The sequence below is a fragment of the Ochotona princeps genome, chromosome 16 (assembly GCF_030435755.1).
Source record: "Ochotona princeps isolate mOchPri1 chromosome 16, mOchPri1.hap1, whole genome shotgun sequence".
Taxonomy (NCBI): domain Eukaryota; kingdom Metazoa; phylum Chordata; class Mammalia; order Lagomorpha; family Ochotonidae; genus Ochotona; species Ochotona princeps.
In genome coordinates this window covers 14684288-14737040 of record NC_080847.1, presented here as the reverse complement: position 1 = coordinate 14737040, position 52753 = coordinate 14684288, and the positions used below count along the sequence as shown (strand labels likewise).

Genomic DNA, 52753 nt, shown 5'->3' with positions numbered 1-52753 from the left:
CCTGGCAGAACCCTGGCATAGATGCCAGGCACAGGGTGCCAAACACGGGGGTGGACATGGTGGGGGGGTTGCTGGGCCACACACAAACAAGGACCTTCACACACACAGGCAGGGCATGTGTCTACGCCCACACTCTCTATTTCATTCCCTAGGGATTCAGCAGGGCAGGGACCACCCTGTCCTAGAGATTGCCCTCACAGCCACCCCAGGTATCCTCATCAGCCTGTCTCTTGGGGCTTAGAAGTGGGCTTCCCCTGTTCCTCTCACCCATAATTATGGAGATGGACTTGTGCATCCACAAGGACTGAGTACTGGAGGGACTGCAAAAGCCCAGGTAGAGGCTCCCAGGGAGCCAGGCCATTACCCTGTTCCTACAGTCTGGGTCCCAGGTGGGCTTGGAGGGTGTGAGCTACACAGGTATGGGCCAGGCTCTGTGGCATGTACACCAGGGGACCAGCGGCCAGGCCAAAATGGGTTGGTTCCTGGCAAGATGGCATCTGCAAAGAAGGTAGTGCATGGCGTCAGGTATGCCTCCTGCTAGCAGCAACAGTGCGGCCCTGGGCACTCGGTGGGGGTGCAGGAGTGGCTGCAGGTAGCCCCAGAGGGACTCACCCACCAACCCTCTTTCCCTAAGCGGCCGGCGGTGAAGCGGCTCCTCCTGGAACAGCAACTTTGGGACTTTGTTCCGGCTTCTTCCGAAAGCGGATCTGGTCGAGGGGCGGGGTAGGAGGGGAAAGGGTGAGGGGGGTGTGGGCACCTGCCGGGGGTGGGGGGGTGCCTGGAAAAGAAGTGAAGGGAAGCCCTGCCCCCTGCCCCGCCTCCGCTCCGCCCTCAAACCCCCCCCCGCCCCTGGGGCTCTTTATAAGCCCAGCCGGAGGGCGAACTGAGAAAGCGAGTATCCCACCCACCCCCAGGCTGGTGTTCCTCTGCAACCCCTGCGCCGCTTGCCCCGGCCCGAGTCCCTCGCCTTGCTCGCTAGCCCGGTCCAGCCCGGTCACTATGGAGCTCTGGCTTTGGCCGTCGGGCGGCGCCTGGCTGCTCGTGGCTGCCCGCGCGGTGCTCCAGCTGCTGCGCTCAGACCTGAGTCTGGGCCGCCCGCTACTGGCTGTGTTGGCACTGCTGGCCGTGCTCGACTGGCTGTGCCAGCGCCTGCTACCCCCGCCAGCCGCACTCGCCGTGCTAGCCGCCACCGGCTGGATCGCGTTGTCCCGCTTGGCGCGCCCGCCACGCCTGCCCGTGGCCACTCGCGCGGTGCTCATCACCGGTGAGTGCGCGGGGACTCCAGACTCCAGGGTGGGACTCGATTCCCCGAGGGAATCCCATAACCACTGCCAAGGCGGCTTCCCCAGCATACCAGCATACCGTTCCCCCCCAACCCCGTGCAAGGGAGAAAGCCAAGTGGGAAGGGCTGGGCACCTCCCCAAGTCTGGCTTCACTACCTGCCGCTGCTGCCGAGAGAGTGCTGGAGGAAAGCAGGTGCTCAGAGTAAATGGGTGGCTGAGAAAGGACAGGGTGGGTGGGGGGAGGCTCCTGAAATTTAGGGGCTCATGCTGTGTGCACACCTCTGTAAGCAGCAGACTTAAGGCATAGAACTGGGGCTCTGAAGGACTTGAGAGGGTTTGGGATGAGGAAGATGTCAACTCTTTGAACTCTGACAGCCCCACGTGGGACACTATGCCCTGAGACCAGAGGTAGGACCTCGGATGAGGGGCCACCCCCTCTCACTTGGCTGGGATCCCTTAGAAAAGCTGGAGGTCTTCAATAGGGAAGTTGGGCATCAGGCTGTCCCTCAGGTCCAGCCAACACTCCCATGCCAGTCCCCTGGTTCCCTTACCCCCATAGCACAGAGCAAGCAGAGCTGAGAGTTGGCATCCAGCCCCCTCCTCCATCCCTCCCTGACTACAGTACCTAGGAAAGAAGTCCTGGAGGGCTGGGCTCAGGTGCCCCACCCCTGGCTGAGCTGCCTTTGTCTGAAGCAGGGAATAAATCTGTCACCAAAAGGGTGGAAGGGGAAGGAGGACTAAGGCTTAGCCGGAAGTGGGGAGCGGGAGAAAGGCCAGGAGGCGCTGGCTGCATTGCATGGGGGGATGGGAATGGTAGTCTAGCCGCTCTACCCCAACCTCCATGGCTCTGGACAGGTGCTCAGAGCTTTGCCACCATCATTGTGTGGGGGTTGGGGAGAGCGGGCAAACTGGCTTCTCAGAGCCCTGGGTCCAGTAGGGGGCCCTGCATGATCCCAAAGGACTGAGAACTTCCTTGAGCCCAGACTCTGCACGAGTGGAAAGAGGAGGGATGTTCAAGGCACAAAGGATTAGAGAAGGGATAGCAAGCAGACTAGTGAATGGGGAAGTTTAAGGCAGGAATAAGCATGGCCACATAGAGGGCAGGTGGTAAATGGCCAGGCTGCAGGGGTGAGGCCAGGTTTGCTTGAGAGTAGACAAGGATGTCGGATAAGGAGCCAGCATTCCCCGAGTTGGGGTTGACAGGAGGGTTCAGACTGTACCAGACATATACAAGTTTGGGATCAGTGTGAAGCCAGCATGTGGTGTGGGAGGAAGGAAAGCTATGCACTGGGACAAGCTCTGTTCCTAGGCTCTGCTCGAAATGGCAAGGAAGACCTCAGTAGGACCCAGGCCACCTGTAGGCACAGTGGCCCCACTCCGCAGTCTCCCCCTCCCCCCCTCCAGGTCTCACTTCAGCCATGTGTGCCCTTGCTGCTGCTCCCGGCCTTGAGCCCCAGGGCAAGGGGAGAAGAGGTGCCTTCTGTGACCTGGGCTTCTCTACTTCTGGCTGCAAAGTCTTGGGGGAGCAGGGCAAGGAGGGTGGCAAGAGTGAGCCTTGCCCAGTGCCTGGACATGCTGGGATTTCCTGTCCATCAACTGCAAGACAAATGGGTTGACTGGGTCCTGTCCCACTTGCCAAGTAGGCTGTGCTTTGTGCCCACCACCCACTCTGCCCTGAAGATACTTGTGGCGGTGAAGGGTCACCTCTGGACTGGGAAGGGGGGAAGCCACAGGGTTTAGGTGAGGGCTGAGTGGCTGCATACTTGTAAGTATACACAAGCAGACAAGAGGGTGTGTATGGTGTGTGTTTGTTTGGGGGGGAGTATCGGTGTTGGGACCACAGGGCTGAAGCTCTGGGAGACTGTGGAGGGCCTGTGTGCTGTAGGAGGAAGCCAGGGCATGCAAACACACACACACATAAACACACACACACACACACACACCATACACTCTCCTCCCCCAGGTCAACTTGTTCTGGAAGCACACCCCTCAGCATGGGCTGGTGGGCTCTAGTCACACAAAATCCCCTGCCTAGCTTTGTTGTTGGCCTCTTCAGAGAGGGGGTGCTGAGCATCTGGAGGTGAGGAACCAGCAGGCCCACAGGGGTGGGGGGAGGGCTGGGTGAGCTACTACCTCTGTGGCTGGCCACCCACAGAGCCAGGCTTGGAATGGGAACCATCTTCCCAGGACCAGGGCCCCTGCCCCCAGCTCTGCTTGGTGCTTCTCTCTGCAGACCCGAGACAGGAAATCAAAAGTCTGCAAAAGTGGTAACTGACCCCAGGCCTCCACGGGCTGGGTGTGAGAAGGGATTTAAAGGCAGGTCTGTTCTGTTCTCCATCCATCATGGTCCCTGTCCTGGGAGCAAATCGTCTGAGGCTCAGAAAAATACCCGCACATTCCAAAGGCAGAGAGGTCAGAGGTGAGGCGGAAAGGGCCTCCAGCTTGCCTCAAGCCTGGAGTGACAGATGTGGTGGGCTGGGGGGGTGTCAGGCTGGGAAGGGGCCCCAGCGATGGGCTCAGAGAGCCCCGGGGCTGCCTCCTGAGGGCTGCAGTGAACCTTGGCCAGGTGTTCCCAGCACAGTGATCTTACCATTTTTCGGAAAGACCCATCTGGCTGGTGAGATTGAGAATGGATTGGGGGTTGGGTGGGTACAGGACAGGACAAGCAGGGATGTTTTTAGTGTTCAGGTGAAGGAAGAAGTCTAGGAAACAGGCTGCCGGAAAGGAAGGGAGGCTGTGATTTTGGTTTTTTTTAAAGATTTATTTATTTTATTGCAAAGTCAGATATACAGAGAGGAAGATCTTCCATCCAATGATTCACTCCCCAAGTAGCTGCAATGGCCAGTGCTGCACCGATCCGAAGCAAGGAGCCAGGAGCTCCTCTGGGTCTTCCACGCTGGTGCAGGGTCCCAAGGCCTTGGGCCATCTTCTACTGCTTTCCCAGGCCCCAAGCAGGGAGCTGGATGGGAAGCAGGGCCGCTGGGATTAGAACTGGCGCCCATCTGGGATCCCGGCACGTTCAAGGTGAGGACTTTAGCTGCTAGGCTACGGCACCGGGCCCAAGGCTGTGATGTTAATTGCCTACCTGGGAGCTGTGGTCCAATACCAGGCAAGATAGAAGGACTCAGGGATGAGGTTGGCTCTCAAGTTGACCTCATTTACAGCCCTAGCCTTATCTACTCTATGACAAGTGAGTGACTTTAAGGACCAACTTAGCATGATCAGGTCTTGCTTTTTCTGTGGGTCCCATGAACCCTGCTTGATGGCAAAGTTAAAGGAAGTCAGAGAGTTGGTGCTCAAGGCTTAGCCAGAGGGGCAGACGAGCCAAACTGAGCATTAACGAAGGAGTAAGGGCTAATGGCTGTGGGTGGGTTGTGTGTCCAGGGGGCATGTCGACCCTGGTGTTATCTCAGGCTTGGCTGGACCACCATGAGAATTCACTGACTCTCCTCTGGCCAGGCTGTGATTCTGGTTTTGGCAAGGAGACAGCCAAGAAACTGGACGCCATGGGCTTCACGGTGCTGGCTACTGTGTTGGAGTTGAATGGGCCCGGTGCCCTAGAGCTGCGTGCCTGCTGTTCCTCTCGCCTGAAGCTGCTGCAAATGGATTTGACCAAGCCAGCAGACATCAGCAGGGTGCTGGAGTTCACTAAGGACCACACCACCAGCACAGGTCAGTGAGCATGGCTACCTAAGGAGTGTGGCAGGTGGGCAGAGAGGGGTTGTCACTGACTGAGGTCTCCCTGCCCGGCTCTGTGCCCTCAGGTCTGTGGGGTCTAGTCAACAATGCAGGCCTCAATGACATAGTGGCGGATGTGGAGCTGTCTCCTGTAGCTACATTCCGCAACTGCATGGAGGTGAACTTTTTTGGTGCCCTTGAGCTGACTAAGGGCCTCCTGCCGCTGCTACGTCGCTCCAGGGGCCGCATTGTGACCGTGGGCAGCCCTGCAGGTGAGTGCCCTACTTGGTTGCAAGGGGAAAAGCAAGGAGGGGATTCAGAGGGTCCCTGGCCGAGGCTGAGCCACCCCACCCCAATGCATCCGCAGGAGACATGCCCTATCCATGCTTGGCAGCTTACGGGACCTCCAAGGCAGCTATGGCATTGCTAATGGATGCTTTCAGCTGTGAACTCCTTCCCTGGGGGGTCAAGGTTAGCATCATCCAGCCCGGCTGCTTCAAAACAGGTAAGGTAGGGACAGGATGGGAAACCAGAGATAAACACAGTCTCATGGGGTTGGGGTCAGATTGGGGGTAATGTGTGGCTTTAGCTGGACAATGGCCAGGGTGGAATAAATACACTCAGCTCTGGTTCTAGCTGAGAGAGAGTGCTCACCTTGCCACTCTTTCCCCAGAGTCTGTGAAAAATGTGAGCAACTGGGAGCAACGCAAGCAACTGCTGTTGGCCACCATGCCCCGGGAGCTGCTGCAGGCCTATGGCGAGGACTACATTGAGCACTTGCACGGGCAGTTCCTGGACTCACTCCGCCTGGCGCTGCCTGACCTCAGCCCGGTGGTAGACGCCATCGTTGATGCGCTGCTGGCGACTCGGCCACAACGCCGCTATTACCCAGGCCGTGGCATGGGGCTCATGTATTTCATCCACTTCTACCTGCCAGAGAGCTTGCGGCGCCGCTTCCTGCAGTTGTTCTTCATCAACCCCTGCCTGCCTCGTGCACTGCGGCCTGGCCAGCCCGGTGCTACCCTTACCCAGGACCCCAACCCCAATCCCATCCCAGACCCTTCCCTGGCAGGAGCTCGATGAGCTGCTCCAGCATGGGAGGTCCCATGAGCCCTTGCCCTTCCCCTGGGCACGACAACTCCCTAGAGCCTGGTCTAAAGAACTCCAGTCCCCAACTGCCCCGCCTGGCCCAGGCCCAGCGAGGCTGTTTCTCAGTGAGCTGCTGGGTCCCGCTTCTGCTTCATGAGCCTGTGTAGCCAGTTTAGGGCACAATGCTCCCCGCTGCAGTTTCGAGATCCCAGCTGGATGGGGAGTATGCTGTACAACTTCACTGGAGCCTTTGGCAGAACACTGCCAACTGGCAACTCTGCAAACTAAGGGACAACTGGGTGGGCTGGGGACCCCCCTCAGGATTCTTTCTGGGCAACAGTGCCTCAGTGCTGCAATAGGAAAACTCCTACTATCTCTTGACTGGCTCAAGAATTAGGGTCCCAGTGCCCACCCCCTCCCAAGTCACAGGGATGCTGCCTACCCTACTTGTCTGATGGCTACTTTTTAAATAAAGATACATTTTTATTTCTCCTACAATGAGGGAGATGGTGTGTTTGGAAGAAGACTGCCTGGCCACCTGCCTGACAAGGTGTGGCTGTGGGACAGAGGTTGGGAACTGCCTGGAGAATTGGCGGGGCTCTGCACAGGGAGGAGGCAGAGGCAGGATGGTGGTGGTGGAGGAGGGGGACCCAGCGCTGTGAGCACTCAGAACTGGCTGGGCTCTTCTAAAAGATTCTGGTTCCCACCTCCTGTCCTCTGCTGACCCTGGCAAGTTATTTATCCCTGGGTCTGGGTTTCCCCATAATGAAGTGGGGGTAATAACCCTGATCATAGGCTAGGAATCCCAGGAGGAAAGCAAGGAGGCCTCCCTCTAGGCCAAGCCCAGCTACAGGACCTGTCTCTGTGTCTAGCAAAGGGGCTTCTCCTTCACTGAGGCCCCTGCTGGGAATCACACCTACCCACCACGGGAGCCGCAGAAGGCCTAGGCAGCACACTAGATGAAGGTGGGGACATGGGAGAAGTTGGGGAATTCCGGGGCCCCAAAGAGATAGCAAGCAGAGGAGTAAGATAGGGCAGTTTTATTGTCTCAGAAGGGGGACAGAGCTGAGGGGGAGGGCTGCCATCAGCTCCCTTACGCCCTGAGGACACACCCATACTACCCTTCCCCTGGGCCTGCAGCTCTGGGAGTGACACCACACCCAGGGAGTCTCAGGCTGGAGGAGGAACAGGAAAGTGACCATGTGATTCTCAACCATGCCAGCAGCTGTAAACATGGCGCTGAGGAATCCTCTACTCTGGAAGGGAGGGGGGGGTCTTGGTCCATCCTTGGTCAGGAAAGAGGTACCCAGCCCTTGGCAGGGCTAAGATCAGTCTCGAAGCAGGGGCAGGTCTGGGGAGCTGGGTCGCCCTGGGACAATGTGCTGTCCCCTAGGGTCAGCGGGTGGACCCTGGGCTTTGTCACAGCACACACAGACACACACGTAGCACGCTGGGGAGCCCTAGATCAGAACGCTAGAAGATGGGGATGTAGTTGTCAATCTTGGCGCGGTGGCGCTGGGCGATGCACTCGGCAATCCACACGATGTTACGACACTCTTGCTCCTTGAGCTTCACAAAGGCATAGAAGACGCCAAAGTGGAACTGGTTCAGGAAGGCCAATTTATTCAGCTTCACCTGTGGGCAGAGGCAGGTGAAGTATACAGCTGACATGGCCACACAGGCAAGCCTGATGTCATTTACTCTTCCCTTTAATGGGTAGCTCCTGCCAGAGCCCTGCACCCACCTCGTGCTCGAAGAATCGGTCCTCCAGGGTCTTGTCTCCAGGGTTGCTGCCTGCGCCCTCGAAAAGCAGCTTGTATTCCTGCCGGGGCAGCGGTAGGAAGGGTGAGTGGGAGGGTGTTGTCAGGTGCTGCCCACATGCCCCCCCATCATCCCACCAGCCAGGCCACTTACTGGGTAGTAGTCGGCCACATTCTTGACCTGCTCATAGTCATCAGCCCGGGCCAACTGGGCCAGGCCCTCAGGGTAGAGTCGCCCACAGTGTGGGAAAAGCTTGGCTCGGTCCTCCTTGGACAGCTCGGTACCGAAGGAGTTGATGGTTATGATGAAGGCGCGGCGATCGGCTTCAAACTGTGGGGCCAGTGTGTGGGCAAGGAGAGACACAGGAAGGGGAAGGCAGCTAGCAGTGTGTTCCCCCCACGCTAGGGCCAGTGGTGGCCAGCAAGTCGGAAGGAAGGCAGGCACTCACCTCCAGTATGGGGCACATGGCATCGGCAGTGGTCCCACCCAGCAGGGAGCAGAACTTGTAGAAGGACTCCAGGTAGGCCTGGGCAGATAGCAGGGGACTTTGCTCAGTGACAGCAGAACCCTCGAAGGAGAGGGAGGTCTGCCTAGCCACCTGCTCGCATTCATTCCCTCCCCAACTCCTTTCACGGTAGGCTCTGGCCAAGGCAGCCCTTATGGCAAAGTCCCTGAAGCATCCAGATTGCACCTGCTAGCCAAGCAGCAGCAGCCTGCCACCTCTCACCCTGCAGGGACAGAGCAGTTTGCTTCACAGTTTGCTTTGAGTTGCAGCGACCCAATCCCTTACCCCAGAGTGCCAGGCTCAAAGGGACTTTCGTGTTCCCCCTTTTGATCTGCCTATCTCCCCCTCTCCTGCTCGCCCTTGTGTACTGCCTCCTCCCCTCCTCCTTCTTCTCTAACCTGAGAAAACCAGGGGCCCATGGGCTAATGAAGGAAGGTTCCAGGGACAGCATGGACTGAATTCCTCTGGCCCCCGGATGTCTCTTACTTGACAGAACACATCCTCCCACCCCCAAGACATGACACAGCAGGAACCAAATTGTCAGGCCAGCTCCTCCTGAGGGATGGTTATTGCCTACTCCAAGTCAGCCTCCTAGTGCTACGGCTGGGGACGTGGGCAGCCAGTGGGAACAAGAACTTCCTGCCTAGTCAAATTGGATCTGCTGGGCATGAGGAGGACAGGTCAGCCCAGGCCCCAGTTCTCTCCCAACACTTGCTCACAACACCAGCCACATTTCCTTCCCCACACCTTGTCCAGGCCCAGGATGGTCTCGCAGGCCCTGTTGGGAGCCCACTGCACTCAAAGCCCCCAAGGTGGCCAAGAAGCTGGCTGGGAAGTAGAGACGTGACTCGATGTCAGCGACTGTGATGCAGGAGGTGGGCATCCCATGGGATCAAGTTCTTTTCTACAACCCTGGGGCTGATGGGCCCACGGGGCTACTAACATCCACAGCAACCAGATGAGCCCTCAGAGTCCAATAGGCCAGGCTGGGGATGACCAACAACACTGGGCAGACTCAGGAGAAGGCCTAAGGGTGACCACAGGAACCTCAGGAAGCCAAAGTCTAGGACAAGTCAGGGGATAGAAAGCCTGCATGAGGAAGGGGATCCCCAGGACTCAGAAAGTCCTGGGTGGGAGGGGACAGTGACAGCTGTTAACCTTGAGCCTGGTGAGACTCCTCATTCCCTCTAGGAGTCTCCCAGTCACCTCCCTCCCTGTGGCCACCCAAGCTCTGGCTAGGATGAAATCCCACGGCCTGCCCCAGGGGTCTAGTTGGTACCTATAGAGGAAGCCACCAGCTAGGTCTTGGGATCCATGCCCTGCTACCCACCCATTTGCTTAGCCTTGTGGTGCCAATCCTAGGGTCAGGGAGGCCAGAGGTGAGAGGCCCAGAGATCAAGGTCACCTCCCCGCCCTATGTCCTAGAGTCTGCCAGCCCGCAGCCACGTACTGGCTTCCTACGGTTCCCACCCACCAGGCAGCTGAGGGTCCACCTAATCTCCCATCTGTGGCTACTAGACTGGGACATCGCCCACTGGGCAGGCAGTTCTGGCACAAGGCCTGCAGTGTTGGCTTGGTGTTTATAAACTGGTGCCGGGGCAGCCCTCGCCAGTGACTCCAGCTAGAACCAGTCAGGCCTGGTAAGGGTGTGGGTGAGGCTTGGGGGGGGCAGCCGCACCCCTCACCCTGTCTCGGGGCATAGAACCCGGCAATGGGCCAGCTGAGAGGGCGGGAGTACTAGGAGTGTGTGTGAGTGTACTCACTCGGCTGGCTGGCTGGCTGGCCTCCCTACATGCGAGGTGGAAGCGAGCACTCGCTTTGGCAAACAGGCTGAACCACGTGTGATCCTGTGCATTGCCGGTGACTTACTGTGTGGCTTAAGGCAACCGCTCCACTTCTATGAGTCCGACTGGCCTACTTCCTGTGTTCCCAGGGCAATCCCAAGGATGCAAGGAGTGGATCACTTTCCTACTTTGGGTACTCTCATCTGTCCTCCCCATTGTAGCCACCCAAGCCTCTCAGAGCACCCTCTGCTTTGTCGCAAAGCTTTACTGCTGACCTTGCCCGCAAAATAAAGTTTACACTTTTGGCCTGACATTCTTCCCTCAGATTTCTCTCTAACTGTCCATCTGGAACCTGCACAGCCACAGCAGACCTCCTGGCCTAAGGTCACTTGCCTGCCAGTACTATCAATCTCTGGGCAGTCTCTCCCTTCTCCTACCACCCAGACTCCCACTGCGGTCTGGCCCTAGCCCCTGTAGAAACAAGGGCCCAGGCTTTGGCTATGGCCGAGCACCAGCCACCCAGCTCCATTTCCAATGGGAGAGGGGCTCCAAGACCCAAAAGACTGAGGCCCTCAGGGCTCAATCAGCAGGTCCCTGGGCCCAAGCTGTCCTCAAACCCCCTTCATAGCCTTCCCTAGCTGCTCTGTGGTCCTCATCAGTCCCTCAGCAGGTGGGACACCACAGCTGAGACCCTCACTACAGCCAGAGCCTAGTCTGTCCCACATGCCCCTAACTGGCTGCTGGCTCTTAACCTCCCTGGATCAGGGCAGTACAGACCTAAGAACCCCAAGCATATCCTCTCTATCCCCAGGGGTCAGTCAGTCTATGCCACAAGCCGGGGGAAGAGGAAGGTGGTTGGGAACCTGAAAGGGACATGAGGACCTGGCTAAGCCTGGCTGGTTCCCTGCCCCCCACCATCACTAAAACACTACTGCCTTCACTCAAGTGCTTGTCTTTGCTGGCCACAGCCCAGGGGAAGGAGGCCCAAGGGCTATGGACTGGGTGGTGGCCCGTGACCCTCCTGGATGCTGGGGGAGTGGCCATTCAGGAGCCAGCTCTGACAAGCAAGGTGGTGGAACACCAGCCACTCCTGCTGATCTTATCAGAGCTTGCCGCGGGCGCCATGGGATGGAGAACCTGTTCCATGCAGCCTTCTACCCATCACGGGTTCACAGAGGGGAGAAACCCCTAGGATAGGAGCCTGGTGTGCGAACAACATCGAGTCCTGGTGCATGCCTCACATTCAATCATCATCCTGAAAGGCGCCCCATAGCCTTCAACAGCCATACCCCAACGAGCCAAGCCCTCCTTGCCCCCCACCCCATCCAGCCGGTGCAGGCCACTACCTTGTACAGTGTATTGCGGATGATCTCAATGTTCATCTCATCCAGGTCCTGTTCTGAGATGCAGTCCTGGAAGAACGCCGCTGAGGAGGGAAGGCACAGGCGTGAGGCAGGTGGGGCAAGGGGCCTGGGAAAAAACCATGCTGGGCAAAGAGGAGCCCTGCTTAGGAGGCCTATGGGGCTGGGTATGGTGGGGGAGGGCACCCCCTGACTCACAGCCTAAGCTATTGCCTTGGAAGTGGCAGAGGCAATACTCTGGGCCACGCGCAATGACCTGAGTGTCTCCGGCCTCTTTGCTTCTAAAATTGATTTATAAAGGAGGCGGCCAGCCATAACATGATCTAATCAGTGCTGGGGCTGACCCAAGCTCAGACCATGCCAAAGACAGGCTTGCATAAGAGTCCATGACATTCTCCCTTCTCCAGGGGCAGCTGTGGATCTGGGGCCTGGTGCCCATTTTTCTACATCTCCCAGGAAGGCCTGGCAACCACACTTGGAAAATCAGCCACCTCCTCTGACAAAGAATGAGTTTGCCAGGTAGGTGGGCATGGACCAGGGACCTGGGAGGGGGCCCCTGTGGGGATGGAAGGAAAGGCCAGAGCAGGAAAGAGCACGCCCCAATGAGGGTCTACAAACTCATTAGAATGTCTTTTTCAGAAAAATGAGGGGGAAAAAAAAAACTACAGAAGCTACAAGACATCACAAGTGTCTCAGCTACTGGGAGGGGCTACAGAGGACAAGGTGAGCAGGAAGGACACAGGTGTCTCCCACAGGACTTAGTGCAGCTCACGTCCCTGTGGTGTAACCTGGGTAGTATCCTGGAGTCCTGGGGCCTAGAACTCTGGAAGATTAGAGCATTTACTCTCACTCCTCTCAGGCCCTGATGCCTTCTCTTCAGCCTCCTGGGCAGGCAGGAGCCAGGCCTACTTTGGGGGAGCCCTGCCTAAGGTCCTCATTCCTTCCCTTGCTGGGCCTCCCACGTGAAGCCTGTTGCCTACGGAATGTGTCTGACCTGGCAGCTGCTCGGTGGAGGCACCATGGAGCTGCTTGCTCCCTTCCTCGGGCTCATGGGCGGCCACTGCACACCCCTGTGTGGGATCCCATTTAGGGCCACAAGTCTGTGAGGGCCCCATGACCCTCAAGGACCCAAGTTTCTCTTTCTCTTCCCTGAGTTCAGCCTTGCTGGGCACTGAGAAACCAGCCAGGTGGTCTGGTTAGGCTCTGTGAGCAACCTACCTGGCCTGGCAGGGACGCGAGGGAAGGGCGCAGAAGCAGCACACAACAAGGTGAGGAGGAGAGGATAGGGGATCCAGAGGGCAAGAGCAGAGTCTGCAGCAGCGGGCAGGTGTTTGGTGCCAGGTCAGGGTCCCCTCCCAGGGGCACTCAGGTACTGCTGGCATGGACCCCACAACCTGCGTCCTGCTCCCGGCTCAGTGGCTCACCCAGGGGTGTGTCCACCAGAATGGCGTTGTAGAGCTCGGCAGGGGTCTGTGCGATATTCACGGCTTCCATCTGCTCAAAGCTGCCCAGCGGGTGACACTTGGGCACGAGCTCAGCAATGGAGCGCTGGTGCAGCGTGCCCGTGATGAGCAGGATCACGTTGTCGATCATGTAGCTGTACCTATGGGGCAGGAGGAGGGGAAGTGGATGACAGTGGGGCAGCTGTCAGCACGGGGCCCCAGGCCCAACTGTGTGCGCCCATTTATGGCAGCTGCTCTCCTCTCAGCCCAGGTTCTGTCCAAGTTCCTGCAGCCGACTACTACACCACCACCACACAGGGAGCATGAGACAGACACGGCCTCTCCCCTGTGGGCTGGGGAGAGGGTCATACCTCCCAAGAGGCTAGACAGCGCTAATCACCCCACAATGTGGAGTGTTCTCACAGGAGCAGGGGGCTATGAGCACACACAGAGCAGGCAGCAGCTCAGTTCAGGGGTGGGTGTGGTCAGCAGCTTGAGCTACAGGGACTGGCAAATCAGTGTGTTCTGCAAGAGGGAACAGTGTGTGCGAAGGCCTGCAGGCATGCAGTGAATGATGGGCACATTCAAGGAACGGAGCCCTGTCAGGACCAGCAGGAGGAGAGAAAGGGCATGGCTCCTAGCACAGCGGGAGCAGGGGGGCATCTGGAGGCTGGGCATGGGCCAGGCTGAGTGTGCCAATTTCATGCTGAGCACGAGGCATCCACGGACAGGATGTGAGCAGTCAGATGGGGACAGAGGGGCACAGGCAGGAAAAGCTGGTGAAGAAGGGAGGGAAGGCTGAGGAGCAGGGTGGAGAGAAGCTTCTCCAGTGAAGACCAGAGCGGGCGTCAGTGGGACGCCCCCTTGGAATGAGGCCCCAGGCCACGCTGACCTGCGCAACCATACTTCAAAGAGAGAACTGCCCTCTTCCTCTAGGGCCTGTGGCCAGGCCAGTCAGCAGCCCAGGTCAGCCTGGACAACACTCAGAGACCTGGACAGGCAGGAGCCTGGGCTGAGGTCAGCCTCAGGCGAAGGCTTCCACCCGGGGGCCTGCCAAAGCCAGCTCTGGAAGGTGCACGAGCAGCAGAGGGGGCTGTGGTGCTGGGCTAGGCTGGGCTGGGCAGACTGGGCAAGCGACAAGGTTCTGCCTGCAGCTGTGCCACTGAAGAGTAGGGGCAATGAGTTCTGTGTGGCCACCTATGGGGTAACAGAGTGAAAAGGGGAAGCTGGGATGGTAGTGGCTGTTCCCAGGCACAGGTCCCGTGCTATCTTGTGGGTGAGCCCAAGCTGGGCCTCAGACCTGTGACAAGATCTTGCAATGCTCAATATGAAGGCTGCTCAAGGAAGATGCTGGTAGGGATGAGGGTAAGGAAGGCGGCGTCCCAAGGCCTGCGGGCCGACCACTGGGGATGTTCCCACAGGGTCCTCCGGGGTGGCAGCAGGACAGAGGCCCCAGCTCTTGTCCTGACTTGACCCCCACTCCCCTTGCAGGCTGTACACTCCCCCAGCTCCAACCCGGCCTGGCGCTTTGCTCTGACCTCTGCTCTCCTGGGCTTAAGGCCAGACAGCTGCCCTCTCTCCACCCTGTCTGGCTGGGTCAGCCACTAGACGTAGACTGAGAAGAGACAGGCCCCTCTTCCCAAACTGAGGGCCTCGGACGGGCTTAAACTGCAGCTGGAAGCCAAGAGACAATACAGTCAGCCTCCTGCCCTGGACCCCCTGAAGCTGGTAGAGTGAAGGGACCTTGGAGAGACACGGCTGTATGCCGAAGCCTCAGGCCCAGTCTGCACTCTGTCTATGCCAGGAAGCACAGAACTCCAACCTTTACCGTCTCCAGCATATCACCGAGTCCGGTGTCCAGGTGACACCCAGTCCTCCCCAACGCCCCACCCATGCCCCACCCAGCCTCACCACAGCCATCACACTACCATGTAGAGACCCTGCCCCGCAGCCTATATGTGCTCTTCACATTTTCATATCCTCTGGACAGGGAGAGGGAGAACAGCACTTTCCTGGGCTCACACTATCCAAGTGATCCCACAGCCACTGTCTGAGCAAATGAGATCCTGAGGTGCCCAGTGCCAGATCCTGTCACATGATAAGGGAAAGCTCTGCATCCCCCAACCCCAACCCTAACCCTGCCTACATATGTACCAATTAAGTCCAGGACCCACGTCTGGTTCTATGATCCCTGTCTGGTCTGGCCTTTTCAGAGCGAGTCCCACAGGACATTCTCCTCTTCTTGAACTACCCCCTCCCTGTGCTCACGACAAATGCTATTTGGGTTGGGGATAGGATGAGGCCAGCGCCTGGGGAGGGGCCCTGGCACTCCTTAGGTCCTATCCTGGCTTTGGGGGAGAGCCTCGGGGGAAGATGCTGCCGGCTATCTTTGCTGCTGTCCCTCAGGTGATGTGGAACAGGCCAGCTCTGACTCATTTTTCAGCCCTGACAAATGTGCAAGTCAGTGGTAGCACCACTTAGCTCCCCCGCCCTGATTCCTAGCTGTGCACCAAGGAAAATGCTGAACCAAGTCAGGGTCCCTCGTATCACGCCACGCCAGTGTTGTCCAAGGTCCTCTTAGTAACCCAGTGCTGGGTCAGCCCTGAACAAGCTTGTGCCAGGCTCAGCAACTCCCTGCCCCTGGTGCTGAGGCCGCTGTGGCAGTGGCTGCTGCTGTTCTCCCTTGCCAGTCAGGGTCAGAATCCTTCCCTGGGGAAAGTGCCTGGCACTGATGCTGGCTCAGCTGCGTGCCTATCTCCCAAGGCTAGGGCCTTCAGCAGGCAAGGAAATCCTCCTCCTTGCCTGGCTTCGGCAGCTGCCTCCCTGCCCCCAGAAAACCGCTCTACAATCCTTCCCTCATTTGGCCTCAATAGGAGAGAATGAGGTTCCAGCTGGTCAGCGTCTCCCTCCAGGGGAAGACAGCTGGGGAGTGGATGGCTGGCTGCCAGCTAGGCCAAAGAGGCCCCTGTGGGCTGGGGGCAGGGTGATTTGTATTCCTCTGCCCAGAGGCCCTCTCTTGCCTTGGGCCTTCGAAATTCATTTTGGATCCTCACAAATCTCTGGATGCAATTTAAAAAGCCACTTCCTCCAAGAAGCCCTCAGAACCCCTAGTATCAGTCCCTGTCCTCTATGGCGCCCTCTGTTGTCACTGGATGGAATAGCAAGGTTTTTCAGCCCCTGTGTGGGTCTGGCCCTGGTGAGGTAGGTTGCCAGGAAGCCAGTACCCCTACAGGCCTAGCAAATTGGCAGCTCCCAGCAGTGGCTCCCATGAACAGTTGGTAACAAGCACTTTTGAGGTGAGAAAGTTCTGTTCAAAGTGCAAGTGAACAGAAATGTCCACCATGGCCTCAACGCAGCACCCCTCAAGCTTAGTTTTGCTCTGTAACCAGTATGAGGTATGGCCAAACTTGACATGTGTAGGAATCGGGTTGGGGGCAGGCCTTGTTGGGGGTTGCTCCAACTAAGCTGCAGTTCCCACTGGTATGTGTGAGGGCTGGGTGTGCGGTAGGCAGGGTTAGGCTGGGTGGCAACATCCATTGGTTTGTATATCAGATGAGGTGGGGGACATAACTAACTGGGTGACTGCAACCACCAATGTATGTGTATGCTCACATGGGTGATGGACTGAGCCAAACTCCGCACTGGCTGGCACACACAGGTGTCAGGTCTGGGGTCACCTCTGGCAAGGTTTCTGTGGGAACTCCCCACAACTGGAACACTGGACTTCAAACTTCAACCATGGGGAAAATCACAGGATTTGTGGTCTGACCATTGAATGTATGTGTCAGAACTGGGCCTCCTTGGTTGCTGAAGCCTGGGCAGTAGACAGCATGCGCAGATGCACATGGGGGACACGACAGCTCATTGAGGCCTATAGAAGACATCTAGTACCATGGCAGAGGATGGTGGGTAGAAAAAATTGGACAACTCTCCTAGGTCAAGCTTTGACAGTGAGCATCTGGACCACTGGAGATTCTAAGGTAGACTGTGTAAGCCAATGGACTTTAGAAGGATCTCCTCGACCTTGGAGCACTGCAATCAACAGTGTCTCAGAACTATCAAAACCACTTTAACAGTACCCTTGGAACATGCTCCACATCAGGGAACCTAGGATGACATCAAGTGATGTTCCCTACTCCTGGGTACTAATGCAGTTGAGCTGAAGGGAGTAGCCTTCTCCCCTTCTCCTCTCCTACCCCCAGATACAGGAAGAAAAAAAAAAAAAGAAGCAATTGTCTCATCCATTTTCTCCCATACCTCAACCCTTCCCACCCTAATCAGTGGTCCACATGAACAGACATCCATCTTAACTATGTAAAAATAAAGCTTTTAAAGTATGAAGTATGGCCCTCTTCTAAGGCAGTAGCCAGGTCCTGTTGGGGGGATCAGCCACATACCCCAGAAACAGCGTGGTAGACAGCAGTGCAGGGCCAGAGTAGAGAGGTCCAGGGACACCTGAGACCCAACAGGGCCCAATGAGAATACCATGTCCTGGGCAGGATGGTTGATACAGATGCTCCCTCCAGCAGATGAAAAACATGGACTCTGAGCTCACCCAGATGCTGCAGGCTACCCCCTGCCAGGCTCTCCCAACAGGCAGCTGGGGTGCAGCCAAGTGCTGCCCACTAGGGAAGGCCCCTCCACAGAGCACACACAAAGACAAGGGCCTCTGGAGCCCAGCTGGGACTTGCCAGAGACTAGGCTCCCTCCTCTGATAAGCAACTCCCAGTTTCTCTCCTGGGCTGCCTCTCCTGTAGGACATCATCATAGACCAGCTGACATTCAGATCTTTCCCAAGGCTATTTAGGTCAAGTCACCCAGCAGCAGGTCAATGGCTGGGCCTGAAATCAGCCTTTGGGATAGTGACATAGCAACATGACGCAGTCACAGAAGTAAGAGCATCAAGACTACACAGTTTAAGTTTGCCTCTGGGGAACCGATCTTCTCTAGGCTGCATGCCCCATACCAGGCAGCTGCCTCCATTCCAGCCACCCATTCCTTCCCTACTTGACCCTGGAGTTGTCCAATACTGCGAAGCTGCCTCTGGCCCTGGTCCCCACTCACTGCAGCTGCCCCCAGGTCTATTTGGGTGCTGCCTACACCACCACAGGCACCATCTCTTTATTGTGTAGGCATCTTCCCCGACACTGAGGCTGCTCAAGAGCAGGCAGTGGTTACATGGCTTGGCTAAAGGGTAGTCAGACTTGGCCAGCTTCTGATTGCACATCTCAGCCATCCTGAGCCAACTCTGATGCCCACTAAAGAGGTCCTCTGAGAGATGGACCTGAGGTGATTTCTGTGGAATCCCTGACCTCTGTCCCTAGCTAGATCAACTGTGCCTGCATGGTAATGGCACTTTTGCCTCTAGTCTTTGCCCAGGATAGGCCACCACCTAGAAGAGTGCAATCTCTTGGGTTGATTCCATAGCTCCTTTTTTTTTTTCCCCTTTAATTATTTGAAAAGGTAAGACAGAGAGAGAAAAAGCAAGGGAGAGAGAATTCCCTAAATGCCAACAACATCCAGGGCTGAGCCAGGCCAAAGTCAAGAGTTGAAAGCTTTATCCAGATCTCCCACATAGGTGGCAGGGACCCAAGGACTTGAATCATCATGTGCTGTTTCCTGGGCTGCACATGAGCAGAAAGCTGCATTGGAAGCAGAGGTGGGACTTGATCCCAGGTACTCTGATATGGGATGGAGTCATCCAGAACTGGAGCTCAATAGGTTTACCATGATGCCCAGCCTTCTCTGGGTGTTTCTAGAAGAGCTTTCTCTTTCCCAGCATGAGCAACATACATGTAGAATTCCCTCTACCTAGAATGACCCCCTCCTCTTCTATCAATTCTTCCCTTAATCATCTTTGTCTTCAACCAACTGGCCCCCTCCTTAGGGGAGTCAGCTATGAGTGCCTGGCCTAGAGAGGGCCCCTGTAGAAGGCTCCACCCTTGGGCCCAGCGCCGTGGCCTAACGGCTAAAGTCCTCCCTTTGAACGCACCGGGATCCCATAGGGGCGCCTGTTCTAATCCCGGCAGCTCCACTTCCCATCCACCTCCCTGCTTGTGGCCTGGGAAGGCAGTCCAGGACGGCCCAAAGCTTTGGGACCCTGCACCTGCATGGGAGACCCGGAAGAGGTTCCTGGTTCCCGGCTTCAGATTGGCACGCACCGGCCCGTTGCGGCTCACTTGGGGAGTGAATCATCGGATGGAAGATCTTCCTCTCTGTCTCTCCTCCTCTCTGTATATCCGGCTTTCCAATAACAATAAAATCTTTAAAAAAAAAAAAAAGGCTCCACCCTTTTCAGCAACACTCCTCACACCCAGAAGGACCTGTTGGGGCAGAGCACAGCAAAGGAGGCAGCGGTTAAAACAGCACTGTCAGGAAGGGGGAGCTGTCTGTGGGGTCACCTTGGCTAGGGTCCTGGGGTGGAGAAATGGGACCAGAAACTGCCTGGAAGGTCAAAGGATGTGGGCCAGGTGAGAGAACACATGCAGAGAACGTAAAAGTTTAGTCCCCATGAGATGGACTTTTAACGAGAGGACTGTCAGAGATTTGAGCTTGGTCACAGGTTGATGGGAAGAGTCTGGAAGGGAAGGTGGGCTACCCAAACAGGAATGCAGCCTAAGTGGCCATTCAGAATCCAGGGAGGAGGAGGAAGGGATTCAGGGCATAAAAGGATCCAAGAGACAAGGAGGCTGCTTCTACCATTGGCACAGGGTCAGGGGGGCGGGGCAAAGACACAGGCCTGGGAGGTGGGTTGGCTTCTATCTGTGGAGGAGGACATGGGCCATCTGCCCAGAGACGGGGCTGGGGGCAGGGAGGGTGTTGAGACAGGGAGGTGGCCTTCCCAGCCTTGGTAGGGGGCTGCAGATGCTGAGGAGGGAGAGCAAGAGGCCACAGGCGGGGACACACCGAGGCTAGTAGAACAGGCGAGCATGATCTTTTGGAAGCAGCGGGACACCGCTTCAGTGGCCGGCTTCCCCAGCTTGGCTTCCCCAGTGGAGGTGGGGGGAGGCAACTCCAGGATGGAGGTTGCTGGGATTCCTCCAGGGCTGGGGGGCTGCCAGCCGGGCGGGTCTCCGAGTCGGGCGGCCAAGTGAGCTGCGGATGTTGGCAGAAGAGCGCTTGAATGATGGACCGGGGAACCTCAGCTGGGGAGAGCTGGAAATGAAGACACAGAGGCAGCAGGGGAGGAAGCAGGGCCCAATGTCCTGCTGAGGCCGGAACCCGTGTCCCACGAGGGACTGGGCGATGGGCTGGAGGGCCTGAAGGCTGTGGGTAGAGTGGGGGGGTGCCTGATTCAGCAATTTCAGGGGTGGAGCCATTCCAGGTGGTGACATGGCCTTGGGCAGCTATCAGTGGGGGTGGCTGAAGCAGAGCAGAGGCGCAGAGGCACAAAGGCACAGAGGAGTGGGTCACGGAACGAGCAGCCATGGCTCAGACAGAGGGACACGTGGCTGCTGAGCTCCTCCCGAGCGAGGGCAGGAGTGAGAGGACAGGAGGCCTGCAAGCCACATTCACCCATGAATGGAAGGGGCGGGGAAGCTGTGGATTTAGAGAGCCTGCCACAAGCTAACACTTGGCTGCCTGAAGCACAGCCGGTGCCTGCAGCCAACCTCGAGCAAAGAGCTGGCGGCCGCTGGGCCTCGGTCACACTCAGAGGCCTCTCCAGTTTCATGGCCCAGCAGGCTGAGACCAAGAAGGGCCAGGGGTTGGATGCACAGGCTGGGGACTGAGGAGTGGACAGGAGGGTGGGGAACACAGAGCAGGAGGGATGGCAGATGCCCCTTGACCACTGGCATGGGGTCAGGTCTTCTCTGGCCAGCCTAACTGAGAAGGCTGGAACTTTCACTAGGAAGCTGAAGGAGTCTTGTACAAACAAACTGCAGGTGAAGGCTGGGCTCCAACAATAAATGGACTGCTTCCTGGTATGTCCTTGGCCCTGGCTTTGGGGCAGGGGACACATGGGCCCATGTCAGTGTTGCTGTGTAACCCTGGTATGGCAGCATACAACACAACCCATCTCTGACCCCCTGTCTGAGTAGAACCCATGACCGAGACTAGGGTAGTATGAGTATGGGCCCAGCTAGGTCAATAGGGAGGACCTGGGGGAAAGAAGCCTGTGGCCAACAGAATGTCTGGGTGTCAGTGTGAACACTCAAGTTCCAGGGTTCCTTGTGGATACTCCAGCCTGTGGTGCCTGCCTGGGAATGGAGCCCTCCAGATGCAGACCCCACTTAAGAAAATGCCTGCTCTTGTCTGAGGGAAGGAATCAAGCCAGGCAGCTAGCTGGCCCTGATTCTGGAGGGACAAGTGGGGCAGGCACACCAGGTCCCAAAGGGCAAAGTGATAGTGCCATACTTGGGGAATAGAGAAAACTGGACAATGCCCCCAGAAGAATGTGGTGAAATGCTTCCCCATGCCACCTCAGTCTCTGTGGTGCAGACACACTCAGAAGCTAGCCATTTATTAGGCCTCTGCCCACTATGTGGGCAGCAACCTGGCTGGGCCCATATCTTTGGCTACCAGGCCTTAATTCATGGCTCCACGGACATACCTGCAGAGAGGGCCTACCCCACTTCCCCAGACCCATGTGGCATACACACTGCCCAGGCCCCACACCCTCTCCCAACCTACAGATCTCAGGGTTCTCTCCTCCGCTCAGCTTCTCCAGGAGCCTAAGGTAGGCAAAGCTGCTCCTGAGAGCCATGATGGGGAAACTGGGATATCCCAGGGTCCCAAGGTTGGGGGCCTGCCCCTCTGAGCTCTGGGGGCTTGGGCCAACATTAGAAGAGAGGCAGCTGGGCATTCAGGATCCCTTACCCCCTGCCTGCAATCTCCCCACGATCCAGGGTAGTGGTCAGAATGGACAGAGACTAAGGCTCAGGCCAGATAGAACCACAGGACATGAATGGGTCATCCCAGGCTCAGTCCATCCCTTGACCCCTGACCCTGACATGGGGCTGGGGTCCTAGACAGTGGTCAGTATGGATGTTACAGGTTGAGAAACGGGGCTCCTCAGGTGTAGGCCAAGGGCTCCCTCCTAGCCCTGTCATGCGGCACACTCTCAACCATACATGACAACCCCAAGGTTGTCGGTGACCCACTTCAGGGGTAGTGGTCCAAAGCTGTCCAAATAACCTGCCCACATGGCCCAAGAGGACTCTGAGGGCAGTGTTGGATTGGCAGAGCTGTCATTGGCTCTAACGGTCTACAGGCACAAAAGGCAGCTGGCCTAAGACACTCACGTGATGAAGTCCAGAAAGCTGGCGAGTGGCTCATAGGCGTGGTTCCTCATGTGGCGGAACTCCACCACCATCTTCTCCTTGAGCCGGTCATCGATGACTGACACTGTCAGAGGTGATGCCTCGTTGGCCAGGAAGTTGCCATAGTCTGTGCTCTGCAGGTGCAACTTCAAGTCTGAAACCCAACAGTGGGAGGGTGAGGACTGGTCTTGCTAAGTCTCCCCTAAAGTCCCGAGGCTCCATTCCCATGCCTGAGGATCCATCACCATTCTAGGTCCCGCCTCTCCCCTGCAGCTCTGCCTCACATCTATTCTCCTGATCTCCATCTCCCCATGACCCACAGTGGGGTCATGCTAAGGCTCTGGAGTGACTCAGACCTCTGGGCTGCAAGCAAAGCACACAACTCTGAATCAAACAACTGAATCAAACAAGTCCAACTCTGAATCAAACAACTGTGCTTGGAAAAGACAAGGTAGCTCATGCAAGGTCCCATTAACAACCTACAGCCTTTGAGGGCTTTCTACATGCAAGGGTTCCAGATCAGCCCTAACCTAAGGCAGAATACAATGCAGATACTGCCCTTGAGGGCCTCAGGAGCAAGCCAAACAGACCTCAAGCCAATACAAGGAATATGAAATAAAGGAGATGCCAAGAGCTGAGAGAATAGAAAGGCGAGGGCAGCAGAACAGGCTGGAGATGAGGCCCTGCTATGTTGGGCGCCACAACAAAGGAACAGCTGGTAGGCCTGTGTAAGTGAAAGGGCTCTGAAGGACAAATGAGTGGCATGAAGAGGAAAGGAGGCTGGCAGTAAGGACTGGGCTTCCCTTAGGAGTGGCTAGAGGTAGGCAGGACAACCGTAGGGTTTTCCTACACACTGTAGGATGGGATGAGGGAAAAGGTTAGGCAAGACAGAGTAGAAGGGCCCTGGGAAGTGGGAACCTTGCCATAACTTAGCACTTTCCCAGTTTTCACCCTTGACTTGGCCTCCCAGTCTTTCTTCCACACAGCAGAGATCTTTTGTTTTGTTTGAAAGACTGATCTATTTATTTGAAAGGCCGGGTTACAACAGAGGATAGACAGAGTGAGTAAGCAAGCTTCCATCCACTGCCTAGCTCCCTAAATGACCACAATGGTCAGGGCTAAGACAAGCAGAAGCCAGCTGCCTGGAACTTCATCTGGGTCTCCCATGTAGGTGGCAGAAGCCCAGGATTTGGACCATCTTCCACTGCTTTGCTGAGTGCATGAGCAGGGAGCTGGCTGGATTGAAGAGGAGCCGTCAGGCTTCCAACTGGCACTCCTCTATGGGCTGCTAGTCTGTCTCACAACACCAGCCCCTCAAGTGATGTTTTTAAAACATACGCCAGACCACAAACCCTCTTGCGTTCCTATGTCCCTCATACTTTAACCCCATGTGTTGCCCCACTGTTACTGCTCAGCATCTGTTCCTGCCATACCTCCTCCCCATCACCTCCAAAAACAAAAACGAGACAAAAAACTTTCCCAGGCTGACCCATCCCCACCTCAGGGCTGAGTGACCCCTGGCTTGCTGACTCTTCCCATCCCAGCCTTCAGATTGCTCCCTAAATGTCACTTCTTCCAAGGCCTCTGCCCCATCATCATATAACCCTCACCCTTGTGTCACTTTTTTTTTTTTTTTTTTGATAGCAGTTTTCCCACCCACTGCAAGACACATATGCTTGTCGAAGACAAGGACCCTGGCCAGGTCCCTGTGCTATGCTGAGCAGAGAACAGAGCAAGCACTGGTGTATCCATGTTCGGTAGAAACTGACAAATGAAGGATGGATAGCGAGAGAATTTTCCCCTGGACTTTGATACTATGGCACTATGGTTGTGGCAGCAGTACCAAGGACAGTAGCCAAGAAGGAAACCCTGTGTGTGCAACCATGCTTCCACCAGCCAGGGCTGGTTTCTGCTGTTTGGAGACAACAAACTTCTTTGTCCCCTGGGGAGGTGGACTAGGAGATGACAGGAAGATCTGCACTTGTGACAACTTCCCCTCCCTCCTGACCAAGCCCTCCCTTGTGTCCTTGAGGTCCAGAGGATCTCACTATTGTGAGATGCTTAAAGAGAGAGGTTGTGGGGAGGGCATGCAATTGTTCTCCATGCTTAAGGGTCGCTTTTCCTGTGATCCTCCAGGGCAGAATGCTCCTGGGCCCCGAAATAGGTGTGCTATAAAGAAAGACAGGGCACGGTACACTAGTGGCTAAATCCTTGTCTTGTATCTGCCAGGATCCTATATGAGGTTCAGTTCATAACCCGGCTGCTCCACTCCCCATCCAGTTCCCTGCTTGTGGCCTGGGAAAGCAGTTGAGGACAGCCCAAAGCCTAAGAACCCTGCACCTGCGTGGGAGACCTGGAAGAAGCTCCGGGCTTCTTGCTTTGGATCAGCTCAGCTCAGCCATTGCAGCTACTTGGGGAGTGAACTAGCCGACAGATGCTTCTCTCTATCTCTCCTTCTCTTTGTGGATCTGCCTTCCCAATAAAAATAAATAAATCTTAATATTTTTTTTGAAAATCAAAGAAATAAATGTGAAGGCAAGGAGATAGATATGCACATTGCTAGGAGGGTGGGGGGTACCTTCTACCCTGGATTTCCAGGCAACCATCACTCAGGTCCTCCGTGTCTCCTGGGCACCTGTGCACTGGCATGAAGCCTCCCGATAGAGGAGGAGGAGGCTGCTGCCTTCACCAGCACTCTGCCATTCACGCCTACTCTTGTTGTGTCGTCACCCGGAAGAGGACAGGAGAGAGGGAAAGGTGAGGTAGGGACAAGCCACGTCCTCCCTTCGGGCTCCACTGCTGCTTTATCTGTATGCTGGGCTGTATTTTTATCACAAGCTGTGTGTTTGCCACATGCCCCACCTGGGCTCTGTCTCTCCCATCCTCACCCTAATCTGGTAATCCCAACTACTGCTGCCATAAAAGTGTTTTCCTCAGTAATGCTTAGCCTGTTGCAGCATTTGATTACTTGGTTGTTATATAAGAATTATTAAATATAACTGACGGTTGTTCTGTACTATTGTATTGCCTTTATTTCTACCTCTAGAAACGGGCTTCAAGTGCCAGGTTTCAACATCCTTAAGCTTGGCAAATGCACAGATCTTTTAAAAAAGAAATGTGGTTTACTTCCACAAAATTGGTAAGCTTTGAGATGCTGTTTACTCTCCTAAAATGATTTGTGTGTGTGTGGTATAAAACAAATGGTGAGAATATAAATTGGACCTTATTAGCATATTGAAATAAAACCTACTTAATTTATCAAGACATGTTCATGCCCTAAAGTGACCTACTGTGGCTATCAATAATCTCTGACACTTGAGAAAAAAAAAAAAAAACTGAGCAACACCCAGCAAATGCTGAAGTCTGTACTAGGGAAAGCTGCTGCACAGTGGACAAGTGGCAGGAGGCCAGCACTGGAATATGGTGTTCTGGGTCAAGCTGTCTGGTAAGGTTGCTGCCAAACCAACCTATCTTCTTATCCCAGTAGTCACTGCAGCCAGCTGACAGCCTTTCTCAGGACAGGAGACTTCTCGCTCTTCAGCTCATCTGGCTAGGCCAGGTATACGGGCAGGGTCCCAAGGTCAAATCCAGTCTCCTAGACCAGAGCCCCTCATGTCTGTGACCTTGCTCTGTTCTGGGATCAGAAGCTTGGCCCTGGATCCTAGGCCGGCCTCCTGCTCTTGACCCTGTGGGCAGCCCCCCCTCCCAGCAGGCATCATGTAGGCCCTGCCCTTCCCAGCCCATGCCATGTACTGCTGGGAAGCTCTGGGGGGAGGGGCATCTCACTCCCACTGGGGATTGTCAGGAGCACTCCAGCAGTCCAGCAGTAAGAAACTTCCTCAGGGGCCTGGCAGCGTGGCCTAGTGGCTAAAGTCCTTGCCTTGAACGCCCCGGGATCCCATAGGGGCGCCGGTTCTAATCCCGGCAGCTCCACTTCCCATCCACCTCCCTGCTTGTGGCCTGGGAAGGCAGTCGAGGACGGCCCAATGCATTGGGACCCTGCACCCGCATGGGAGACCTGGAAGAGGTTCCAGGTTCCCGGCATTGGATCGGCGTGCACCGGCCGTTGCGGCTCACTTGGGGAGTGAATCATAGGACGGAAGATCTTCCTCTCTGTCTCTCCTCCTCTCTGTATATCTGACTTTGTAATTAAATAAATCTTTAAAAAAAAAAAAGAAAGAAAGAAACTTCCTCAGGCCCAGGCCCGGCCTGGGCTCCACAGGGCTCCTCCCCCTGAGAAGGCTCAGCAACTATCCTGCTGCCAAGGACCCTTTCCCTTCTCCAGCCCCATGGGTCTCTCCAACCAATACCAACTCTCCCACTCTGGGTGGGAGTCCTCAGCCCACCCAGACCCATTCTAAATGGAAACACATGTGCCATATGGCAGATTCAGTCGTGGGCCCAGAGCAACCTGCGTGCTGTGTCTCTCAGCCATTCCCACTTCATAGAAGCAGGCATGAAAAATTAGACAGAACCAGAAATCTGTCCAGCATCCCATAACTAGGCTGGAGAGCAAGTCTAGTGGGTTCTGTTCACCCCAAACACTGGTCTCTCTTCCCCAGCTCTGCACCTCCTCAACCATGTCCTTCCACAGCACTTGGCCCAGAACAGGTCTTTCAGATCTGGACTTGGCTACTCATGCTGCCTGTAATGCTGTAAGAGCTGGCAGGTGGCACAGGCTTGGATGAGGCCAGTCATGCTTTCCTCCGACCTTAGCGGCAGGCTGGATCCTCACTGCTCACCTGACCATCGTTGGCCTGGACTGTATCATAACTCAGCAACAAGTCCTTCTGGCATCAGTGGCGGCATCGGTCATTCCTGGAGAGGCTTAGAACAGATGCATGCAAGTGGAGGGCGTGAGGTGGGGGAGGGGGAACTGAGGAGGGCCAGGGCTTTCATTTGCATGCCCCCACCCCTGGGGCTTAGCAAGGGCCTCAGCATTCTGCTGACGCTGCATCTGGGGAAGCTATGGCTCTGAGCAATGCTGGTTTTTGCTGGCGTTGGTCAGATCAGAGCAAACTCGGGGAGACTCTATTGAGAACCCTGCCCAAGGCCTGAGGAGTCTTCCTTACCAGGAAACTCATTTTTAAAAGCCCCCAGAGACAATGTCAAAAGGCTGTTCCAGACCACTTTCCCTGGCTGGGCCCCATATCTCCCTGCGACCCAAGGAAAAGTGACAGCCTGCCAGCCAAGAAGGCGACTTGGAGGGAGGCAGGCTAGTTGATCCCTCAGCTCGCCCACGAGGGGACCACACAGGGCTTCTAAACCAGCTCTGACCCTGCTGGAGGCATCCAGACCCAGTGGCTGGCAGACCCAAGTCCATCAGATGGTCCCAGCCAGGGCCAGGACAAGGCTGGTTAGGACACCCCCTCCACTCCAACTTCCTGTTCTCTCCGAGGGCTGTAGAGCAGGGGATATGACTGGGGGTGGGGTCTGTGCATAGGAGGAAAGGCCTGGAACTTGTAGACAGCTTCGTGGGAGACCTGGCCACCCAGTCCCCATCCAGCCTGAGGGCAGCCGAGGACGGCAGAGGCTCCAGGAAGGCCTGGGCTAGTTCAGCTCCAGGCTCAGCAGCCCGACAGCCCTGGTGACTGCCCCTGAGAGGCCCAGACACACCAGGGGCAGAGGCCTGAGCAGTGTTCTGGTTAGCAAAGACTCGGGGGACTGGTCTGGTCTACCCATAAGCTCAGCTGTCTACCCCAAATCCTCCTATCTATGGTCCAGCACCAGGAATGTCTGGCCAGCTTGGGAGCTCTCACAGCATAAGACTTCCTCAGAAGCCGATTTCCCATGTCGAGATGCTGTTGCTAGCAAGACGTCTTCTCTGCAACGCAGCCTGACCCCGACTTAAGGAAACAGACCAATGTGTTTCCGAGTGTCTCTGCCTCCTCCCACAACCTCAGGCTTCCTCCTCAGCTTTCCCCAACAGCCCCACAGGCCCTTCCACACCTCTATCCCCAAGTTCTCAGACACTCTCCCACCAACTCCATCTGTTGGCGGCCACCCAAGTGTCCCATCCCACATCTTGCCGCCCCGCTTACAAGTTCACTCTCCTTACCACTACCAAAATGTTGTCCTCCAACTCCAACATGTCATTGTCCACTTCACCCAGAAGTCTCCAGGATCCTGGAGCTAGTGCTCTGCTTCCTCCCACAGTCTGTAAGGCTTGTGCCCTTGATCCTGGCATCAGCTGCACAGTACTGTTCCCCGGCTGGAGCCCCCTCTCGAGCCCCCTCTCAGCAAATGCTCCAGGGAGGCTGGAGAGCTTCTCTGACAACTACCCTACAGCTGTGCTCTTGAAGGGCAGTAAACAGCTGCTTCGTCAGGCCCAGCCACAAAGGCCAGGCAGGGAAGCAGACACGCCCCAGGCTGGAAAGTGAGAGAGGGCATTGCCACCCTTCCTCCACCAGGCAGCCCTGTGCACCCTGAGGTTGCTCTGTCAAAGCCCACTGCTGCTGGCTTGAACACATCTCTCTGAAAGGCACCTACCACCCGAAACCCTACTGCAATGGCTGTTTTTCCCAGGGCTTGCTGGGTTACACCAGACTCGGGCTGGCCCCATGACGTAAACCTGTCCACACCACACCTTTCTTCCCTTAACCTCCATTCTCCCGGGCCACAACTCCTCAGCCTAAGGGCCCTGATCACAAGTTGGAACCCTTTGCTGCAAATCCAGCTCCTGATTAACAGGAGGGCATGAGGACTACCGGCCTAGCCAGCATTCTCTCCTGTGTGTGGGACAAAGTGTAGGGTTGGCAGCCAGACCCAGCCAGGCCTGGAAAGGAGGCAGTTGGGTTGGGCAGCCCTGCCCCTGCCTACTTTCTGACACCTTCCCCCAAAATCCTTCCAGCCTGGAAGGGGATCTTTCAGTCCCTCTGGGACTCCTAGGGGTAGGTAATGCACAGCTCCTCCAACAAATTCTGTGCTGGATTCAGACAGGCAGTGGATTGGTCCCATGGGTCCCAGGGGTGCAGCAAGATGGAGGCAGCCCCTGGCCCAGCACACTAGGTGGAGCAGCCCCTGCTCCACGGTCACCCATGGCCTCATGGCCCACAGAGGGGCCCTGCTGGCCAGCTGGCCACAGCAGAGTGTGAGAGGACAGTGTGTTCCCAGACTTCATTGCTGCTTTTCCAGAGGTTACTCAATGACACTCTCCTGGGGAGCTCAGGGGTTTTCAGGAATCATGGCCCATTGAGTGAAACCAGATGTGAGCACACGTCCCCAAGAGCCCGGCGTGCCCACCCTGCTGTCCTTGGCATGGGTGGCAAAGCCTCAGAGTCTGTACTAGGACTCTCTGGAGCCCAGGAAAAGAGTCTACTTTGAAGAGACTAGACTTGGGCTCTCCTTTCAATGCTTCAACTCCAAGGGACTCATAGACGGGGCCAGGCTGGTAGTCCCCAGCGACCACAGCCCCCCTGCCCCTCCTTGGGGAATGTGCTGGAGGGTGGGGGAAAGATCTCTTCTTCACATCAGCTCCAAAGCAGATGCATGCTCTGGTTGGCTGGATCTGCAGGGTCACAGCCCACATCTGGAACTCTCTGTAGAAGCTGTGGCAGGGAAACCATTAACCCTGGGTTTACCTGCAGCCTGCAACACAGAGTGCCACTTCAGGGCTCGGGCCTCTGCCAATGCCTGCCAATGCCTGCCAAAGCCTCCCTGTAGATCTCATCTAAAGCCAACTGACTGATTAACCCTGTGTTCCAACTGTTTCTATCGAACATCAGCTCCTTCTTCCCTCTTCCACATGCCACCTGTCCTGGCCCACCCAGAATTTTGGCACCCCATCCCCACCTGGGGCATCACTGGTCCCTTTCCTTGGCCAGTGCAGGCTCATGTACCATCTGGCAGCTGGGTCCATGCCTTGCTCTGTCCTCCTTTGCAGATCCATTTTACCTGCACACTGGTTATACACTATGTCACTCTGGGTGACTGGGGCAGGACAGAATCTGCACTTTGGAGCCACAGGTCCCTGGGGTTCAATTCTGCCCCTTCACCCTGCCCCCCACCCAGTGTGTGAACTTACTGGACCCAGGCTCCTGGCCCATTGTCATCTGGTGAAAGGCCCTGCAGTGCAGCTCTTGCAGGCACCAGCATACAGACACTGAACATAATGTAGCATCCTGAGAAAATGAGACACAGCACACCACAGCCCAGGCTCAATCTGTGCCCCTGACTCTAGGTGCATGCTCAGGCCACCCTACTTTGTCCTCCACAGAAGCCCCTGTCTTTCTTCTCCATGGTCTGTCCCAACCCTTCTCACAGGCTCCAGCATGGCCTCCTCCCTGTCATGCCTGTAAGGAACCTTGGGCAGCGAAGAACATACAAGCACACAGGACTCATTCTGTGATCTCCAGAGACAAGAGATACACAGCTGGCTGATGATGCAGGGCACCCATCCCCACACCCACTCTTCACTTTAACTACCATTAAAGATCATATAAAGCTCTGGAGTCCTGGCAACCTGGACAACAGAGGCTGAGGAGTGAACTCTGACCAACCCACAACACCCTGAACTGCAGATATGGGGTCTTGGGAGCAGGCAAGAGGCAGCATAGCCAAGGGCAACTCTTGCTACATGGGAAGCCCCAGCTAGCAGGCCAGTTATCTTGGGAAGAACCTGGAGTCGGCTGCTGGCTCAGGCGTATGCAAGCTACTAGGTTTCAGCTGGCACAAAGCAGAGCTTCTGCAGAGAGAGGACAGTAAGTTCTCCTTCCTCAGCCCCTGGGCCCGCTTTTGTTTCAGGCTGGAGGCCTCCTGAAGAAGTGAGACATTCACAGCAGGGGAATGGGCAAGATCTGCAAAGGTGCCCCAGCTGCCAGCAGAGGTCATTGGCACTGCCCAGTATCAGATACACAAATTGGATGGGAGCGGCACCCTCTGCCCCATGTCCAGGAGGCAGCAGGATGTCTGCCTCAAATTCACCACCCCACTCCCTGCTCCAGGACAGGTGGCAGGTGGTGACAGAGCCACACTTAATTACTCTCAGGAACAACTCGTCCCTGCGGCTGAGTGAATGAAAGCATCACTCACGCCCCATGAGGAAGTCAACTTCTCCGAGAGTCAAGAGAGTGCCAGGCAGGCAATCGTCCAATGTGCCAAAGGGAGGGGCAGAACTGGTTGCGGCTGCACCCAGGGCAAGTTCCAAGAAGCTCTCCTCTGGCTGAGCAGAGATCCGACTGGACAGCAGCTCGCCGGGCCATCCCCAAACAGGCCCTCCAGTTCCACGGGACTGGCTGTCCCAGGAGAAAGTCGGCTTGAAGGATAGCTTCCTTATGTTCGTGGATCACGGCACCACGTGAGATTTAAGAAACGGAGCCTCACCCTGGACACAGAAACCACGCCTGCCTCCTCTGAGGCTTTCCTGCACTTTGACCTTGAGCAAGCACTTTCTTCTCCAGCCTTGTCACCCGGTTAGGCAACCTGCAGGTTACAGAGTGCATCTACAGCTTGGAAGGAGAGCTGCTTTTCATTCTCCCAAAGATCTGAGCTTGTCTGGGTGTGAATAAGACTGGTAAAGTGGTCTGGGCTGGCCAAGTGCCAGGCAATGCGGGGAAAGTCAGCTGTGGCAGTGAACTGTGCTCCAAAGCTGGCCCAAGTCCATGTTGCCAGCTCCAGAGCCTGCCGCCTCGCAACACCTGAGCCATCACGGCAGTCCTGGATGCAGGGGCTCCTGTTCCACACGCGCAAGGCTCTGGAAGAAGCACAAGAAGGAAAGCTGGCACCTGCTCCCACAGGGTTTCAGGAAGGGCAGTTCTGGCCTCCCCAGGGGCTGCCATTCTCAGTGAAATTGAGTCAGGTCAGGCCAGATCCTGGCTGCAGCATCCTGCCAACTCCATGGTGCCTGGAGCCGCTGAAAGGAAGGAAGTCAACAATCCTCCTTTTGCTTCCACCTAGGCCCTGTGGATGTGCTCATGGGCTGGAGCTTCCTTTGCAGCCAGGAGGCCATGCTGCCTCAGCAAGAAGCCATTCCCCAAAGCTCCAGGACCAAGCTGCATGGGCCAGGCCAGTCCTGGGCAGAATCCCCCAGCACTCCTCACCTATCCTTTCTCTTTTCTCCTTCCAACTGCCCTGCTTTTGGGCCTGGTGGGACCTACCAGACGGAGTGTGATCAGTGCTGGGGGCCTGGCTGGCCCCTGGGAGGGAGGTGTCACCTGTTTAGAGACTTGAAGCAGAAGCTAACTCTCAATAATGATAGCCGCCAGGGAGGGAGGCAAGGCGCCTCAACGAGGCCTGAAGGAGATCACTGTGGGACCCTGTTTCCCCGGGCCTGAGACACATGGGATCCAGTTTAAAACAGAAAGGGTGGAGATGGGGAGGGAAACCCATGAGTGTGAGGATTCTGTGGGGGTGGATCAGGGGTTGAGCTTACCTGATCCCTTGATCCTCAAGCTAGATCCCTTTAAGCTCTGAGCCAGATGCCTGGCCACACCAAGGGAGTGGCAGGGCTTCTTACCGCATTACCCCTTACTGAGATGGGGGCTGGGTACTCAGAGGCATAGTCCAGGCAGCCTTGAATAAGCAAATCGAGGAATGAATAGGAACAAATGAAAGGGAGGTTGAGGGGAGGGAGAGGGACAACATGAAACCATTGCGTCTCACCTAAGACTTCAAATCACAGGAAAAACTTCTTCCTGGCCAGATCCTGCTTTACTGCTTTAGCCCAGTCGGGCCCAGGTTGCATTGCCCTCTGTAACCCAATCCCATGAGGGCCACCCAGGAGCTTTGGGTAAGAGCAGAGGCCTGAGCATCCTGGGCCGGCATATGGGAAGCCAGGGGCCCTGAGAGGCCCCTAGAGGCCAGCAGAGTAGAGGCAGGGCGGGCTGCCAGGACTCAGTTGCAGCACCAAGGACACCACAGATGACTCTTTGGGGGAAGCCCCAGTTGTCAGCCCAACAACAACAAGCCTCAGCTGAGCTGAGGTCAAGGCCTGAAACCCCTTACCTAACTGTCTGAGTTGGGACAAGGTCTGAGCAAGTCCCCAGGGCCAGCCAGAAAGTGGTGCCCAACAGCCAGGCTGGTCTGTTACCCTTGCACCCCATCTCCCTGCTATAGGTCTACCTGACTGTCCTCAAGATCATCCCCATTCACATTCACAGGGCTCCTTGAGCTCCCTCTACAGTCCTGGGGAGGAGCTACAGAGTGCTGGACATGCGCAGGCAGAGCAGCCTAGCCAGCGGCCTTTGGGACCCTTGGTTTTCCCATCTCTAAAATAGCAAAAAGGCTAACACGCCAAGGTGAGACAGTTTTTCCTTTAAATCAGTCAGGCTTGAGGGGTTGGATGAGGCGGAGGACAGGGAGGCCAATGGAAAGGCACACAAATTGTACATGGAGAAAGACAAATCAATTCCTAGTGGCTTTCTAACAACTCTATTCCCAACATGACTGCGTGAAACTCCTTGGGGTCGGGAGCATGGTTCATTCCTCTCCTGGAGTCACCCTGGATACATGTGCCTTCACCTGCCACATACACTTGTGTGTGTTCCTTAGACAGCTCAGGTGGCAGGAAAAGGGTGAGAACCCCCTGGGGAAGGGTATGCTGCTGGGTGTCCAAGAACTGTGGGCCAAACTCTTGGGCTCACAGCTAGCACACTGGGCTAGAATGCAGGTTCTGACTTGAAGAGTTGCCAACATGGCCCAAGTGGGATCACATGAGGAGGGCTGGTGATCAAGACCAGAACAGTCTGCACTGAACCACAGAGCAGAAAGCCTCACGCACTGTCCCCTTGCCTGTTCTAAAGCACGGGGAGGTGAGGGTGGACAGGAGACCCGTAGCTCTGAGCCCTGCCTGCCTAATCTTAGAAGGCTAACTAACTGGGGGCTGAGCAAGGGAAGCAGAGCTCAGGGCAGAGTCCTAAGGGACAGCAGCTGCAGGCAAACGCTAGGCAGAGGAGCACTGGCTAGGCAGCTTGGCTAGCCAGTGGGTCCAGCCACACCCCCCTTGCCCAGGCTCTAGGGCAGCGAGTGATCCTGGTGCACCCTCTTGTGGCCAAAGTGAGGATGACATCATCAACAAGGAGGCAGGAGGAGGGTACTGCAACTCCAATTCCTGCTCAACACAACACTTCCCTCCCAAGTAATCTTTTTTTTCCTTTTTTAATTACAAAGTCAGATATACAGAGAGGAGGAGAGACAGAGAGGAAGATCTTCCGTCCGATGATTCACTCCCAAGTGAGCTGCAACGGCTGGTGCTCCGCTGATCCGAAGCCGGGAACCTGGAACCTCCTCCAGGTCTCCCACACGGGTGCAGGGTCCCAAAGCTTTGAGCTGTCCTGGACTGCCTTCCCAGGCCACAAGCAGGGAGGTGGATGGGAAGTGGAGCTGCCGGGACTAGAACCGGCGCCCATATGGGATCCTGGCGCGTTCAAGGCGAGGACCTTAGCAGCTAGGCCATGCTGCCGGGCCCCCTCTCAAGTAATCTTTGCACCTCCCCCTGCCGTCAGACCACAGGGGGAGTGGGGCCACAGATACCAGCAAAGCCATGCAGGAATGTGCTGTAAAGAACTGTAACAGGCCCGAGGGGCACATGAGCCTGGGAAAGCAAAACACAGAGCTGTGGGCCTGCTTCTGGCCAGGAGGAGCCGGTGTGTCCTGTGTCAGAAAAACAGGGCCCTCTGAGGGGGAGGCTGAAGAATGAGGAGGGCAGCTTGGGTATCTGCAGTCCTCTAGAGCCCTGGGCCAAGCTGCACCCTCCCAGCTCTCTATCCCCTTCATCTCTTAGTGACAAGTGTATGCCTAACAAAATCAAGCACACAGCAATGCAGGAACAGGATTGCGACATGGTGCACCTCTGGGACAGCGCCCTCCATTTTTCCTCTCTAATTCTTCATGGTCCACTCATCCATTCACATAAACACCCACTGAGCTCCAGAGAGGGCTACGCCTGCTTGAAGAATTCACTTCAAGCAGGTGAATTCTGTTTCATTTTTTTTTTTTTTTATTACAAAGTCAGATATACTGAGAGGAGGAGAGATAGAGAGGAAGTGGAGCTGCCGGGATTAGAACCAGCAGCCATATGGGATCAAGGCGAGGATTTTAGCCACTAGTCCACGCTGCCGAGCCCCTCTATTTCATTTTACAAGTGGGCAGACACACTCAGTCTTACACAGCTAGCCAGAAAGGGAGCTCTGATCTTCTTGATGCCTGGTCCCCCAAAAAACTCTACATAAAGGTTCTGTGTGCCCAGAGAGGTCCCAAGATGCTGACCCGGAACAGAAACAGGCCATCTACAAGCTAAATCATCATTATGCCATGTCCTTGCATCCATCCATTTTAAAAAAGATTTATTCATTCACTCATTTAAAAGGCAGAGTGACAGAAAGGGAGACCTTCCATCCACTGGTTCATTCCCCAAATGGCCAGCTCAATTCTGGCCTCCCACATAGGTGGAAGAGATTCAAGTCTTTGGGACATCCTCTGTTGCTATTCCAGGAGCATTAGCAGGGAGCTGAATCAGAAGCAAAGCAGCTGGGCGCTGGCATTGTGGCCTAACAGGTCAAGTGCTACCAGTGAGCCAGCATCCTATATCGGCACCCATATGTGTCCCAGCTGCTCCACTTCTGATCCAACACCCAGCTAATGGCCTTAGAAAAGCAATGGAATCTGGCCTAAGTACTTGGGCTCCTTTCCACCCATGGGGGAGACCTAAAAGGAGCCTCCTGACTCCTGGCTTCAGCCCAGCCCTCGTCATTGTCTTCTAGGAAGTGAACTAGTGGATGGAAGATCTCTCTTTCCCTCCCATTTTTTCTGTGATTCTGAATTTCAAAGAAATTGATATTTAAAAAATTAAAAAAAAAAAAAAAAAGGCCAAGCAGCTAAGATGTGAATCAGCACTCTAACATGGGAAAGCATATCAGAGTTCCAGGTTCCAAGTCTAGCAGCCCTATCGTGGAGCAGATTCTCCATCGTGTCAGTGTGCCACTTAAAGCTATGAGTGAGTTTCATGCAAAGTGTTCACAACAAGGTAGGAGGCATTTTCCTCTGCCACATGGCAACCTTGGTCATCCACAAAGCCTATCCTTCAAAGGGTCCTGGCGGCTGGTTTCCGCCTATTTTTGTGAGGACCTAAAAGGGGCCCAGGCATGGTTTCAGGGATTGGCTACAACTCAGAAACCAGGCCAAGGAATTTGCTGTGCAAATCCAAGAAAAAAGTTATGTTATCACTCACCAGAGCAAGTTGTAACACATTACCTCCCAGAACAAGCCTTGTGAAACAGGGGCTATCTCTCCCTGAGCAGACTGCTATTGACTTGACCATAAACAGCTTCCCAGATAAAATCGAGCTAACGTACATACCAGTGTAAGATGGAATCACTTTCAGGGGTTGGGGGAGAGGCACAAGAAAGAGATAAAGTGGTGAGGTGAAGGGGAACTGCCCAGGGAAGCTATGGACAGGGATCCTGCGGCTCTAACCTGAGCCACATGATAATAATGCATCCTGGGCCCTAAGGACCCCACAGACTACTGAATTTTCAGGTGTAGGAAAAAAAAAGGGCTTACAGGGGGTTTCCAGAAATTCAGATCAGCCCTTTATTAATGCTGTGAGCCAATATCTAGAAGATGTGTGTCCCAAGCTCACCAACCTAGGTCTCAGCTTGGAAGGCTCCAGGTGTGGGAACCTATTTCTTGCTGATACATTCTGATTTTATTTAAATAGACTTATCAGATTTTAAAAAATGTATTTGAAGGCCCGGCGGCATGGCCTAGCAGCTAGAGTCCTTGCCTTAAACGCGCCGGGATCCCATATGGGCGCCAGTTCTAATCCTGGCAGCTCCACTTCCCATCCAGCTCCCTGCTTGTGGCTGGGAAAGCAGCTGAGGACAGCCCAAGGCCTTGGGATTCTGCACCCGTGTGGGAGACCTGGAAGAAGTTCCTGGATCCTGGCTTCGGATTGGCGTGTACCGGCCGTTGCGGTCACTTGGGGAGTGAATCATCGGACAGAAGATCTTCACTCTGTCTCTCCTCCTCGCTGTATATCCAATAAAAATAAATAAACCTTATTAAAAAAAATCTTCTAATAACAAACTTGGTATCTTTTCAGTGTTACCTACTACATACTCACATTTCATCCCTTCCCCAAATCGCCCTGTGCTCACTGTGCATTCACTGCTATTTTCACTGCTGTTGTTTAATCAGAGGAAGATAGATGGAGCTCCCCATTCACTGATTCACTTCCCAAAGCATATGCATGGCCACGGCCGGACCAGGGCAGGCCAGCTAGCTCTCCCACGTGGGTGCCAGAAACTCAAAGATTTGAGCCATCATCTTATTCCAGGAAGCTATTTTTTTTTAATTTATTTTTATTGAAAAGTCAGATATACAGAGAGGAGGAGAGACAGAGAGGAAGATCTTCTGTTCTTTGATTCACTCCCCAAGTGATCGCTACAGCCAGAGCTGAGCCAATCTGAAGCCAGGAGCCTCGAGGCTCTTCTGGGTCTCCCACATGGGTGTAGAATCCCAAGGCTTGAGCCGTCCTTGACTGCTTTCCTAGGCCACAAGCAGGGAGCTGGATGGGAAGCAGGGCCACCAGGATTAGAACCACTGCCCACATGGGATCCTGGCAGATTCAAGGAGAAGAACTTTGCTGCTAGGCCAACGCACCGGGCCCCCAGTAAGATCATTTTGAAGCAGAGGCAAAGCCTCTGTGACTCAGTGGGTTAAGTTGCTTTCAATGTTGGCATCCTGTCAGATTTCCTGCATTTACAGTCCATGTTCACAGTTGTTGCATTTACAGCCCATCTTCCAGTGGACGTGCCAGAGAGAAAAATGGAGAATGGCTCAGGTACTTCGACCCTTGCCACTCACAAGAAAAAGTGGGATAGAGGATTTGGGCCCCTGGCTTAAGCCTAGATCAGCTCAAGCCTTTGTGGCTGACGGATGGAAGATTTTTTTTTTTTTTTTAAGATTAATTTATGGGTCTGGCGTGATGGCTCAGTGACTATATCCTCCTTTTGCACCAGGATCCCATATTGACACTGGTTCATGTCCCAGCTGTTCCACTTCCCATGTAGCTGCCTGCTTGTGTCCTGGGAAAGCAGTAGAGGACGGCCCAAAGCCTTAGGACCCTGCACCAATACAGGAGATACAGAAGAAGCTCCTGACTCCTGGATTCAGATTGGCTCAGCTCTGGCCATTGCAGCTATTTAGGGAGTGAACCAAAGGACAGAAGATCTTTGTCTCTTCTCTCTGTAAATCTGTCTTTCCAATACAAATGAATCTTTTAAAAAAGAACATCAACAGGGCCCAGCGGCGTGGCCTAGTGGCTAAAGTCCTCGCCTTGAAAGCCCCGGGATCCCATAGGGGCGCCGGTTCTAATCCCGGCAGCTCCACTTCCCATCCACCTCCCTGCTTGTGGCCTGGGAAAGCAGTTGAGGACGGCCCAAAGCTTTGGGACACTGCACCCACGTGGGAGACCCGGAAGAGGCTCCTGGTTCCCGGCTTCGGATTGGCGTGCACCGGCCCGTTGCGGCTCACTTGGGGAGTGAAACATCAGATGGAAGATCTTCCTCTCTGTCTCTCCTCCTCTCTGTATATCCGGCTTTCCAATAACAATAAAATCTTCAAAAAAAAAAAAAAGAACATCAACAAAGTATCCCAATCTCTATTGTACTGTAATAAAATAGATGTTCAGGAACCAGTGCTGTGGTGCAGTAGGTTAAGCTGCCTTTAACGTGGCATTTCATATTGGACAGTCAGTTCTAATTTGCAGCCGCTCCACTTCTGAATCAACTCCCTGCTAACATGCCTGAGAACGCGACAGCAGAAGGATCATGCACACGGTCCCCTAGCACCCATGTTGAAGGCCTTGATCGTGACCCTGACTCTGACGCTGGTACAGCCCAGCCCCAGCCGTTTCAGTGGAGTGACCCAGAGGACAGAAGAGTTCTTTCTGTCCTCTGTGTCACTCTGCCTTCCAAATCAATAAATGTTTTAGCAGATTTATTTTGATTTGAAAGAGTTATAGCAAGACAGGAAAAGACAGAGAGACCTTCCATCCATCAGCTCACTCCTCAAACGGGCTTCAAAGGCTGGAACTGGGACAGTTCTATGTTAGAAACCAAGAGCTTCTTCCTGGTCTCCCATGTGGGTTCAGGGGCCTAAGCACTTGGGTCATTTCTGTTGCTTTCCCAGGCATATTAGCAGGGAGCTGGGACTCAAACCAGTGCTCCCATGGGATACTGGCATCTATCTGCTATGCCACAGCATTGGCCCTAAATTTTTTTTGTTTTTAAAGACCTTCAGCAAGAAAGAGAATGAATGAAAACATTCAAAATATCGTGATTTCTCTTTATATATCTCTGACCTACCTCCTCTTCCCTGCAAGTCCCTCCCAGATGGTACTCAACACATCCAGAAAAGCCCAGGGTTGGACAGTTTTGTATCCACCCAGATCTATCCCTTCAGTTCATCTAAGGGAATGGCCACTCCAGGTTCCCTCTGCTGTTCCTGAAGAGAATCTGGGCTTCAGAGGCCCCACTTTCAGTACAGGAAAGGTCCATGGCAGGGGCCTTTCTGCACTGGAACCCGCAAAATAAACCAGGGTGTGGCAAAGAGGCCATACTTGCCCCATCTTGCAGATGAAATGAATACCCTTGGACAATGTCCTGTGCCTTCTGGGAAACGCCCAGCACCTGAATCATGTTCCTTGGACAGCTTATCACCCCAAAACCCACCTACAGATCTCACTAGAAACCACAGGTTTCTGTGGTTTCCCCACCCCACTCCCCCAGACTCATTGAGACCAAAATATCCAGCAATGGTGGCCCAGACGCCAACCCCCATGTGACCTGCAGCAGAGCACTTTCCACAGAGAATACATGGGGTTTCTGGTCACTGCCTCTTGCTCTTGTTTATCCCCAAACTTTGAAATTCTTGAGCATTTCTAGCATACTAGGTCCCCTGAATCTGACATCCTACCTACAGATACTTCTGCAAGGGCAGGGCCAGTGGGGGAGGGTTGGTACAGCAGTTACGAAGCTGTTTGGGATACCTGCATCCCCTCTCAGAGTGTCTGGTTTGAATCCCAGTGAACATGGCCTCTCAAACCAATCAATCAATCAATCAATCAATCAAATGAATTCCAGCTGATGATTGCTGGTGTTCACCTTTAGATTCAGCAAGTAAAGATCTTCCTCAAGTCCAAGTCAGCCCACAAAACACACTACATACCAAGTGTGGGCCAGGCCCTGCTCCAGGAAGTCTCTCTACAGCAAATCAAGTTACTGGCAGACTCCTACAACGCGGTGTCCTAAAGCACTCAGCTCTCCTTCCCACTGCCACTCGCACAGGGAGCTAAGAATTTTCTTACAGATGTTAGCCATATCTATAATTATTTTCTTTAAAGATTTACTTATTTGTTTGTTTGTTTATTTATTTACTGGAAAGTCAGATTTACAGAGAGAAGGAGAAACACAGAGAAAGATCTTCCATCCACTGTTCACTTCCCAAGTGGCCGTAATGGCTGGAGCTGAGCTGATCCAAAGCCAGGGGCCTGGAGCTTCTTTCAGGTCTCCCACGTGGGTGCAGTGTCCAAGGTTTTGGCCCTTCCTTGACTGCATTCCCAGGCCACAAGCAGAGAGATAAAAGGGAAGTGGAGGAGCCAGCATACGAACTGGCGTCCATATGGGATCCCGGTGTGTGCAAGGGGGGGACTTAAGCCAATAACTGTTTTTCAGTTTCATAAGCAAATAATGTAGCAAGTTAAGCCACTATCTCCAGGGCTGGCATCTGCAATGGGCTACAGTTTGAGTCCCAACTGCCCCACTTCCCATCCAAGTTCCCTGCAAATGTGCTTGAGAAAGTGGTGAAAGACGGACAAAGATCTTGGGCACCTGTTATCCACATGCGAGACCTGGAAGAAGCTTTGGCTCTGATCTGGCCCAGCCCTAGCTGTTGTGGCCATCTGGAGAGTGAACCAGCAGATGGAAGGTCTCTCTCTTCCTCTCTAGTTCTCTGTAACTCCAATTTTCAAATAAGAAATAAATAAATAATTTTTTACAGTACATTTTCTATTTTAACAGTATTTACTTCCACTTTTCTGGTCTAGTTTCCAAGAGAAACAAGATGAGATTAAGTTCGTCTTTAACGTCAAAAGCTTTTGGCAAGACACTTTCCTCTTGTGGCTGAATCATGTGACCATATTCCCCTTTGAGCTGTTAACGCTGAGGTTACATCAATCACTCTGCTCCAGGGATCCCATGGGGACTCACCCCAGCCAGGCTGCCCTTTGCGACCATCTCTGAGGAAAGAGGCCAAGTCCGGCACAACGGCTCTAGCTCAGTACACCTGTGGTGGCTGGCCTTCAGGGCATCCACCTGCTTTGGAGCTGGGTACTGGGAGGAAAGCGGAACTCAACTTCTCACCATTCTTGTGTAAGACACAGTGTCCTAACACACGCCATCCCCTCCCGCCACTGCTGGCCTGGGATTTGGGGTCAGACACGTGGATATATGACTTGCAGGGTCATCCTTGCTCTCCTAAGCCCTGCCTTCAGGAGACACTGCCCAGCCAACACCCTCACTGGCTCAGCAGTTCCCCAGGGAGGCCACCGCGAAGTCACAATAATCCCAAAGGCCTTGGAGGATATGTATTGGGGAAGGTGAAGGGATGGTGCATTTGCGTTTAGCTTCCCTAAGCTTGACCACAGGACAGCTCTCTGGCCTTAGCAGGTTAAAGAGGCTCCTACATCCTCCTCCCAAATTACACGGTTAGCATAACGCAAGGTGAGCTGGCCCAAGCAGAGGCGAACCACTGCAATTCTTCAAGTCATGTTTGAGCCCATGTCGGACTGCAGCAGGAAGATCCACCTCTCGCCTGCCCCCGCCCCTCGCCCGCCATCAGTCCCGGGATTCCCAGACAGGCCTCTCAGTCTCTCAAAGACCGCCCGTTTCCGGCTTCTCTGCCCAGAACCTCCGAACCCTCAGGCCCAGGCCGGCCTCCATCGTGGCCTTCGAAGGACCCCTCAGCCCAGCCCCCCGCGACTCACCCTCAAGCGTCTCGCACTGCACCAGGTTGAGGTAGTCGGCCTGGCTAAGCACCCCGGCCTTCAGGCCGCGCACTAGCCCCTCCAAGTAGCCATTGTCCACGTTGAAATAGAGCTCCGGGAAGAACGACATGGCTGCGGCGCGGATGGCTAGTCCGGAGAACCCCAACCTGCCGGCACGCAAACGCCACTCCAAGATCAGCTGACGCGGCGCCGGCCGCGGGCTGTCAAGTGCGTCAGGTGACGCACGAGCGCTCACGTGACTCGAACAGGGCGGGGTTTTGAGGGGGCGTCCGGCTTCCGGGTGCCTGCCGGCCGCTGCGTTGCGCCGGTGGCTTGAGGACGCCTGCGCGCAGAGGAGGAGGCGCGCGCAAGGCCGAGGTTGGCCGCTTGGTGGCGCCCGTGGCTGCGAGGCGTACGTGAGGTGCTCGCGCGCTCTTTAGCCCTCCCGGTAGTATCGCCTGACCGGCTGAGGAAACGGTGGGAGGTGTTTATAGTTGGAGAAGATTTCACGTTGCTGAGGAAGCTTCCCCACAGAGAGGGAAGTGAGGTCTGCTGAGACCTGGACTTCGCTGAATGTCACAGACCGCTGGAGCGCACGCTATTCCTGGCCTTCCCCACGATTGTGACACCCTCATGCGCTTTAGCGCGGCTCTGCTCAGCTTCCCCCACCAGCTCCAACGCGCCCGGCACCTTAAAAAATGCACGCATATGTGGCTCAGATGGGCTGGTCCAGACACTGGGGTAAGGTGTGTGTGCATATATGTAGTTTTCTTGGTTTGGCGACACCCCCCTGTCAGCCATGAACTCGCCCCCCGCCCCCGCACCGTCCCCATTCGACGACCACATTCAAAAGTACCACAGCTTTGGGGTTGTTTCCATCCTTTATTGGCGTCCCCTGCGCCCCCGCCCCAGCCCCACGTCATCTGCCCCAGCCAGCTAGGTGCGGCTGCAGGGGTTGTTGGCAGTGCCCAGTTTGCGGCAGTAGCAGAAGGCGTTGAAGAAGCGACAGTAGCACGTGGCACACGGGTCGCAGCACGGCACCTGCTGCCCCAGACAGGACTCGTGCAGCCTGACGCAGCGGCGAGGCTCGCGAGGCTCGCGGGCTTGCGGGTCTAGCACCTGCAGAGGTGGGGGAAGCGGGGACATTGGCAGCGGCGTTCAAGGACTGGGACCTGGGACCACCGCATGCGGGGAGGAGTGGCCTGCAGTGCTGCCTCTGGTCAGGGGATCTGGAGGGGAGAAGGGGAGAAGGATGCCCCCTTCAGAGATCTGCCAGGTTTCCCTGTTCCCCGAACCATTACCTCTGCCAACGCCTCAGCCTCCGGCAGCAGATCCTCTTCTGCTAGCTCCACGTTCGTCCTCCTCAGCGGGGTCTGAAAGCCCAGGCCTGGGGCAGGCAGAGCAGGTGAAAGGAGGACTTCCTCCCTCATGCGTCCCACCCCCCAGGCTGGGATGAGGAAGGGGGACGGAAGGGTTTGTGCAAGGCAGCTGATTGATGGCCAGAGAATATCCACCCCTCAGGCAGCCCTGTGCCTGTGCATACTGACCTGTGAGCTCTGGGAATAGGGCCTGGCCGAGCCTTCTGATGCCCGCCAACGGAGGCATGCCCACCTGGGCCCCGTGCATGGCAGGCAGGGCCGACAGCAGGGCACAGCTCAGCAGCGCTGTAATCAGCATGGCCTGGTATGGCAGGAAGAGCCACCACTTAGTCCCCCCTCATCCTCAGAGTTCCCTCTAGGGGTTCCCCCCACCCCCACAAGAGGCCCCCAAAAGAATAGGAGTCCCTGCCCACTTCAAGGACTCACTTCTGCTTGCTGTATTCCTGCTGAGAGTGCCCTGCTGCCCCAGGCCTTCAGTTTATATGGCAGGATCTGATAATGAAGAACCCACACGTGACTGCCCCAGCAGGGAGAGGCTGCCCCCCACCCTCCAACCCCCACAGGGCGGGGACACGCCTGTGGCCAGCCTTCCTCCCTGAAACCCTGAGCCTTCCGACTCTACAAGAAGGTGTACCCATCTCCAATTTGGGGGAGAGCCAATAAGAGTTTGGAAACAAGATAGGGTGCCCAGGGTCCCCGCTTTCCGCTGCATGGGGATCTAGAGGTGGACCAGACTGGAACCATTAGCAAGAACAAAGCAGGTGGCCTTTAGAGCATGATTTAATTTGTGGCCCCGGAGATGCTCACTCAGCCGCTACATGGCATGCTGTTTCCTTTGCTTCCAGGAACTTGAACCAAGAGTATGGACGGGGGTGATGGGCCTGTAACCATTGTGGGGCAGGGGTGGGCATGCAGAGGCAGACCCCAAATGTCTTTGAGTGAATGAGGGGAGGAGAGAAGCCCACATGGCCAAATCCAGGCTGTCCTGGCAGCATGCTGGGCCCTGGCCCCCCTCCTGCCTCTCTCTCCTGACTTCCCCCAAGACCCCCCACCTGTACTGCTGTCCCCAGACCCCTTCCGCCTAGGGTTCCTGGAAACCAAAGCAACAGAACGGACTGTTCCCTGGGTGGGCAAGCGGCTCCAGAGTACAATGCTCTCAGGCCGCCTGCCTCATTAGTGCTAATGGCTGCTCCCATCCGCCCCGTGTGTCAGGCCTCTGCCCACACCCTCTCTCATCAGCACAAGGCTTGGCGGGGGTGGCAGGACACACAGGGCTCCCTGGATCTCTGCCTTCCCTACCCCTCTGGAGTCCTGCTTGTCAGGCCCCCTTGGACCCAAGTAGGAAAGAAGCGCAGGTTCTGTCAGCTTTCAGGCCCCTCCTCACAAATTGGCTGGCCCCAGGTAGCCCCAGATAGCAACAAGAGGAAGGGGCTCTCCAAGGAAATCTGCTCAACCGCAGTGGACACCATATGCTGCCATCTGACAGCCTCTGGTCCTGCACCAGTGGTTGGTATCAGGAGGGCTACATACAAAACAGGTGCATCCAAGGCAGGCTGCTTCCCAGAATGCACTGTCACTGGGCTATTATGTGAGCATCTCAAAGCAAGCGATCCCAGGGTTTCAGGGGATCTCTTAGTATGGCCCCAGGAGAGGGTGGGAGAATCAGGGCCAACCCCTGGGAGGAATGAATCCTCAGGACCTCTGCTTGGAGCCTTTGGGACAGCTGGCAGAAGGCCAGTCCCCTCCTCCCTGTAACAGTGCTGTTGACTGCTGTCTAGGTGACTCTGTCACAAAGCAGATCTGGCATCCAGGCCCTTCTGGCAACTGGCATTGGCCTTCCTCTTAGAGAGACTGGAGTTGGGCCTACAGGGCAGCCCACCTCAGGGCTTTATCCTCTCAGGATGGTGCAGAATGAAGGTCTCAGTTACCTGGGGTGCCCCCATCCTGGCTGTGCCTTCGGGGTTCAGTAAGGCAGATGTACAGGAGACACTACCCTGGTCATGTCCCTGGAGGTCCTGGCTGAAGGGGTCGGGGTGGGAGGGAACCCAAGCAGGGCATGTGGATTTGAAGATGGTACACATGGGATAAAGTGAGGGCTCTGGGTCTCATCAGCACCCCTGCCAAGGGCAGCTCCTCATGTTCTGGCTGAGGCCGCCTTCTGCCCATACACACCACTTGTCTGCCCACCTGCACAGTAGTGACTGTTGTCACCTGGGTGCATGCCCGTGAGTGAGTCAGTCCCTCCGACTGATGGGCAAGGACAAAATCCCTCACAGGAACAGCACATGCCCTTGGTCATGTCCAGCTGGAGAGACAGGAAACCCAATCACTCAGACCCAGTGAGTGGCGAGCCGTCTCACTTGCTGGCCGAGAGGCCCGCTGTGTTCATCACAGTGCCTGGGCTCTGTACCTGCCTCCTGCCTCCTGCTGACACAGACCCCGGGAAACTGCAGGAATTGGGTTCCTGCCGTCCCCATGGGAGACCTGGGTTGAGCTCCCAGCTGCTGGCATGGTAGCCCTTTGGGGAATGAATCAGCAGATACGAGCTTTCTCCATGTACCCTCTCAGTTAAATAAGTAATTTTAAAAAATTCCTCTAAGATGATCAGAGAAGTATAAACACTATTTGAAAAAGCTAAGGAATAGGGGTTTTTTTTAGTTATGATAATGGCATTGTGATTATACTGTTTTAAAAACATGTCCTTCTTTGGGGATCACATTGATACAGTTACACAAACAAAAATATGATTTTGCAGTCGGGGGGGTGGGAAACGGAGAGAACCCCAGACTTTATGGAACTGTATCATAAAATTCAAAATTTTAAAAAAATTAAAAATTTGATTTTGATTATGCTTCTAAAATTTCCTTTGACATTTTGGTTATTGTAATGAAAAATTTTGTTTCAAAATAATCCAAAGGAAGGTAATAGGTTGCACAAATGAAAATTATTATGATTGTAATTTGGAAGTGGCTGAAACTGCTGGTGGACTCATGGGCGTCATTATCCTAACCCATCTACTCTTTTTTTAAAAAAAAGATTTATTTATTTTTATTGGAAAGTCAGATATACAGAAAGGAGGAGAGACAGAGAGGAAGATCTTCTGTTCGATGATTTATTCCCCAAGTGACCACAATGGCCAGATTCTGAGCTGATCCAAAGTTAGGAACCAGGAACTTCTTCCAGGGTTAGGGTTAGAGGTGCAGGGTCCCAAGGCTTTGGGCCATCCTCGACTGCTTTCTCAGGCTACAAACAGGAAGCTGGTTGGGAAGCAGAGCCGCTGGGATTAGAACCAGAATCTATATGGGATCCCGGTGCGTTCAAGGCAAGGACTTTAGCTGTTAGGCTATGGCACCGGGCCCCCCATCTACTCTTGCATGCTTGCATCTGGTGTCTATGCATAGACCCCGTGGAAGCTCGCTTCCTCCAACAGTGTAGGTGATTTTATGAGCCCAGAACCATGTGATGTTTCTAGGATAAAGTCTTGTGGCAAAAAGAGTGTGGAAATAATGCAGCACATTCTGAGTGGAAGTAAAGCTACTTGTTGAGGTTGGAGACCTGGATCCAGGAGGACACTGACTCCAGAGAGGAGAGAGGAAGTTCTGTCCCAGGGGCCCCCTACCCCATAAAACGATCCTTGAACCCCACCCACCCTTTCCCTCTCCTTCCTCCCACAGTATTTGCTCACCCCCAGTGATACTGTTTCTACGTTGTCCTGTATGAAGCAGAAAAAGTATAAGCATACCCTGGCTGCCCTTACTCCATCCCGAATTTGAAACCCGAATCCCAACATAGTCCACCATGGCCGGGCAGCACGGCCTCAGGATTGCCATGGATCATCTCTAGATTTCCAGATGGCAGGAATGGCCTCTCAGTCATCTGCCCAGGCCAGTGTCTTCAGCCCTCAGCAAGAAAGGCCTGTGGTTAGTTCATGTATCGACTCGGCTGGGCAGATAGATGCTTACATATTATTTCTGGGTGTGTGTGGGAGGGTGTTTTGGGGGAAGACCAACGTTTAAATTAGCAGGCTGAGGAGTGGGCCTAGACAGAACCATGAGGCAGAGGAAGGCTGAGCTGGCTGTGCATGGCCGTGCACCTGGAGCACTAGCCGTGAACAGTGACCCGGGCGCCCCCGGGCTGAGGCCTCACATTCAGGCTGCACCTACACCATCAGCTCTTGGGCTCTTGAACCTTCCTCTTCACATGAGTCAGTGCCTTACATAAATCTTAGTGTCAGTCTTTCTCCTCTGCTCCCTCTCTGTAGGAGAAGTATGTGCATGGCACTGGGAGACTAGGTGGAAGCAGGCACTCCTGTGGGTTTTTGGTTTGTTTGTTTTAAATTTGATTTTTGATAATGTTTACATAATTGATTAGGGTAGGAAGAGTCAAGGGTTAGAAGAAAGTGAGTGAACCCATTGTTTCCACAGTTTTCTTTTTTTCCTGTATGTTGGAGAAGGAGGAAGATAAGAGGAGAAAGCACATCCAGCTTCCCAACCACCTCAGTACCCAGGGATGGGGAACAGCCACCCGATGTCATCCCAGGGTCCCCGGTGTGGAGCATGTTCTGAGGGCTCTGATTAGATTTCAATAGTTCTGAAATGCTGTCAGTTTCACCACTCCAAGGATGAAGAAATCCTTCCAAGGTCTGACATAGTCTACCCTAGAGTCTTTGTTCGCTCAGATACTTACTGTCAAAGCTTGGCTGGGGTAGTTGATCAATTTGTTCTGCCTTCCTTCCTCTATTATGGTACCAGATGTCCTTTGCAGGCCCCAATGGACTGCCATATGCTCCATGTGCATCTGGGCATGCCATCCACTACTCCCTCTAAGCCACTGAGGAGGCCCAGCTCTGACACATGCACTCCACAGTCAGACCACGGAACCTGCAATTCTTCCCGTGGTTGGAGTTGTGAGTTCAGCGGTTCAGTTGGAGGGATCCCCAAAGAAACCTTGCCTGAACTGATCTCAGACCTGACTCTTCTGTGTGCTTGCCCGTATAGGGTCCAGCTCTGTCTGTCACCCACATCAGCCTACACACACATGGTCTGTCCCACTTCCCATTCAGCTCTTGTACACATCAATGGGCATTGAAGCCTAGCTCAACCCAACCAACCCCACTATCCAGCCCATATTCACGCTGGTGGGTGCTACCACCTATCAGGTCCATTCCCAGCCATGATTATGCTTACCAGTGAGCGTTGCAACCCATCAGAGAGGCACCCACAGTTTTCCTACTGGACCCACTCCCAGGCCCAGATCTTGCACTCACCAGGTGGTTCTGTAGTCTAGCTTGACAGAATTTGCCCCCGGTCTCAGTACTTGCCAGCTGATGCTGCAGCAAAGCCCAACTGGCCTGTACCCACTCTAGCTCATGCATGCACCAGTAAGTAGTGTTGGTTAACCCATGAGTGTCAGGGGCTTGAACACTTGAGCCATCACCTGCTGCCTCCCAGTTGCACATTAATAGGGAGCTATATCTGAAGTTGAAGGGGGGACTCGAACCAGCCATCCTGATATGAAATACAAGTGACCCAAGTGGCAACCTAACTGCACCAACTCCTGCCCCCAAGTGCCTGAGTTTGGACAAGGCTTCACAAACCCTCCTGGAGCCCTTCAAGTGAAGAACTGGGCACATCCTCCTAACCCATAATGCTGCCTCTTGAACACACCTTCAAGACTCCAAGTGGTCTTGTGGTGAGCAAATTCCTGACTCACAGTTCGCATTCTCATCAAGAGATCAAGATGTAGGCACTTATTAGATGTGTTAATCTGGTTGAGTTGCCTTGAAGTGTTACCACAAGTTGACTTTCTCATAGTTAAGCTGGCTGTAAGTCCAAGATCAGGTGACAGCAGTTTTGGTTTCTTCTAGGACCTCTCTCCCTAGTTTATAAACACAGACTTTCTCATTGGGTCCTCACATGGCCTCTGCTTGGTATGCATGTATCCCTAGGGTCTCTTTGTATGTTCAAATATCCCCTTTTAAGACAGGATTAGACCTACCCTAATTCAATCACTTCTTGAACCACCGTATTTCCACATATAGCCATGTTCAAGGTACTAGGAGTTAGGGCTCCAGTGCATGAATTTCAGGTTGATACACACATCAGGGAGGTGCATAGAAGTCAGATCTCAGATCCACTCCAAACCTTCCTCCTCCTCCTCCTCCTCCCCTGGCTCAGCCTCACAGGCCTCAGGATGCAAATTCCTGCTCCAGCCACACTCTCCGCATTCTTCAGGGTCCCTGCTAAGTCAGCATGGTTACCTCCTTGTTTTCTCATCCTTGGACATGTGCCTGATTTGTTCTTCCCTGCCGTCAGCACATGTTTACTGCATTCTCACTTGGCCCAGCTCATATGAATTTGTTCTGGGAAGAGATGGTAATCATGCCCAATCTCTCCATCTTACTCTTCCCACAACCAGAAGCATCTGCCTCAGTGGATCATGTAGTACATCTGCCTGAGACCCACTCACACTCCAGGTTGGCACATGGTAAGCACTTACAACAGCTCTTATAATATTTCTGTTTGGAGTCAGGATCCTCTCTCCTAAGCATGTTTCCTGTGGCAAAAATACACATGAAGGAAAAAGAGGCACCTTAGGATGTTTTCCATGATGGAGTTTCACTAAGGGGAGAGTGGGTTTTGTCATGATTAACTTGAACCAAGTCATCCACTAAGCTATTATAAATCAGTGAGGGCCACTCACAAATGTCCCTGTCCATCCATGTGCAGAGAAGGACATGTGACTATGTTTGAGGGTTGCAGGGCAGCCAGACCTCGGGTCCTTCGAGGCATGGCATGGCAGGTCCCAAGCCATATATCATCTACTGCAGCAAATACCTGCCCTGTTAATCTAATTGTAAGGAGGACTGTGATGCTAGAAAACTGACCTGAACTCTTTACAAACCCTTGGCATGCACAACCGAAAAAATAGCCTATGTAACCTGATCATCCCAAATGAAAAATAAACCAAAATATTCCACAGTTTGAAACTTTTGAAAGCTGACATAGCACCATAAGTGAAAAATTCCACACCATGAAGCTTTCATTTCATGCACAAACTTATTTTTAAAATATTGGATAAAATTGCAGCCAGTGCTATGGTATAATGCTGTGAAACCTGTGGTGCCAGCATCAGGTATGGGGAACAATTCAAGTCCTGGCTGCTCCACTTCCTATCCATGTCTCTGCTAATGTGCTGGGGAAATAGCAGAAGATGGCCCAAGTGGTTCAACCCCTGCACCCACATGGGAGATCTGGATGAAGCTTTTGACTCCTGGCTTTGAAACAATCCTGTCCCAGCTACTGTGGCCATTGGGGAGTGAATCAGTTGATAGGAGAGCTCTCTCTTTCTGTTTCTCCCTCCTTCCAGCGCCCCCTGCCCCCCGCCAACCATAACTCTCCCTTAAATAAGTAAATCTTTAAAAGTAAAAAATAAATAAAAATAAAATGTGGTATAAATCGCCTTTAGACTGTATATAAAAGGTGCGTATGAAACAGAAATGACTATTTAGGGCCTGGCATGGTAGCCTAGTGGCTAAAGTCCTCATCTTGCATGCACCCGGATCCCATATGAGCGCCGGTTTGTATCCCAGCTGCTCCACTTTCTTTACAGCTCTCCACTTGTGGCCTGGGAAAGCAGTCAAGGATGGCCCAAAGCCTTGGGACCCTGCACCTACGTGGGAGACCCGAGAGAAGCTGATTCCTGGCTTCAGATCGGCTTAGCTCTGGCTGTTGCAGCCGCTTGGGGAGTGAACCAGCGGATAGAAGATCTTTCTCTCTGTCTCTCCTTGTCTCTGTATATGAGTTTCCAACTTTAAAAAAAACTGCTGTTTAGGCTTCTGTCTCCTCCCCCAAAATATCTCATAAGGTGTACTAAAATATTCCAGAATCCAACTTACTTCTAGTTCCAAACGTTTTGCATTAGGGTTACTCAACCTGGATGAAGACATTAGGGAGACATAACAAAATACCTTCTAGAATATGATAAGATGATAAAATGACATCCTGGAGACAGGTGTGAATACTCCTGAATTGCTGTTGGATTTCGTTGCTGTGGCGGGTGTTATAATCGTGTAGAACAAGGTTTCAGGATTTCACTTCTGTTGCTGTTTGGGGCCAGGTTTTTCCTTATGGAGGAATCATTTAGCAGCATTTCTGGTCTCTGACCACTAGGTGTCAGTAGCACCATCTCCTTTTAATTGCAACATCCCAAAAAAATGATTTGAATTAGGCAGTGGTGGTGGTTACATAACATTGTGAATATTTTTAAAACCATTGAACTGTGCACTTTAAAATACATAAATTCTCGTGGGTTTTTTTCTGAACAAAAAATGTAATCTAAAAATGTCTCCAGGGGCAGGATTTAGCCTAGCAGTTAAGGTGGTAGTTGGTCGGTCTAGAAGCAGTGGCTCAACAGGCTAATCCACCTGAAACCACCTGCATCCAGCTGCCAGTTCGTGTTCCGGCGGCTCCACTTCCCTTCCAGCTTCCTGCTTGTGTCCTGGGAAAGTGGTGGAGGATGGCCCAAAGCCTTTGGATACTGCACCCACGTGGGAGACCCAGAAGAAACTCCTGGCTCTAGAGCTGACCATTGCGGCAATTTGGGGAGTGAACCAGTGAATGAAAGATATTTCTCTATCTTTCCTCTCTGCAAATCTGCATTTCACATAAAAGTAAAATAAATCTTTTAAAAAAAGATGTTAGTTGGGCATCTACATCCAAGATCAAAGTCCCTAGGTTCATGCCCTACTCCCCTGCACACGCCTCTTCCTGCTGACATACACCCAGGAAGGCAGCAATTGATGTATCAAATGCTTGGGCCCCTGCCACTCATGTGGGAGACCCGGGTTGGGTTCCAGGTTCTGGGACTTGGCCTGTCTCCTCACCCCCCATCTGTTGTAGGTGTGCAGGCTTTTGCCAGAGGTTTGGAAGTTCTCTCTCTCTCTCTCTCTCTCTCTCCCTTGTCTTCCTCCCTCTCCTCTCTCTTCTTCCTCTATCCTATCCAAAGCTATCCTGTATAATGTTGATCCCTTGCTATCCACTGGCGTATGGGAATGCATTCCATGGACAGACATCTGCACAAAACAGGCCACCGGGAAGGGGATAGAGCATCAGTATCTGTTGCTGAAAACAACTGCCCAGGCTGGGGGAACCATTGTTTGTATCTCCAGTGAGAACACACTGTCAAGCATGGCTGCAAAGTTCTTTAGCTCTTGTCTCATCAACAGGTGG

The 52753-nt window shown here is 54.3% G+C and overlaps 3 protein-coding genes across 3 annotated transcripts; 1 reads left to right on the top strand and 2 right to left on the bottom strand.

Annotated features, from left to right (window-relative positions):
- Positions 1-873: 873 nt before the first annotated feature.
- Positions 874-6551, top strand: HSD11B2 (hydroxysteroid 11-beta dehydrogenase 2). Its single transcript, XM_004583945.2, has 5 exons — positions 874-1264; positions 4743-4955; positions 5048-5233; positions 5329-5466; positions 5635-6551. The coding sequence occupies exons 1-5, from the start codon at positions 1000-1002 to the stop codon at positions 6042-6044; spliced, it is 1212 nt and encodes a 403-aa protein (XP_004584002.2). The 5' UTR covers positions 874-999; the 3' UTR covers positions 6045-6551.
- A 524-nt stretch (positions 6552-7075) lies between these two features.
- On the bottom strand, positions 7076-42378 carry ATP6V0D1 (ATPase H+ transporting V0 subunit d1). The gene is made up of 8 exons (XM_004583946.4): positions 42145-42378; positions 22146-22317; positions 12886-13064; positions 11447-11526; positions 8260-8337; positions 7965-8141; positions 7795-7872; positions 7076-7685 (listed from the first exon to the last, which is right to left on the bottom strand). Exons 1-8 carry the CDS (start codon positions 42272-42274, stop codon positions 7524-7526), a joined length of 1056 nt encoding a protein of 351 aa, XP_004584003.1. The 5' UTR covers positions 42275-42378; the 3' UTR covers positions 7076-7523.
- Positions 42379-43066: 688 nt separating this feature from the next.
- AGRP (agouti related neuropeptide) lies at positions 43067-44004 on the bottom strand. Its single transcript, XM_004583947.2, has 4 exons — positions 43950-44004; positions 43692-43824; positions 43446-43531; positions 43067-43263 (listed from the first exon to the last, which is right to left on the bottom strand). The coding sequence occupies exons 2-4, from the start codon at positions 43819-43821 to the stop codon at positions 43081-43083; spliced, it is 399 nt and encodes a 132-aa protein (XP_004584004.2). The 5' UTR covers positions 43822-43824; positions 43950-44004; the 3' UTR covers positions 43067-43080.
- Between the last annotated feature and the right edge of the window lie 8749 nt (positions 44005-52753).

Coding starts and splice junctions, on each gene's coding strand:
- HSD11B2 (XM_004583945.2), top strand. CDS start 1,000: ATGGAGCTCTGGCTTTGGCCGTCGGGCGGCGCCTGGCTGCTCGTGGCT. Junction 1,265..4,742: donor TCGCGCGGTGCTCATCACCG/GTGAGTGCGCGG, acceptor TCCTCTGGCCAG/GCTGTGATTCTGGTTTTGGC. Junction 4,956..5,047: donor GGACCACACCACCAGCACAG/GTCAGTGAGCAT, acceptor CTGTGCCCTCAG/GTCTGTGGGGTCTAGTCAAC.
- ATP6V0D1 (XM_004583946.4), bottom strand. CDS start 42,274: ATGTCGTTCTTCCCGGAGCTCTATTTCAACGTGGACAATGGCTACTTG. Junction 13,065..22,145: donor AGCTTTCTGGACTTCATCAC/GTGAGTGTCTTA, acceptor CCTGCCCCATAG/GTACAGCTACATGATCGACA. Junction 8,338..11,446: donor TCCGCAATACACTGTACAAG/GTAGTGGCCTGC, acceptor CTATCTGCCCAG/GCCTACCTGGAGTCCTTCTA.
- AGRP (XM_004583947.2), bottom strand. CDS start 43,821: ATGCTGATTACAGCGCTGCTGAGCTGTGCCCTGCTGTCGGCCCTGCCT. Junction 43,532..43,691: donor CCTATTCCCAGAGCTCACAG/GTCAGTATGCAC, acceptor TGCCTGCCCCAG/GCCTGGGCTTTCAGACCCCG. Junction 43,264..43,445: donor AGGCTGAGGCGTTGGCAGAG/GTAATGGTTCGG, acceptor CCACCTCTGCAG/GTGCTAGACCCGCAAGCCCG.